This window comes from Nicotiana tomentosiformis, chromosome 11 (genome assembly GCF_000390325.3).
Source record: "Nicotiana tomentosiformis chromosome 11, ASM39032v3, whole genome shotgun sequence".
In the NCBI taxonomy this organism is placed as follows: domain Eukaryota; kingdom Viridiplantae; phylum Streptophyta; class Magnoliopsida; order Solanales; family Solanaceae; genus Nicotiana; species Nicotiana tomentosiformis.
Genome location: NC_090822.1, coordinates 92020886 through 92092974, shown reverse-complemented (window position 1 = coordinate 92092974; position 72089 = coordinate 92020886). Strand labels below are relative to the sequence as shown.

The window sequence follows — 72089 nt, the reverse complement described above, 5'->3', positions numbered from 1 at the left end:
CATATCTGTAGGATTTGAATAAGTGCAATTTTGCCCCTTTCTCATTTTTATCGCATTCTTTCTTTACCATTCCATAGTTACTAGAACCACTTTATTCTAACTTAATATCACATCACTCCATATTCCCCCATTTAGGGGAGTACTAAGAGTTAGAGCTACGACAATCTGCCTATAGATGTGTTACCTTTTCATTTTTGGCGTCTTTTCACATCATCGATGACCCTTACTCGCCTTGCGGTAATCCTTATGTACCAAGGATAACACAATTATTTACTCACGAGGGTGACACTTAGTGTAACTGGCACACATAGTCGCTTAAGCTTAACGTTTCTCGCATTGTTTGCTTTAGGGAAGTGTCTTCCCGAATGTCCTTTAAAGGTTATTCTTCTATCGTCCATTCAATTCTCACCAGAACACAATCTCTGGAATTCTCGTGATGTAGGCTATTATCAAATCATTCAGTACCTAATTCATGTTTAGTTTATCTTATTCACCAGGTCGTACCGATTTCTATTACTCTGGGGTCTAACTTTTCCTTCTGGTAGTCGCGTTGGAGTCACGAACTTATTTCTCGAAATGAGGAAATGACTTTATGGCCTATACTATTTTGTTGTCTCAAGGCCTGTCACCTCTCGTATTTTCCTTTACTTGACTATAGACTATGTAGTATCATCATTAGTTTTGATCTACCGTTGTCATCCTTGTATCACATCTTACTCATAATGCTTCATTAACTCTCTTCTTATTTCCCTGCTAACGTTTCTTTCAATCACTTTATTCTGAAAACTTCAACAACTGAGCTCTACCACACGATCTAGAGTAAGAAGAAAGAGTGACAGTCCTAAATGCCCTGTAGCCTCCTGATTATAAGTATGGTGTACGACATACACATAAATAAGAATCTACTAGACATGGCTTTTAGACTCTCTACGATAGAACTGTTGTGATACCACTTTTTGTCACGTCCCGAACCGGGGGGGAAAGACCGGCACCCGATGCCTCACCTATTCTTGCTTACCAACTTGCGACAAAGGGAATCTGAACATACAATGTCATACTTTGGGCATGGGCCACATTGCAAGACAATTGCGAATGCATTCTAAATATGAATACAAAGTTGGGCCGATAAGGCCGTCATAACTACTATAGCTGGCAAACCAACGAAATATACATAAAAGGTCTACAAGCCCAACATATGGCATTAACTGACAGGATATGTCTACAAGCCTCTACTGATGGATATACTGTGATCGAAACAGAGCTCCGACCTACTCATAACATATATACATATATACACAAGATGTACATAAAGCTCTAGACCCAACAACTCTGAAGGTCATGGAGCTTACCGATCAAGCTGAACTCGGGCAACACCTAATGAGGAGGTCTACTCGTCTGTCTGTATGAACCTGCACGTATAAAATGCAGCGCCCCCAGAAAATGGACATCAGTACAAAATAATGTACCGAGAATGTAAGGTAATATACTGAAAGCTGAAACCGAAATGATAATATAATAACTGAAAGTAACTGAGAGTCAAAGATAATCTGAAGATATGCACACCTGTTGTTACTGACTCAACTCTCTCAACATAGTAAGTAAAATAGATGTCCGACGTTATAAGGCTCGGTATATATAACTGCTCCACCATAGTAGGCTCCCTTATAGGCGCTCGGCCATACTAGCCTCTTTATCTCTTCCAACTGGGCTAGCTCATAGGCGCTCGGCCACAGTAGGCTTGGTATATAACTTACCATCTAATTAGAGGTTGCCCAATAGGGGCCTGCCCATCGATTATAGCTCGATGATAATGAAAATACTGTAATTTTGTATATATAGGCTCTCTTCTCTCTTGACTGGAAGAAGTTAATACTCAATTAAATATGAAGTCCCGATAAGAAAAATACTGTAATTTATGAGACTAGGATAATGTATATAAATTCGGGAGTATGAACTTCTCTTTATGCCTCGTTAACAAACACATGTAATACGAGATCATGCCAAAATGAAAGAAAGGTTTAGCCTTACCATACCTGAGCCGATTCTCTTGACAATCCCTCTAATACACGCCAATTGCGACAAAACACATAACGGCGGATCGAAGTAGGGAAATATCCGTATGATATTCTTGAGAAATATTGTACCATGCTCTCTTAGAAATTCATCTCGACCAATCTAGATTCGCGCTTCTTTTTCTTTTCCATGTTTGTACACTCAACATAGTGTACTTTTAGAGATCTATTCACATAGAAGCTTAATTCCTCACAAAAAGATAAACCAAGAAATGGCTTTTAGGCAAAGTGATTCATCCATTACTAGCATACTACCTTAATAAGGTAAGAAACCTTCTTAAAATTGTTGGCTTGAACTCCATCCGTAAGGAAATCTCTAACAAATCTTAGCATCACTTTTTGAATAAGGTAAGAGATCTCTTAAAGTTATATGTTGTTGGCCCCACTATGTGATGACTTGGCCACAAAGACTCCTCTAATCTTGCCACCTTATCTCAAGACTTACTTAGTCGCATTAGGCTTAATTAAGCCTTTATGCTTGCTGCCACGTTAAGGGGGGGTTGTCCCCCTTAAGCTTTATCCAAAAATTCCATTTAAAAATTAATCTCCCACTTAAAAATTCATAATTATCCAATTACCCCCACAATTAAGAATTATCTCAAATTACTTATAATACTACTCACTTTTAACACACTTTGTACACCTTGCTTTCATGGTCATGTAATACCTTGTATGGCACTAGTCCATAAATACCGGGTATTGTAGCTCGGACCGTATTTTATTCTAAATTGTCAAACTTCGACGAAACCTATTTTCTTCTATTTACTTACCCTCTCACCTTCACAAATTTACTTATCCCTTGTTTGAAATAGCAAAATACTTATAATCCCAAAATAATCTCTTTCCCGAGCTTTCATCAATTTATTTATGGCGTTCTTTCACGTACGAAAATATGGGGTGTAACACTTGGCATCCTTCTCCAAAGTTTGCACAAGGGGTTTACCACCTTAGAAAAGTCCTTGATGAATTGGCGATAGAACCTCGCATAACCCAAAAAGCTCCTCACTTCCTTCACAGATGTAGGGGGAGAGTTTGGAGATCACCTCAATTTTGGCCTTATCGACTTCAATACCATGCTTTGAATTTTTGTGGCCGAGGACTATGCCTTCCTCGACCATGAAGTGACATTTATCCCTAATTCAAAACCAAGTTTGTTTCCTCACATCTTGCCATTACCTTGTCCAAGTTGTCCAAGCACTCATCAAAAGAATTCCCCACCTTGGAAAAGCCATCCATGAACACCTCAAAACAATACTCCACCATATCGGTGAAGATTGCCCTCATACACCGTTGAAAAGTTGCCAGTGCATTGCAAAACCCAAATGGCATCTGCGAGAATGCGAAAGTACCATAGGGACAGGTGAAAATAGTCTTCTCTTGGTCCTCAGGAGCAATAAGAATTTGACTGTAGCCGGAGTATCCATCAAGGAAACAATAAAAAGCACGTTCGGCCAACCGATCAAGCATTTGATCAAGAAATGGAAGTGGAAAATGATCTTTCTGAGTGACTTTGTTGACCTTCCTATAGTCAATACAAACTCTCCACCTGGTGACCATCCTTGTGGGATCAACTCGTTCTTGTCATTTGTTACCATAGTCATGCTCCCTTTCTTTGGGACACATTGCACTGGAGAGGTCCACGAGCTATCGGAAATGGGGTAGACAACCCCGGCATCCTACCATTTAATGATCTCCTTCTTCACTACCTCTTGTATTTCTTCATTTAATCTTCTTTGATGTTCAACGGAGGGTTTGGTGTCCTCCTCCAAAATAATCTTGTGCATGCAAAAGGCGGGGCTTATACCCTGAATATCTGCCAATGTCCATCCTATAGCTTTCTTCCTCTTTTGGAGCACCGCCAAAGTAGAATCTACCTGCACATTAGTTAAGCAAGAGAAAAGAATAACAGGTAAAGTAGAACATGGGCCAAGAAACTCATACCTGAGATGTGAAGGCAATGGATTTAACTCCAAATTGGGAGGATCCTCGATTGAGGGCTTTATTGGATGAGTCTTCCGGTTCTCAAGATCTAAGGACAAGTTTTGGGGTTCATAAGTATACGACCCCATTCCTTGTAATGCATTTACACATTTCACATAGCCATCATTCTCATCACCATCATGATTAAGCAATACGGCCTCCAAAGTATCATCAACATTCATCATTGCACTAGCATCATCAACAATTACCTCGGTCACTAAGTCCACAAACGAACAAACTTCATTTCTATTCGGTTGCCTCATAGATTTGCACACATAGAAAACCACCTTTTCATCGCCCACTCGAAAGGTGAGCTCACCGGCTTCCACATCAACAAGATCCTTCCCCGTATCAAGGAAAGGTATACCCAAGATAATAGGCACCTCATAGTCCACTTCGCAATCAAGAATCACAAAGTCCACCGTAAGGATGAACGTATCAACATGAACAGACACATCATCAATAATACCCAATAGTCTCTTCATAGTACGATCCGCCATTTGTAATCTCATAGATGTGGGTCTTGGTTGCCCAATTCCCAAAGTTTTGAACACCGAGTAAGGCATCAAGTTGATACTCACCCTAGATCACATAGAGCTTTGGCAAAGTCGGCGCTTCCAATAGTGCAAGGGATTGTGAAAGCACCGGGATCTTCTAATTTCGGAGCCATTCAGTGCATAATAGCACTCACTTGATGTGTCATCTTGATAGTCTCACAATTCATTGATCTTTTCTTTGTCACTAAATCTTTCATGAACTTTTCATAACCGAGAATTTGTTCCAACGCCTCAACCAATGGCACATTAATGGATAAGCTCTACATCATTTCAATAAACTTCTTGAATTGGTTCTCACTATTTTGCTTGGCGAGCCTTTGAGGGTATGGAGGAGGAGGCCTTGGCATTGGTGCCTTGGCCTTTGACACTACTGGTTATGATATGTCAATCACGTGTTCCCTAAATGGGTTCACTTCTTCTTGGGTCTCCTCCATATTCTCATCAATATCAATTCTCACTTCTTCATTAGATTGAACCACATTGCTTGGAATCTCATCTTTTTGCACCACTACATCACCATCCACAATTCTTCTTTGATTTGAGGTGGTTGCATCTCCACCTCTTCCACTCCTTATTGTTACATCCATGGCATGTCCCGTGTTGTTCCCACCCTTCGGGTTCACCACCCTATCACGAGGTAGTGCCCCCTTAGGACAAGTGTTTAAAGCTTGCGAGATTTTCCACAATTGAACTTCCAAATTGCGGATTGAAGTGTTGTGAGAGGCTAATTGAGCATCGGAGTCGGCATTTTTCTCCATCATTTGTTTGAACATATTTCAATCCGTCCCATATCATTGTTGGAAGAACTAGAACCTTGATACGGATAAGGAGGCGGGTTGTTTGGTTGTTGATACATCGGGGGCCTTTGAGAGCCCGGCCCCAGATTCCCTTGGTTACCGTTCCAAACCCTTGGTTGTTGCCTCCCCAATATCCTTGATTGTTGCCACCCCAATTTCTTTGGTTGCCTTGATTGTTCCAATTGCCTTGATTATTGTTAATGTTCCAATTACCTTGATTGTTGGTACCACCAATCCAATTGCCTTGGTGGTTTTGATTGTTCCAATTTCCTCGATTTCCTTTAGATCGCCATTGTTGTGGATTCGGGCCCTGAGAGTTGTTCCTTTGCCCTTTGTAGTTATTCACATATTGCACTTCTTCCTCTTGCTCATTGTATGATTCGTCTTGGTGGAACCCATTATCATCTTGCACAAATTATTCCACACTGTGTTGCACTTGTTGACCCTTTTGCCTTCGCTTGTTCACCATTATATTGTCACCTTCCATTGCATTTACTTGTTGAGGACCTCGAACCTGTTGAAGTTGATCTTTGGTCAATTGATTCATTGTAGTGGTCAACTCGGCAATTGTTTTCCCATAATCATGCAATTCTTTGTGTAGGTGAATCATATTTGGATCACCTTGAGGAACATTTGCTCTACTTTTCCATGTCGATGAAGTATCTGCCATTTCATCTAATGTTTCACAAGCTTCGGCATATGGTGTTGTCATGAAATTTCCACCGAAAAGTTAGTTGACCACGCATTGATTGGTAGTATTGATCCCCTTGTAGAAGGTTTGTTGAATCATAGCCTCAGTCATGTTATTATTCGGGCACTCTTTCACCATAGTGAGGAACCTCTCCCGTATCTCATGCAAAGGCTCATTGGATTCTTGTTTGAATTCTAGAATCTCATCTCTAAGAGTAGCCATATGCCCGGGAGAAAAGAACTTGGCAATGAATGTTTCCGCCAATTCATCCCATTTATGGATAGAATGGTTTGGCAATATTTCTAACCAGTCCAAGTCTTTCCCCCGTAGAGAAAAGGGAAAAAGTCTCAACCTTAAAGCATCCTCGGAAACCTTGGTATGTTTACTCCCCCAGTAGGTGTCCACAAATCCTTTCAAGTGCTTGTACTCATTTTGATTTGGAGCCCCAGTAAAGAATCCTTGTTGCTCAAGAAATGTAAGCATAACATTTGTGATTTGAAAGTTTCCCGTCCTAATGCGGGGTGGGACTATGGCACTTGCATACCCTTCATTCGGCAACACCCGGTGTGGAGCCGCTCTTGGTGGATTTGGGGGAGGAACGGGAATTTTGTCTTGAGGCGGTCGGCCTTGTCTATTTGCTTCAGGTTAAAGAGGAACCTCTTCAACTGGGTCATCTTCCACGTCTACATCCCCCAAAGGTATGTTTCCGAGAGGATCATTGTTGAGAGCCATTTTTTTTGTACCTACAATCGATTCACAAAAAGGTTAGTAACCCGGGGAAAAGAAGACAAGTCACACACAAAACCAAATATATAGCTAAATCAGTTTTTATCTCCCCGACAACGGCGCAAAAACTCACACCACTAATCTAGGTTGTGAGGTGGTCGATGCAATAATAAAAACCCAACACGAGTCGGGGTCGATTCCACGGGGAGCTTGCTGTGGGATTAGGTATATACCTAGTGTGAATGTATGACGTGCCTAAGATTACACTTCCACATTTTCAATTGTTATTTCTACTTCTACTTTTACGCTAATGCTTGTAATTGTAAAGCTAAGAGACAATGTTTTTGGTTTTGGTTATTTTTCAAGTTATAAAATATCTAGGGTTGCGACTTCCGCCTAGTTGGTTACCTAACGGATTAAGAGCTTTAGGGCATGTTTTGTTGATCGGGATACAATATAGAAATCACACGCAATTACTCACTCTATACCTCTCGGTAGTTTGAGTGATTCTGCCCAATTTGGATTTCTCAAGTCCAAATAGGTATCTCACGAAACAAGTGATAAATGCTCAAGTCAGGTCTCACTATCTCTAGATTCGACCCTTTAATTACGGCTATCAATTTCTTGATTTCACCCCAAATTCTTGTTAGCCAAGTTTTTCTAGACTTAGTCTTACTTTCTCAAGTAAAGACTAAGTCAATTAGGCATGAATCAACGTTTGCAACCATCAATTCTCAAATTCAAGCAAGAACTAGGCTAACTATCATATACCCAATCATAAATAAGCCCTAAATCAATCATCCAATAAGTACCCATACTAGGATTGGGTCACAACCCTAGCTAAGGGTTTAGCTACTCATGGAAAATGAAGAAATTAAAGAAGAAACCATGATAAAATGCATAATAATTGCTTAAAGAAACAAAATCTAATGTTTAAATGCTAAACTAAAACAAAGTTACCCAATACAGTAAAATAAAAATGGCTCTAACTGTTCAGGTGCACCAAACTTAACCTTAAAATGAAAAAAAGATCTATTTATACCCAGTTGAAAATATCTAATAAAATTCCTCCTGCGAAGGTTGTGTGGCCGCACAATTATGTGTGCGGTCCGCACATTGAGATTGACTGGTCAAGTTCTCTTTTTAAGGTCGCATAAAAGTGAGATGCAGCCGCACTTCCTCTAATAGTGCGAATCGCACATTTCTGAGTGCGGCCGCACTCTTGCTCATGCACTGGATCTGGGCTTCATTCTGCGGACAGCACATTTATGAGTGTGGTCCGCACATCTTCAAGCTCCCAAACTATAAGTCTCTGAATCTAATCTTCTGCAGCCGCACAATAATTGTGCGATCCGCACTCTGTGAAGAAATTCTATCAATGCATCTTCAGAGTTTGCGGCTAAACACACTATTGTGCGGTCCGCACTGTAGCCATTTTTGCCTTGTTTTGGTTCTTGTCCAATTTTACTCCTTTTTGAGTTGATCTTCACTTCTTTGGCTCATTTCCTAATATTCCTGTAAGAAAGCACATTTCATTAGTTCTTGGGAATACCTTTAAGCATTTTTTAGCTAAAACGTAAGTAAAAGAGAGCAAATAAGCGGTCAAAATCCCTACCTATCACACGCCTAATCACCTACATATTGTTCTCTGTGGGATTCAACCCCGACTCATTGTTGGGTAAATTATATTGTATGAGACCGTGTCCATTTACTTTATAGTAGTGGATTTGGACGTCATCACACTTACAGCCGCCAACGGTGCTCCGACAACTCCTAGGCCCCATGCTCCTTATTATGCACCGCCATTGTCTAGTGCACCTGTTGCATGGGGTTCTTTCAGCGATCAGTACAGTCGATTAGGCCCGATCCAATTATAATTCCTTAGTATGACGGGTTTCGATGTTATTTTGGGCATGGATTGATTGTCGCCCTATCACGCTATCATTGATTGTCACTCCAAGACCGTGACGTTGGCTATGCCAAGTCTACCACGGCTAGAGTGGAGAGGTACCTTAGATTTTGTTCATAGCAGGGTTATCTCATTTCTAAAACCTCATCAAATGGTTGAGAAGGAGTGTGGCCGCACTCTTGCTCATGGACTGGATTTGGGCTTCATTCTGCGGACCTTACATTTATGAGTGTGGTCCGCACATCTTCAAGTTCCCAAACTATAAGTCTCTGAATCTAATCTTCTGCAGCCGCACAATAATTGTGCGATCCGCACTCTATGAAGAAATTATATCAGTGCATCTTCAGAGTTTGCGGCTAAACACACTATTGTGCGGTCCGCACTGTAGCCATTTTTGCCTTGTTTTGGTTCTTGTCCAATTTTACTCCTTTCTGAGTTGATCTTCACTTCTTTGGCTCATTTCCTAATATTCCTGCAAGAAAGCACATTTCATTAGTTCTCGGGAATACCTTTAAGCAATTTTTAGCTAAAACGTAAGTAAAAGGGAGCAAATAAGCGGTCAAAATCCCTACCTATCACACGCATAATCACCTACATATTGTTCTCTGTGGGATTCGACCCCGACTCCTTGTTGGGTAAATTATATTGTATGAGACCTTGTCCATTTACTTTTTAGTAGTGGATTTGGACATCATCACACTTCCAGCCGCCAACGGTGCTCCGACAACTCCTAGCCCCCATGCTCCTTATTATGCACTGCCGTTGTCTAGTGCCCCTGCTGCATGCGGTGCTTTTAGCGGTCAGTACAGTCGATTAGGCCCGATCCCACTATAATTGCTTAGTATGGCGAGTTTCGATGTTATTTTGGGCATGGATTGGTTGTCGCCCTATCACGCTATCCATGATTGTCACTCCAAGATGGTGACGTTGGCTATGCCAAGTCTACCACGGCTAGAGTGGAGAGGTACCTTCGATTTTGTTCCTAGCAGGGTTATCTCATTTCTAAAAGCTCATCGAATGGTTGAGAAGGAGTGCGGCCGCACTCTTGCTCATGGACTGAATCTGGGCTTCATTCTGCGGACCGCACATCTTCAAGATCCCGAACATTAAGTCTCTGAATCTAATCTTCTGCAGACGCACAATAATTGTGTGATCCGCACTCTGTGAAGAAATTATATTAGTGCATCTTCAGAGTTTGCGGCTAAACACACTATTGTGCGGTCCGCACTGTAGCCATTTTTGCCTTGTTTTGGTTCTTGTCTAATTTTACTCCTTTTTGAGTTGATCTTCACTTCTTTGGCTCATTTCCTAATATTTCTGCAGGAAAGCACATTTCATTAGTTCTCCGGAATACCTTTAAGCATTGTTTCGCTAAAACGTAACTAAAAGAGAGCAAATAAGCGGTCAAAGTCCCTACCTATCACATGCCTAATCACCTACATATTGTTCTCCGTGTGATTCGACCCCGACTCATTGTTGGGTAAATTATATTGTATGAGACCGTGTCCATTTACTTTTTAGTAGTGGATTTGGACGTCATTACACTTCCAGCTGCCAACGGTGCACCGACAACTCCTAGGCCCCATGCTCCTTATTATGCACCGCCATTGTCTAGTGCACCTGTTGCATGGGGTGCTTTCAGCGGTCTGTACAGTCGATTAGGCCCGATCCAATTATAATTTCTTAGTATGACGGGTTTCGATGTTATTTTGGGCATGGATTGGTTGTCGCCCTATCACGCTATCATTGATTGTTACTCCAAGACCGTGACGTTGGCTATGCCAAGTCTACCACGGCTAGAATGGAGAGGTACCTTAGATTTTGTTCCTAGCAGGGTTATCTCCTTTCTAAAATCTCACCGAATGGTTGAGAAGGAGTGCGGCCGCACTTTTGCTCATGGACTGGATCTGGGTTTCATTCTGCGGACCGCACATTTATGAGTGTGGTCCGCACATCTTCAAGCTTGCGAACTATAAGTCTCTGAATCTAATCTTCTGCAGACGCACAATAATTGTGCGATCCGCACTCTGTGAAGAAATTCTATCAGTGCATCTTCAGAATTTGCGGCTAAACACACTATTATGCGGTCCGCACTATAGCCATTTTTGCCTTGTTTTGGTTCTTGTCCAATTTTACTCCTTTTTGCATTGATCTTCACTTCTTTGGCTCATTTCCTAATATTCCTGCAAGAAAGCACATTTCATTAGTTCTTGGGAATACCTTTAAGCATTTTTTAGCTAAAACGTAAGTAAAAGAGACCAAACAAGCGGTCAAAATCCCTACCTATCACACGCCTAATCACCTACATATTGTTCTCTGTGGGATTCGACCCCGACTCATTGTTGGGTAAATTATATTGTATGAGACCGTGTCCATTTACTTTTTAGTAGTGGATTTGGACGTCATCACACTTCCAGCCGCCAACGGTGCTCCGATCACTCCTAGGCCCCATGCTCTTTATTATGCACCGCCATTGTCTAGTACACCTAATGCATGGGGTGCTTTCAGCGGTCAGTACAGTCGATTAGGCCCGATCCAATTATAATTGCTTAGTATGGCGGGTTTCGATGTTATTTTGGGCATGGATTGGTTGTCACCCTATCACGCTATCCTTGATTTGCACTCCAAGACGGTGACGTTGGCTATGCCAAGTCTACCACGGCTAGAGTGGAGAGGTACCTTAGATTTTGCTCCTGGCAAGGTTATCTCTTTTCTAAAAGCTCATCGAATCGTTGAGAAGGAGTGCGGTCGCACTCTTGCTCATGGACTGGATCTGGGCTTCATTCTGCGGACCGCACATTTATGAGTGTGGTCCGCAGATCTTCAAGCTCCCAAACTATAAGTCTCTGAATCTAATCTTCTGCAGCCGCACAATAATTGTGCGATCCGCACTCTGTGAATAAATTCTATCAGTGCATCTTCAGAGTTTGCGGCTAAACACACTATTGTGCGGTCCGCACTGTAGCCATTTTTGCTTTGTTTTGGTTCTTGTCCCATTTTACTCCTTTTTGAGTTGATCTTCACTTCTTTGGCTCATTTCCAAATATTCCTGCAAGAAAGCACATTTCATTAGTTCTCGGGAATACCTTTAAGCATTTTTTAGCTAAAACGTAAGTAAAAGAGAGCAAATAAGCGGTCAAAATCCCTATCTATCACACGCCTAATCACCTACATATTGTTCTCTGTGGGATTCGACCCCGACTCATTGTGGGGTAAATTATATTCTATGAGACCTTGTCCATTTACTTTTTAGTAGTGGATTTGGACGTCATCACACTTCCAGCCACCAACACTACTCCGACAACTCCTAGGCCCCATGCTCTTTATTATGCACCGCCATTGTCTAGTGCACCTGCTGCATGGGGTGCTTTCAGCGGTCCGTACAGTCGATTAGGACCGATCCAATTATAATTGCTTAGTATGGCGGGTTTCGATGTTATTTTGGGCATGGATTGGTTATCGCCCTATCACGCTATCCTTGATTGTCACTCCAAGACGGTGACATTGGCTATGCTAAGTCTACCACGGCTAGAGTGGAGAGGTACCTCAGATTTTGTTCCTTGCAGGGTTATCTCATTTCTAAAAGCTCATTGAATGGTGGAGAAGGGGTGTGATGCATATCTGTCATATGTGAGGGATGTCAATGCTGACACTCCTACCATCGAGTCATATTTTCCTTGTTTTGGTTCTTGTCCAATTTTACTCCTTTTTGAGTTGATCTTCACTTCTTTGGCTCATTTCCTAATATTCCTAGAAGAAAGCACATTTCATTAGTTCTCGGGAATACCTTTAAGCATTGTTTAGCTAAAACGTAAGTAAAAGAGAGCAAATAAGCGGTCAAAATCCCTACCTATCACACGCCTAATCACCTACATATTGTTCTCTGTGTGATTCAACCCCGACTCAATGTTGGGTAAATTATATTATATGAGACCGTGTCAATTTACTTTTTAGTAGTGTATTTGGACATCATCACACTTCCAGCCGCTAACGGTGCTCCGACAACTCCTAGGCCCCATGCTCCTTATTATGCACCGCCATTGTCTAGTGCACCTACTGCATGCGGTGCTTTCAGCGGTCAGTACAGTCGATTAGGCCCGATCCAATTATAATTGCTTAGTATGGTGGGTTTCGATGTTATTTTGGGCATGGATTGGTTGTCGCCCTATCACGCTATCCATGATTGTCACTCCAAGATGGTGACGTTGGCTATGCCAAGTCTACCACGGCTAGAGTGGAGAGGTACCTTCGATTTTGTTCCTAGCAGGGTTATCTTATTTCTAAAACCTCATCGAATGGTTGAGAAGGAGTGCGGTCGCACTCTTGCTCATGGACTGGATCTGGGCTTCATTCTGCGGACCGCACATTTATGAGTGTGGTCCGCAAACTTCAAGCTCCCAAACTATAAGTCTCTGAATCTAATCTTCTACAGCCGCATAATAATTGTGCGATCTGAACTCTGTGAATAAATTCTATCAGTGCATCTTCAGAGTTTGCGGCTAAACACACTATTGTGCGGTCCGCACTGTAGCCATTTTTGCCTTGTTTTGGTTCTTGTCCAATTTTACTCCTTTTTGAGTTGATCTTCACTTATTTGGCTCATTTCCTAATATTCCTGCAATAAAGCACATTTTATTAGTTCTCGGGAATACCTTTAAGCATTTTTTAGCTAAAACGTAAGTAAAAGAGAGCAAATAAGCGGTCAAAATCCATATCTATCACACGCCTAATCACCTACATATTGTTCTCTGTGGGATTCGACCCCGACTCATTGTTGGGTAAATTATATTGTATGAGACATTGTCCATTTAGTTTTTAGTAGTGGATTTGGACGTCATCACACTTCCAGCCACCAACACTACTCCGACAACTCCTAGGCCCCATGCTCCTTATTATGCACCGCCATTGTCTAGTGCACCTGCTGCATGGGGTGCTTTCAGCGGTCCGTACAGTCGATTAGGATCGATCCAATTATAATTGCTTAGTATGGCGGGTTTCAATGTTATTTTGGGCATGGATTGGTTGTCGCCCTATCACGCTATCCTTGATTGTCACTCCAAGACGGTGACATTGGCTATGCCAAGTCTAGCACGGCTAGAGTGGAGAGGTACCTTAGATTTTGTTCCTAGCAGGGTTATCTCATTTCTAAAAGCTCATTGAATGGTGGAGAAGGGGTGTGATGCATATCTGTCATATGTGAGGGATGTCAATGCTGACACTCCTACCATCGAGTCATTTTTTCCTTGTTTTGGTTCTTGTCCAATTTTACTCCTTTTTGAGTTGATCTTCACTTCTTTGGCTCATTTCCTAATATTCCTGCAAGAAAGCACATTTCATTAGTTCTCGGGAATACCTTTAAGCATTGTTTAGCTAAAACGTAAGTAAAAGAGAGCAAATAAGCGGTCAAAATCCCTACCTATCACACGCCTAATCACCTTCATATTGTTCTCTGTGTGATTCGACCCCGACTCATTGTTGGGTAAATTATATTATATGAGACCGTGTCCATTTACTTTTTAGTAGTGGATTTGGACATCATCACACTTCCAGCCGCCAACGGTGCTCCGACAACTCCTAGGCCCCATGCTCCTTATTATGCACCGCCATTGTCTAGTGCACCTGTTGCATGCGGTGATTACAGTCAATTAGGCCCGATCCAGGGCGACAACCAATCCATGCCCAAAATAACATCGAAACCCTCCATACTAAGCAATTATAATTGGATCGGGCCTAATCGACTGTACGGACCGCTGAAAGCACCCCATGCAGCAGGTGCACTAGACAATGGCGGTGCGTAATAAGGAGCATGGGGCCTAGGAGTTGTCGTAGTAGTGTTGGTGGCTGGAAGTGTGATGACGTCCAAAACCACTACTAAAAAGTAAATGGACAAGGTCTTATACTATATAATTTACCCAACAATGAGTCGGGGTCGAATCCCACAGAGAACAATATGTAGGTGATTAGGCGTGTGATAGATAGGGATTTTGACCGCTTATTTGCTCTCTTTTACTTACGTTTTAGCTAAAAAATGCTTAAAGGTATTCCCGAGAACTAATGAAATGTGCTTTCTTTTAGGAATATTAGGAAATGAGCCAAAGAAGTGAATATCAACTCAGAAAGGAGTAAAATTGGACAAGAACCAAAACAAGGCAAAATGGCTACATTGCGGACCGCACAATAGTGTGTCTAGCCGCAAATTCTGAAGATGCACTGATAGAATTTCTTCACAGAGTGCGGATCGCACAATTATTGTGCGGCTGCAGAAGATTAGATTCAGAGACTTATAGTTTGGGAGCTTGAAGATCTACGGACCACACTCATAAATGTGCGGTCCGCAGAATGAAGCCCAGATCCAGTCCATGAGCAAGAGTGCGATCGCACTCCTTCTCAACCATTCGATGAGCTTTTAGAAAAGAGATAACCCTGCTAGGAAAAAAATCTAAGGTACCTTTCCACTCTAGCCGTGGTAGACTTGGCTTAGCCAACGTCACCGTCTTGGAGTAACAATCAACGATAGCGTGATAGGGCAACAACCAATCCATGCCCAAAATAACATCGAAACCCGCCATACTAAGCAATTATAATTGGATCGGGCCTAATCGACTGTACTGACCGCTGAAAGCACCCCATGCAACAGGTGTACTAGACAATGGCGGTGCATAATAAGGAGCATGGGGCCTAGGAATGGTCGGAGTAATGTTGGTGGATGGAAGTGTGATGACGTCCAAATCCACTACTAAAAAGTAAATGGACACGGTCTCATACAATATAATTTACCCAACAATGAGTCGGGGTCGAATCCCACAGAGAAAAATATATAGGTGATTAGGCGTATGATAGGTAGGGATTTTGACCGCTTATTTGCTCTCTTTTACTTACGTTTTAGCTAAAAAATGCTTAAAGGTATTCCCAAGAACTAATGAAATGTGCTTTCTTGCAGGAATATTAGGAAATGAGCCAAAGAAGTGAAGATCAACTCAAAAAGGAGTAAAATTGGAGAAGAACCAAAACAAGGCAAAAATGGCTACAGTGCGGACCACACAATAGTGTGTTTAGCCGCAAATTCTGAAGATGCACTGATAGAATTTCTTCACAGAGTGCGGATCGCACAATTATTGTGCGTCTGCAGAAGATTAGATTCAGAGACTTATAGTTTGGGAGCTTGAAGATGTGCGGACCACACTCATAAATGTGCGGTCCGAAGAATGAAGCCCAGATCCAGTCCATGAGCAAGAGTGCGGCCGCACTCCTTCTTAACCATTCGATGAGGTTTTAGAAATGAGATAACCCTGCTAGGAACAAAGTCGAAGGTACCTCTCCACTCTAGCCGTGGTAGACTTGGCATAGCCAACGTCACCATCTTGGAGTGACAATCATGGATAGCGTGATAGGGCGACAACCAATCCATGCCCAAAATAACATCGAAACCCACCATACTAAGCAATTATAATGCAGACATATTTTCGGCGGATCTTCCGGGCATGCCGCCCGACAGAGATATCGACTTTGGCATTGATTTGTTACCAGGCACATAGCCCATTTCTATTCCACCCTATCGTATGGCCTCAACAGAGTTGAAGGAGTTAAAGGAACAGTTGCAAGAGTTGCTCGATAAGGGCTTCATTCGGCCCAGTGTGTCACCTTAGGGTGCACGTCTTATTTGTAAATAAGAATGATGGTTTTATGCGAATGTGTATTGATTATAGCCAGTTGAATAAGGTTACAATGAAGAACATGTATCAATTTCCATGTATTGATGACCTATTTGATCAGCTTCAAGGTGCCAGAGTGTTCTCTAAGATTGACTTGCATTCAAGCTATCATCAATTAAAGATTCGGGAGCCAGATATCCCGAAGACTACTTTTAGGAATCGGTATGGTCATTACGATTTCCTTGTGATGTCTTTTGGGCTGACCAATGCCCCAGTAGCACTCATGCACTTGATAAATAGTGTATTTCAGCCCTATCTTGACTCGTTCGTCATTGTGTTCATTGACGACATTCTAATGTACTTCCGGAGCCGAGAGGATAATGAGAAGCACCTGAGGATTGTGCTTCAGACCTTGAGAGAAAAGAAATTGTATGCAAACTTTTCGAAGTGTGAATTCTAGCTAGAGTCAGTGACATTTTTGGGTCATGTAGTATCGAGTGAGTGGATCAAAATAGATCTGAAGAAGATTCAAGCAGTGCAGAGTTGGCCTAGACCATCCTCAGCTATGGAGATCTGGAATTTTCTTGGCTTGGCGGGGTATTACCGTCGATTTGTAGAGAGTTTCTCATCTATTGCAGCACCTATGACCAGAATGACCCAGAAGGGTGCTCCGTTCAGGTGGACCGAGGAGTGTGAGGAGAGCTTTCAAAAACTCAAGATTGCTTTGGCTACAGCCCTAGTGTTGGTGTTGCCTACTGGTTTGGGGTCTTATACGGTGTATGGTGATGTGTCGCGTATTGTTCTTGATGTGGTGTTAATGCAGGATGATAGGGTGACTCCCTACGTGTCTAGACAGCTGAAGGTTCATGAGAAGAACTATCATGTCCACGACCTTGAGTTAGCAGCTATTGTTCATTCCGTAAAGATCTGGCGGCACTATTTGTATGGTTTCCCTTGTGAGGTCTACACCGATCAGCGGAGTCTACAACATCTGTTTAAATAGAAGGATCTTAACTTGCGGCAGCGGAGATGGTTGGAGCTGCTTAAGGATTATGACATCACCATTCTCTATCATCCCGGTAATGCCAATATAGGTTCCGATGCCTTGAGTAGCAAGGTAGAGAGTTTAGGTAGTTTAGCATATCTACTAGTAGCAGAGAGGCCTTTAACCTTGGATGTTCAGGCCTTGGCCAACTAGTTTATCAGATTGGATATTTCCGATCCAAGCAGGGTTTTGGCTTATATGGTTTCTCAGTCTTCTCTTTATGATTGTATCAGAGAGTGTCAGTATGACGACCCCCTTCTACTCATCCTTAAGACACGGTCCAACACGGTAATGCCAAGGAAGTCACTATTGGAGATGACGGTGTATTACTGATGCAGGGTAGGCTATGTGTGCCCAATGTAGATGGTTTTCATGAGCTGATTCTCCAGGAGACTCACAGTTCATGGTACTCCAATCATCCAGGTGCCGCGAAGATGTATCAAAACTTGTGGTAGCACTATTCGTGGAGGCAGATGAAGAAGGACATAGTGGAGTACGTATATCGGTGCCTAAATTGTCATAAGGTGAAATATGAGCATCAGTGGCCAAGTGGATTGCTTCAGAAGCTAGAGATTCTGGAGTGGAAATGGGAGCGAATCTCTATGGATTTCGTTGTTGGGCTCCTACGGACTTAGAGGAAGTTCGATGCAGTTTGGGTGATGGTGGATAGATTGACCAAGTCAGCTTATTTAATTCATGTGGTTACTACTTACTCTTCGGAGCAGCTGGCTTAGGTTTACATTCGCGAGATTGCCAGGCTTTATGGTGTGCCGGGATCTAATCATCTTTGACCGGGGTACGCAGTTTACATCGCGATTCTGGAGAGCTGTATATCGTGAGTTGGGTGTTGGGGTGGAGTTGAGTACAGCATTTCACCCTCAGTCAGACGGACAGTCCAAGCGCACTATTCAAATATTGGAGGATATGCTCCGTGCAAGTGTGATGGATTTTGGGGGTTCTTGGGATCAGGTCTTACCACTTGCGGAGTTTGCCTACAACAACAATTATCAATCAAACATTCAGATTTCCCCAAATGAGGCTTTGTATGGTAGGTGGTGCCGGTCTCCAGTGGGTTGGTTCGAGCCGGGCGAGGCTAGGCTATTGGGTATAAACTTGGTTCAGGATGCTTTGGAAAAGGATAAATTAATTCAGGATCGACTTTGTGCAGCCCATTCCAGGAAGAAGAGTTATGCGGATCGAAAGGTTCGCGACGTTGCATTCATTGTTGAGAAGAGAGTCTTTCTCCAAGTTTCACCCATGAAGGTTGTTATGAGTTTTGGGAGGAAGGGAAAGTTGAGACCTAGGTATATCAGGCCTTTTAAGATTCTTGTGAGGGTTGGAGAGATGGGTTACAGACTTGCACTACCACCTATTCTCTCTGCAGTTCATCCCGTGTTCCATGTTTTCATGCTCTGGAAGTATCACGACGATCCGTCACATGTGTTAGACTTCAGCTCAGTCCAATTGGACAATGATCTATCTTATGTTGAGGAGCCAGTGACCATTTTGGACAGGCAGGTTCGAAAATTAAGGTTGAAGAACATCGCTTCAGTGAAGGGGTCATCTGGTCGAGGAGGTGACTTGGGAGACCGAGCATGATATGCGCAACTGTTATCCTCATCTTTTCACCACTTCAGGTATGTCTCTAAACTCGTTCGAGGACGAACGTTTGTTTTAAGAGGGGGATGATGCAATGACCTGGCCGGTCATTTTGAGAGTATTAGCCACGAACCCCTATTTATTGCTCCCTCTATTTTATTTTTTGGTTACGTGACTTGCCGGGAGGTTTGGTTTTTGGATTCGGAGTGAAATAGGACACATAGACCCTAAAATGAAAGTTTAATTTGTAGGAGTTGATTGTAGTTTGAATTGTGTGAAGTCGACTCTGGAATGGAATTTTGACGGTTCTAATAGCTCTTTATGGTGATTTTGGTCTTAGGAGTGTGTCCGGATATTTATTTGGAGGTCCATAGGTCATTTCGGCTTTAATTGGCAAAAGTTGAAAAACTAGATAATTCTTGGAAAGTTTGACCGTTAGTGGACTTTTTGATATCGGGGTTGGATTTCGATTCCAGAAGTTGGAGTAAGTTCGTAATGTCAATTATGACTTGTGTGCAAAATTTTAGTTTAATCGGACTTGATTTGATAGGTTTCGGCATCGGATGTAGAAGTTAGACGTTTTAAAGTTCATTAGGCTTGAATCGATGTGCAATTCGTGTTTTTAGCATCGTTTGATGTGATTTAAAGGCTCGACTAAGTCCGTATGATATTTTAGGACTTGTTAGTATATTCGTAGGGGCTTTAGGGGCCCCGGGTCTAATTCGGATTTGAATCCGGAACAAAATTGGACTTGGTGCATTGCTGAAGCTTGGTAGTGTCTGGTGCAATCGCACCTGCACACATTGGGCCGCAGGTGTGGCACCGCAGAAGTGGTTATTGGCCTTCCCAGCTAGGACCGCAGATGAGGACTCGCACATGCGATTGGGGAAGCGCATAAGCGGAAAGGCCAGAAGGCCTGGTGATCGCAGAAGCGGAGACCTTCCGCAGAAGGTGAAGCACATATACGGATGTCCCTTCACAGAAGCGCAAGCGCAGGTGCGCTTAGGGTGCCGCAGAAGTGAGTTTTCACGGCCTAAGTGATGGACGCACCTGCGATGGAAATTCCGCAGGTGCTGAGCCGCAGATGCGGCTATGGCCTAGCAAAAGCGAAAGTGCTGAGCAGAAGGTTTTTAAATCGAGGGTTTGTCATTTTCTTCATATTTTGAGATATATAGCTCGGATTGAGGTGAAACGTTGAGAGATTTTCAGAGGAAACATTTCGGTAAGGATTCTTGACTTGTTTTTGACTAATTTCCACTAATCTATCATTAATTTCTTCATTTAATTAAGGATTTGGGTTGAGAAATTTGAGGGGAAATGGTGAAAGTTCTTAGACCGAATATTTGGGATTTGAAAGGCGATTTGAGGTCGGATTTGAGTAATTCTTATATGGTTGGACTCGATATCGAATAGGTGTTCGTATTTTGTGACTTTTACCCGAATATGAGGCATGGGACCAGGTTGACTTTTTGGGGCGATTTTTCAATTCTTTGCTAAAATCGTAGATTTATTTTTTAAATTAGTTTCATATAGTTATATTTATAGTATGTAATTGTTATGTCTAGATTCGAGCCGATCGGAGTTGGAAAGTCGAGGAAAAGGCATTCTTATTGATTGATTGAGCGATATTTGAGGTAAGTGACTTATCTAATCTTGTGTGGGGGAAACTCCCCTTAGGTTTGGTACTGTTATGGTATTTGCAATACGTGACGGCCGTGTACGTAAGGTGACGAGTGTGTACTCGGGTTAAATGTTAAAAATCCGGTTCTTGCTAAGTGGTTTCCTTTTTAATTCCTTAACTGAGTTACTCTAGAAGGTGTAGTCAACATGTTTAGCCTAATATCGCATGTCTACGTGTCTTATCTCTTACTTGCAATTTGTGCAACATGCTTAGTTGGATTTCCTACTTCTTTGATCTTGTATTCATTCTTTGGTTCTAGGATTCCTTGTTGTAATTTCATTGTCCCATCGGTTATCTGTTTCATATTTATTTTGGGACTATGAGGCGGTACCTCGGGAGTACCCCTGTTGTGTATTTACTTTTGGGACTACGAGGCGATACCCCGGGAGCGCCCTTGTTGTATATTTACTTTTGGGACTATGAGGCGGTACCTCGGGAGCGCCCCTGTTATGCATTTACTTTTGGGACTATGAGGTGGTACCTCGGGAGCGCCCCTGTTATTTACCTTTATTTGTTGTTTTGTCATCTTTCTGTAATTTCTCAGTGTTCACTTCTCAATCATTTCATTATTTTATTATGTCTTCTGTCTTATTTCTTATTATTTCCAGTAGGGCCTTAACCTGACCTCGTCACTACTATACTGAGGTTAGGCTTGGCACTTACTGGGTACCGTTGTGGTGTACTCATACTACACTTCTGCACATGTCTTTGTGCATATCCAGGTGCATCTTACCAGCCCCGATATTAGTACATTGTGTTGCCGCTTGGAGACTTGAAGGTACACCTGCTCGTGACTGCAGGCCTCGGAGTCTCGTTCTATTCTGTTCTTCTATTATTTCTTTATATTAGCTTGTGACTTATATCTCACTAGATTTTGGGATTTTATGTATTGAGTTTTGGTCGATTCCTTTTATGAAATTGTTGGGATGTTCAAGTTTTAATCTCTTATTTAATGTTTTCGCGTATTTTTTAGGCTTACCTAGTCTTAGAGACTAGGTGTCATCACGATATCCCATGGAAAAAAATTGGGGTCGTGACAGAATTGTTATGTTTTCTCTTATTGAGTGATGTTGTTAGTAACGTGTTAATAGTAGACTGTTTTCTATGTTTGTTAATGACATATGGCTGTTAATTAGATTCTAGAATCATGGATTTCCTTAAGTTATTGAAGTTAGAATTATGAATTGACCCCAATGAACATTTGATGACTTATCTCTGTTGTTAGGTTTTGAAAGCAGCCTAAAACTCTCAAACTATCCTGATATTTAGTTTTGGATTTCTTTGATGTTCTATTATTACTACTATGACTTCTATACTAATCCGCCTTGAGTGTTATTTGCATTCTATAATGATTCACTTGATAACCTAGACTTAAACAAAAATGTGAACTTGTTTGTCATACACTAGTTCAAGACCTTTAGACAAGTTTTCTCTTTCTGGCATGCCTCTGTGATTCTGTTGATTCTTAGAAGTTCATTAAGCATATGATCAAATTCATGATTGTTTGATCACATTATTTAAGCATGTCTTAAGCTAGTGGGATTTCTGTACCATTCATGTGTGTATCCTCAAAGTTATCCTACACTTAACGTAAGTTATAGACATGTTTATGTTCTAATGCCTTATTTGTTGTGTTGAAATGCAGACATAAAGTTACATTATATTTGAAATACCTCACTTGCTTTGCCTAACAAGATCCCTAATGTAACCACTCCCTTTTTCTGAAATTCATGAAGTAATGTTGTTGATTTAATTGTGTTAACACATTTATAATAGTATGATCCCAGATAAATATATCATATAGGTGTTCCTTTGGATACTCTGCACTTATTTGTTCTTCAAATACTTCTGCTTGTCTCTCTTAATCATATACATGTCCATGTTGTCCTTAGAACTTCACTAAGCTCACATGAATGAACCAGACTTAGCTTGTAAATTTTAAGTGAATCTTTTGTTGCTACTATTCGAGTATAATAGCATGTTTCATTCTCCAATGAGGTTAGTATAAAGCTGAGAGCTTTTATAAAGAAGTGATCATGCCATTTTTTTAGAAATGAGACATGGTTGTTAGCCTGAGACTCTGTTAACACTCTTTAGAAAGCATCAATTGTAGTTGTTAATCTGTAATGTTGTTAATACCTTTCAGAAGTTCTGATTGCAATTGTTAATCTGTATCCATCTCAATACTCTTTAGAAATTTAACTGAAGTTGTTAATCCATATCTTTGTTAGTACTCTTTAGAAGCTTTTGATTGAAGATGCTAACATGTATCTCTATTAATACTCTTTAGAAAATTTTAATTATAGTTGTCAACTTGTATCTCTGTTAATATTCTTTAGAAGTTTCAATTGAGACTATTAACTTGTATGCATGCTAGAAATTAATACCTAGATAAATTAAATCTTTGACAAATCTAACTAAAGGTTGTTAAGGAAAATGTATTTGTGCTCATGGACTGCTACAGATTTGAACTATGCATTTACTCTACTCTTAAGCCATATGGTCTAGCTGTTTTAATTCCAAAAGTAATATGCCAAATGCTCTTGTTATTATGTGCACCTTAAGTTAATCTCTTTGAGTATTCCTAACATGTCATGTTATTCACAGAGAATCATATACTTATGTTAGATTGTGGTTACACTAGGGTAATTGGCTGTCTTATGATCCTATAGTATTATGTATTAACTATTACATGAGATGTATATACTCTTATGGTGTGGTATCACTGTGATATGAGGATTTACATTGAGTGCCTCATTGGCACCTAAACCTGTAGGGAAGAGTGGGTGTGAGTAGTTAGGGGTATTTGGGAGTAGAGTTTACTTCTTGGTTGAGCTACTCTCCCTGACACAAGCACTGCCCTGGGCCTTGAGACCCTTGGGAACTTTGAAGTGTTAGAGATCCAAAGAGTGCTTGGTCTATGAATGGAACTCTACCCTTAGCCTCTAATCTATTGACAATAATTACTCCTTTTAGGTTTAGTGTTTAATGACAATAAAAGGCTTCATTGTGAATCACTTTGCTATTTGTGACTCCACACTAATTTACATATTCTAGATTGCTTATTAATTATGTAATTTGTCATAGTCCCATATTAGTTTATTTCATGCATAACTAAATACATTGAACAACATACATAATGACCTTCTCTTCTTCTTTGAACATGTATTACAATTGGGCCTGCCGAGTTCTCCAAGAACTCAGGCCCAAATCCTGCATCTACGCATTTGAGAGTCTGAAGTTATTTGCTGTCTGTTCTCGCTATTTGCTGGGCCTGCCTTTTTTCAGGCCTAAACCAGAGTCACTACTTCCTCTCTACTGCTTTAACTACGCTCATTATTTTTTTACACATGTATATAATACATACCATATTTGATTGAATGTTTTATTCTATATCTTTGAATCATGTGGATAATCTAGGCAAGCCCTGAAAGACATAGAATTTGAGAGTCTGAAGTTATTTGTTGTCCGTTCTCGCTATTTGCTGGGCCTGCCTTTTTTCAGGCCTAAACCAGAGTCGCTACTTCCTCTCTACTGCTTTAACTACGCTCATTATTGTTTTACACATGTATATAATACTTACCATATTTGATTGAATGTTTTATTCTATATCTTTGAATCATGTGGATAATCTAGGCAAGCCCTAAAAGACATAGGATTAAAAGAGGCATTAGACTTAGTCATAGATAGCTACAATTCGTTAATCATATATTGTTTGTATTATTAATCTCTACTATCAATTTTATGAAGTCTTTAGGAATCAAAATAGCTTTAGCAAAGGATGACAATCCTCTCTTTCAAAAACCAGAAATGGAATCCGAAATTGGCAATCTAAAAAATCGAGTTTTTTCTAAACAAGTGTCGTTGCCCAGTTAAAAGGCTTTCGCGATTTCTTCAAAAAATAAAAAAGTAGTTTTAAAACCAAGGTATATCTTAGACCCACCTTTTACAATACCCTTAGTAGAGTTACGCAAATAGCCATATTTATTTAAATACATAGTGCTTTATAACTTGGACACATCTTACAAGTTTTATAAACATAAACACTATATATCCTATATACCATACTTCAAAACTCTTTCAATAATATATTATATATACAAACACTATCTTCAAGGCTTTTATAAACTTATATCCTTTTAAAACTACACATCCTCTTTTCAAGTGTTAAGTTTTAAGTTAGATATATAGTATGACATACCTCTAACACTAGTTAAGCAGAGTATAGACAACTGATCATTTACACCTAGTCTAAGTCCTATGGAGTTACCTCATGTAGATTTTAAGGGGTGCCTAACACCTTTCCCCTTAGAAGAACAAGAACCCTTATCCAAAATCTCACTTGTTAGCATAGTAATAAAGAAACGACCTTATTAATTAAATAGGTACCCTAGTATATCTTTAAATATTAGGTGGCAACTATCTTTTATCATCAACAGGGAAACCACAAGTTGAATCTTGTTTTGACTCGTGCAAAATAGGGTGCAACACTGCCCTCATGCTATGAACCCAAGGTCTCTAAAATAAGGCGGTGTACCCCATATCCCCTCGATCACATAGAACTTCATTTTCTGAGTGGTTCCTTCTCTGTTGAACGGTAGGGAGATTTCACCCTTCATTGTCTCTCATGCTATATTGAACCCGTTCAGTACTTGAACTACTGATACGATCTGATCCAACAGACCCAGTTGCTCCACGACTCTTCATCGGATGATGTTGGCCGAGCTACCTGGATCGATTAACATACGTTTAACTCAAGATTTATTAATGAGTACAAATATTACCAATGCATCATTGTGGGGCTGAATGACGCCCTCACCATCCTCATCACTGAACAAGATGGATCCCTCTAGAACATAGTCTGGAGTTCATTTTTCTCTTGTGATGGAAACATTGGTGTGTTTCATCATGGGTCCTTGCTGAACATCTAATCCTCCGATAATCATGTTAATCACATGCTGAGGTTCATCCTGCTCGATTTGCTTGTCGGCATCCCTATTTTTGAAATGGTTTTTGGCCTGCTCACTTAGGAATTCCCGAAGATGCCATTGTTGAACAAACAAGCCACTTCTTCCCTTAACTACCGACAATCCTCGGTTCTATGCCCGTGGGTACTGTGATATTTGAATATCCAATTATGTTCCCTTTGTGTCGGATCGGACTGGAGTGGCCTCATCCACTTGGTCTCCTTGATGCGACCGATGGATGATACTATACTCATTGTATCTACGCTGAAGTTATATTCTGATAGCCTCTGGGCGTCATTGACTCTGAGGGGTCTGTCGAAACGTTTCTATTCACCAACCCACGGTTGCTCGGACCTAGATCATTTATTCTATCGTTTATGGTTGGATAAAGATTGGGTCCCTTCCCCTTCTATCTGAGTTTTATGGATGGTATCGATCTCGGGGTGGCCTCGACTCCTGATCCACTATTCTTTTAGACTTATCGTTTACTCTATTGGGATAAACCGACCTCTAGGGAGCCCCCAGTTGGCCATCCTCGACTCTGATCTTTGATTGATACCTGTTGTGGACATCGACCCAGGTAACCTCTAGGTACTCTACCAAATTTTTCTTCACCTATTGAGACGCAACCAAACTTCGAGGATTGAGTCCTTGAGTAAATGCCTGAATGGACCAATCGTCTGCAACCGGGGGCAGGTCCATCCATTCCATCTGGAATCTTGACACGAATTCCCTAAGTATCTCGTTGTCCCTTTGCTTGACTTTGAATAGGCCCGGTTTTCTCTTCTCAACTTTAATTACGTCGGCATGGGCTTTAATAAAGTCATTCGCAAGCATATCAAATGAATTAACAGAGTTTGGAGGTAAGTTATGGTACCATATCATTGCTCCCTTGGATAAGGTTTCCCCAAATTTATTCAGCTATACCGACTCGATCTCGTCATCCTCGAGGTTGTTGCCTTTTATTGCACACATCTAGGAGGTCACATGATCGTATGGATCTGTGGTCACATTGTATATGGGAATATAAGGAATTTGGAACCATTTTGAAATTGGGTTTGGTGCCGCGCTAGGAGGGAAAGGCTTCTGAATGAACTTTTTGGAATCTGGCCACTTCAATATCAAAGGTGCTCACGGGATCTTATCGACTCTCGAATTGTAAGTTTCCACCTTCTTGTCATTTGCCTCTATCTTCTTTTCGCCAGATTTCACCCGTTTTGTCAGTGCTTCGAGCATTTTCATCACCTCGAAAGTTTCCCTGGGTCAGGACCCATCGGTTTCTATGACAGTCCGGTCTTCTCTCTGAGTATCTTCTCCAACCCATTCGGGTTCGACCGCATTATGTGCTTGATTTTGACTCTGCAACTGTCCTATTGCAACTTGCTGAGATTGCAACATCTCAAAAATCAAACGAAAGCTAACTCCATCACCTCCCCTTTCGGGTGCCTCGCGAGCCAATGGTCGGGGTGCCCCGTGAATGTTGTTATCGGGATCAGTCAGTAAGTTGATGTTGATAGCAACCTGCGAATTAGCATCGAATGGGTCAGCGATCAGATTGCTATTACGGTCGACAGGGGGTACGTTGTTGCTTGACACCACGTTGTTATTTTCACCGTAGTGACCTGACTCGGCGTCCACACTCAAGTGAGCAGATTGGGAATTTGACATATTAAATAATCCCGAAATCCAACTTCAAAGAACAAGTGTAAATAGAGTATGTTATAAAGACTCGTATTAAATCACCACTATTATCCTTAGCACCACGGTGGGCGCCAAACTGTGTACCCTTAAAATGGATAACAATTAAATTTGTATGCGGTTTAAAGGATACGTGGTTTAATTTAACATGAGTGGTCAAAGAACAGTAAGTAATTGAATTAAAAGGAGACAAAACGATCAAACCAAATGTGATGAAGTAATTAAGCTTGGCGTTAGATTCGAACGCTAAAGACTGGTTCCAATCGAGCCCTCGGAATGCAGCTCGGTTGCAACTAAATGAATGAACAACTGAAGAACACTTGAACAATTTCTAAAAGACAAAAGTAAACTTTTTTGTTTTGATATGCGTGCCAACACTGGCCCCAGAAATGAAAAGGTTCTCCTCTTTATATAGTAAAGGAGTCTTAACCCTAGTACAAGTCTAAATAAGGTAAAAATCCTTCAGGTCCTTTTTTTTCAAGAAAACACGATCTGCAGATAATATCGGGTGTGATTTGTGTCGTGATATCTGACTGATGGAAGATATTTCGGCTCCTCGTTTGTCCTCTTTAACCGCCTTCCCTTTAACCTTGATTCTTCATTTCGCTCGAGCTTCATTCTTCCCCTGTTTGGCCATGGTCGATTCCCAACGTATCATTCATCCACCCCTCCCCCCCCCCCCCGTCTTCATCTGTGAAGACCTTCGGTCTCATTTGAGCTAGTGACGAATAACATTGTTCCTCTTTTCTTCATCGGGAAATCAGGGGTAACTCTATCCCCGATTTTACCCGTACACAGTGAGGTTTGAGAAATGTTGTCAAAGTCTAGTTTACATTTGACTATTTTAAGATTTTACCTTTGGTTTTTATCCAGTCACTCGCAAAGCTTGCTTTGATATTCCTTCTTATATGTTTACGCTCATTTTTCATAATTAACTTCCTTTAGAATTATTGTACTTTCTTGAATTTGTGTAGAGTTCTAATAAGGACTGAGGTATTATCCTTTATGGCTTTATTATCATCTGTCTTTTGCAAGCGATAACCCAAAGGACAGAAACCAGAAGAACAAAACTTTGTGTTAGAAAACATTCTTGATAAAAAATATTTATACAATCACATTACTTATAAAATAATAAAATATAAAATTAAGCATTAATTAATATAATAATAAAAATAAAAATTAATTTGTTGTCACATAAAAAATCATTGTTGTATCAGTAAATATAACTCTTTTATAGCGGGGCGGCTCGACTAAGAGGAGTGAAAGGAAATGATCGTAAAAATTGAATCTTATACTTCATAGACATTCTTTCTAGGGATCAATTCTGCAGTTTATTTTCCATTTCTTCCAAACAATATGTTAACGCGAAGAATTTGTCAAATATAAGTACGTACGTGTCTGTTGCTCCCCCTTTATCAAATTTTAATTCAATTGACTCTGTCAAAACCAACTTGAAATTAGACAAGACTTTATGATAGTGCGTGGAAATAACATCACGAATTTTTCCAAATTCTATTGCCAAAAAGATTTTGACCGTAGTATATTTTGGCAATCACCAATAAATACGGGAATATATTTGATGAGGAAGGAATTTTTAGTCAACGAATTGCGACTTGAATATTTTATTTTAAATTATTTCTTTTTATCCGCTTAAATTTTGACGGATAAAAGTATCAATTAAAAGATGATGAATGTTACAAGTATTGGGCGGTGTATTTAGCCCTTTAGTTTCACCAAATAGCTATGGATTTCCAAAGGAAATTCAGATTAAAATCCTACTTTCAAAAATAGCAGCAATAGTGACACTGTGGTCTCTCGTCTGCGCCTAACCATTGACAACAAAGTCCCAATTGACTATAGACTTTAATATGCCCCGTAAATTATGGGTCACTGAAGAAGTCTATTTGTTATGGAATACGAATATACAATATCAGACAGTAACTTCACCAATATTCCTAACCCATCAGTATATCGATCCCGTTGTGAATTGTCTTACCACTTGACTAGAGAGTAAAAGCTACCTATGGTTAGAATTCATCATTTAAATGGGTATAATTTTTAAAATTTCAGCATTAGATTTATTAGAGTATTAAAATTATGGATTCAAATATTTTTTGCGATCTAGTAAATTTTTACATATAAACTAATACTTCGTGTCGAAAATTATGGGTTCATTTGAACCAGTAGCCTAAAAGCTATATCTCCCCTGCTTATAGTCACCTTAATTAGTATTTCATTAAACATTGTGCTGGGCACTGTGATTACCTCCTAGTTAATTATGCTTTCTTACTTTATGTATTTCTGTAACAATCCCAGAATTATTTGGGAATTGATAGTATTTCGGAATTAGTTCCGTCATGTACTGAACCATCTTAGTTTTTAATTCAATAATATGTGTTGGTCATTCCGGCCAAAAGAATTCTTCCTTCAAGTCGATAAAAAAAAAAGAATCTGTTATAAATATATTTTATTATGGATGTCCATTTAGTACTATCTTGTAAATAAGCTTTCTGAAAAAGCTTATTAATATGGGACTCTGCCGTAAATATGTTTATCTATTTAGTACTCTATTGGAAATAAGCCTCCTGGAAAAGCTTATCATTTCGATACTCCGTTATGAATAAATATTACCTCCGTTAGAAGATTATCTATATCTGGTACAATAGCAGCTTACACAGCAACTTACAAGAAGCTTACACAGCAGCTTCCTTTCTTCTATAAATAGAGGAGATTTCAGTTCATTATGTACATAAGTTTGAAGTTGAATAATATATCAATCTCTCTCTATACTTGTCTTCAGTTTCTTTACTTTACAGTCTTTATTTTATAACACGTTATCAGTACGAGTCTCTAATTTCATCATCACTGCCTGACTGTGAGGCAACATACTGCCCTTGTGCATGGTCAAACTGAGTCCATTCAGAGCATTTTGAGGAAAATTACATCCTTGGAGTGGTGAACAACACGTTGGTTTTGTTAATTTCTAACTCTATGAAGAGATGAAATCCTTCTGATGTCATTTCTCAAAGATAAGGCTTATTAATTTATAATTTAATTTGATTTCCTTCATGAGCTTGAAAAATTATGCTTATTATCTATGTCCATCACGTGCTAATTCTAAGCAACTAGTGATGCGGAACTTGCAGTTATATTATGATTTGAAATACAAATTTGAAGGCTAAGAAGACAATGGATATTGAATCAAGTTGCTATGTTACGTGCTCTGTATACGTTAGCATATAATAACTATTTTTTTATATACTTATTTTCATCATGTTGTCATCTCCATAAAAGATTACAAAGTGAATAACAAATATCGGATCCATCTAAACTCCAGTAGAGTTTATGAGAAATATATAATTACCAACAGTGGTAATATTTTCTAAGTCTCGTTATGACTTAATTTCATGGTTCACTTGAATTCCAGCAGAGTACGGCCACCAGAAGCGGCTATGTTTCATATATATCATTGTAACTAAATTTTGTTAACCACCAGAAGTGTTATATGCATATGACCACCAGAACTGATAATTTAGGCTTGCTATGGTTACAACGAAGATAAGTTAGAGTAAATTCTCTATATTATATTCATACCTCGATTTGTTTCTGAAGTAGCAATTATCTTAATGTGATTATGCACGTTTAGAAAATTATGTTCTATCTCCTGAAGGTTCTGCCAAGGTTCTGCGCTCAGTCCGTTCTTATTCGCCCTGGTGATGGACGCGTTAACACACCATATTCAAGGGGATGTGCCATGCTGCATGCTATTCGCCGATGACATAGTTTTGATTGATGAGTCGAGAGCCGGTGTTAACGAGAGGCTAGAGGTTTGGAGACATGCTCTTGAGTCTAAGGGTTTCAAGCTGAGCAGGACGAAGATGGAATACCTGGAGTGTAAGTTCAGCGTTGAGCCAGGAAAAATGGGCGTGGATGTGAGGCTTGATTCGCAGGTCATCCCGAGAAGAGGCAGCTTCAAGTACCTTGGTTCGGTTATACAGGGGGGAGGGAAGATCGACGAGGATGTTACACACCGTATTGGGGTAGGATGGATGAAGTGGAGGTTAGCATCTGGAGTCCTGTGTGACAAGAGAGTGCCACCGATACTCAAAGGTAAGTTTTATAAAGCGGTGGTTAGACCGGCCATGATGTATGGGGCTGAGTGTTGGCCCGTTAAGAACTCACATATCCAGAAGATGAAAGTAGCAGAAATGAGGATGTTGCGGTGGATGTGCGGGCACACTAGGATAGATAAGATTAGGAATGATGATATTCGGGAGAAGGTGCATGTGGATCTCATTGATGACAAGATGCGAAAAACAAGGCTTAGATGGTTCGGACATATTCAGAAGAAAAGCCTAGATGCTCCGGTACGGAAGTGTGAGCAGCTAGTTGTGGAGGGCACGAGAAGAGGTAGAGGGCGGCCTAAGAAGTATTGGGGAGAGGTGATCAGGCAGGATATGGCGAGACTCCAGATTTTCGAGGACATGACACTAGATAGGAAGATGTGGAGGTCGAGTATTATGGTTGTAGGTTAGGAGGTAGTTGAGTAGTGCCTTACTTCGTACCATTGTGGGACTAGCCATGTAGGGTTTTTGTCTGAGATAGCTAGTGGCAATATTGTGGCTTACTATTTCACTTTTCAGTGCATGTCTTATTTACTAGCTATCGCTTTTTCTTTGCATCTTTCTTCTAGATTTCATGGTGTACCTATTGTTTTTATGATTATTGTGGTGATACTAATATTTACTAATATTGTCTCCTTTTGCCTTGCATCCTTCTTCTCGATTTCATGGTATTTCTATTTATCCTATGATTGTTGTTGTGATACTAATATTGTCTCTTTTTTGCCCTTTTGAGCCGAGGGTCTTTCGGAAACAACCTCTCTACTCCTTCGGGGTAGGGGTAAGGTCTGCGTACACACTACCCTCCCCAGACCCCATTAGTGGGATTTTACTGGGTTGTTGTTGTTGTTGTTGTTGTATCTCCTGAAGGAAGAGAACTTTTGATAATATTAATCCATTTCCTGAAGTGAATGTGACAATATTAAATATGAACGCGCTCTTGATGTAAATATATTATGATTCACCTCCAGAAGAGGTAATACGATTGAGAGAATATATTCTCAATATTTCATATTTCAAATTTCTCCTGAAGTAGTAAATAATTAAAATTTCCTCCTGAAGCAGGAAAATATTATGTAGTGGTAAAAAAAATATTAAAATTCTTAATTTTAATCATTTATAAATTTAGAACTGACTTTATATTGTTCATTTGATTATGATTTTTCCTCATGAAACCAAAAGTGTTTGAACAATATTTGGTAGTACAAAACTTATCAAAAGCTCCTGAAGATCTAACTGTTTGTCTAGAAGACACATGACACCAGTAGTGTCGGATAAATATTAGATTGTAGATAATAAATGAAGGCTCTCGAAGAGCTTATATACAAATATGTCATTCATATTATATGATTATGGTCAAAATATATGTTGTAGTAAATTTGAAGTTTACTAATAAATGGCTATCATATTGAGACTACAAATGACTGGATGATTGAAAATCTTAATGTTTCCACAATCATAGGGGTAAAATAATATGTATGTAAGAAGTGACCCGCCTTATTCTTTAATTTGTACTATATCATGTATCACAGTAAACTAGAAGCTTACTAATGCAAAAGCAGTCACAGTAAACCAGAAGTTTTACTGAGGCAAAAGTTGCTACTGTAAACCAGAAATTTACTGATACAAAAGTAGGCATAGTAAATCAGAAGTTTACTGATGCAAAAATTTATGCCATAGTAAACCAAAAGTTTACTTAGAGATAGTACATGCCATGATAAACTTGAAGTTTTCATTTGCCATTTTTAAACGAGCTATTTGAGAATTCAGATAAGCATATACTGAAGAACTAGAAGATTCTTCAAGAATTCTCTTGTGTTACTTGTTGTCATAATAAATTTACTATACCAACTAAAGTTGGGATTAAAATCCATGAATTCTGGAATATATAAAAGGTGAATATGGGTCCATACACCTATCATGTGAACCACTTATAGATGCATATATGAGATGGTTACATGTGTGTTTATTGTCAACCTGCAGTTTGGCATTTGAAATTGCCTTTCTCAATTAAGAGCATAATTTTCAGATTATGAAATCAAGATAGTTCATCTTGATGATCTGGTTTATATCCAAGCTAGTTTAGCATTGAATACCTCCTATTAATGGCTAAACTATTGCTTATGAGAACAAAGCCTCATATGTTGGTCTAAGATTTTCTAAATTGCATACAGCAGCACTTGTATGCATCAGACCAACAAAATATGATAACTCATCCCCTCACAATTGGTTTACGATTAGAAACCAAATATTTTTACTATCTAATAACTTTTGATGTGTGGTATATGATTAATTTCTCTACCACAATGCACAAAGATAGATTTTCCAAAGAAGATTGGGGATATGTGTTAGTTTTTCTAACATTTGGGAATGGAATAAACAGCTGAAAAATATGCTATATGAATCGAATTATCATTAATATGATCCTCACTTAAAAGATCATTCAAGTCAAATTCCAGAAGCATTTATTAATCAAAAATTTAATATCATATTTCGACTTCAAATGCTCCTATTAAAATTAAAGTCCCCGAAGGATAAAGTTTACTGCACGCATGAAGCGTAGTAAACCGATCGGTTCTAAAGGTAATAATCCTTGAAAAATGATAGGAGCAAATAATCAAAACGATCATAATAAGGAGGAAATGAGATCTAGAAGAGCCCACGACATAACATTTCATGAAACTCCAGAAGAAGTTCAGGTACCTAAAAATAAAGAAAGTGATGAGAACTCAACAAGTTATGTCTCTTAGGAACCGAAACAAAATGATCGTCGACGATATATTTAATCCAATATAATGCATGATATTATAAAAGATTGTGAGGATCGGGCATGTAGTCCAGACACCTGAAGATGTCATGCCATTTAAATGCAAGTCATAGCCTATATGACTCATTTGATTAAATCAATACGAAGATTCCTCAAGGATTTAAAATGCTTAAAGCATATAATTCAAAGTCTCAAGAAATGTACTCGATCAAATTACAAAGATCTTTGTACCGTTTAAATCAATCTGAGCGCATGTGATATAATCGCCTCAGTGAATATTTGTTGAAAGAAGGTTACATAAATGATGTTATTTGTCCATATATTTTTATAAAGAAAATGTCATTAGAATTCGTTATACTTTCTGTTTATGTTGATGACATAAATCTTATTGGAACTCCAGCAGAGCTCCAAAAGGCAATTGAATATCTTAAGAAAGAATTTGAGATGAAAGATCTTGGAAAAATAAAATTTTGTCTTGGTCTGCAAATTGAATATTTAGCAGACGCGATCTTTATCCATCAATTTGCCTATACAGAAAGCGTCTTTAAACGTTTTTACATGGACAAAGCGCACCCATTAAGTACACCAATGGGTGTTCGATAACTTGAAGTGAATAAGGATCTGTTCCGACCTCCAGAAGAGGATGAGGAACTCCTTGGTCTTGAAACACTCTATCTCGGTGCAATTTGTGTACATATGTATCTTGCTAATGCTAACAAAGGTGGTGTAGATCTTATTGGTTATGCAGATGCACGTTATTTATCTGATCCCCATAAAACTCGGTCTCAAACCGGGTACGTGTTTATATGTGGAGGTATTGTCATATCATGGCACTCTACAAAGCAATCTATTGTTGCTACTTCTTCAAATCATGCTGAGATAATAGTTATTCGTGAAACAAGTAGGGAATGTGTATGGTTGAGATCAGTGATTCATTTTATTCAAGAAAAATATGATTTGGAATGTGATAAAAGATCCACAATTTTATACGAAGACAATGTTGCATGCATAGCCCAATTAAAGGGAGGATTTATAAAAGGAGATAGAACGAAACATATTTTACCAAAGTTATTCTTCACACATGATCTCGAGAAGAATTGTCATATCGTTGTGCAGCAAATCCGTTCAAGTGACAATCCAGTAGATTTATTCACTAAATCTTTACCAACTTCAACTTTTGAGAAGATAGTATACAAGATTGGAATGCGGAGACTCAATATTTGAAACAAAATTTTCATCAGGGGGAGTAAAATATGCGTTATACTCTTTTTACCTTACTAAGGTTTTTCCCACTGGGTTTTCCTTATAAGGTTTTTAATGAGGCAACTAGCAATGCGTATTACTAGATATGTGTACTCTTTTTCCTTCACTAGAATTTTTTCCCACGAAGTTTTTCCTAGTAAGGTTTTAAATGGGGCACATTATCTTTTAATGAACATCCAAGGGGGAGTGTTATAAATTTTTTTTTTATGGATGTCCATTTAGTACTCCCTTGTAAATAAGCTTTCTGAATAAGCTTATCCATATGGGACTCCACCGTAAATATATTTATCTATATAGTACTCTATTGGAAATAATCCTCCTGAAGAAGCTTATCCTTTCGGTACTCCGTTATGGATAAATATTACCCCCGATAGAAAATTATCTATATCTGGCACAATAGCAGCTTACACAGCAACTTGCAGTAACAGCTTACAAGCAGCTTACACAGTAGCTTGTAGTAGCAGCTTGCAGTAGCAGCTTACACAACAACTTCCTTTCTTCTATAAATAGAGGAGATTTCAGTTCATTATGTACATAAGTTTAAAGTTGAATAATATATCAATCTCTCTCTATATTTGTCTTCGGTTTCTTTACTTTACAGTCTTTATTTTATAACATAATCTAAGCTTTTTTTGTTTATAAAGGTTAGTTATTTATTTTTATATGAATTTAAATAGCGTAAGAACTTTTTACATTAGCAATGTGTATACGGTCAAAATCAAGCATGTCCGATTTCAAAGGCACGAGGAGCTGCCTCGAGAGTAAGCTCGTAATCGACCAGGCTCAAGCTCGATGGCAGAGTATGAAGAATGAAGATCGAAGTGCTCGTTGAAGATCGAGACCGAGCATGACCGACTTCGAGTAAGGCATAATAATGGAATGACAAGATATTAGCAACCGATCAAAGATCTCGGCGGAAATCCCGGAACGAATTGAATCAAGCGGTTATTGACGCCAATCATGGGATTTGTTCCCGTTATTAGAATTGTACCTTATTTAGGATTCCTCTACTATATAAAGAGGGACCCCATTCATTTGTAAATGAGGATTAAATGATAAGAATATACACAAACGCTTCTCTCTATTTCACTTACTATCCATTACTGTTCATCACTATTTATTTCTTTTCTGTACTGTACTTGTTGCCCAACCTCGAGACCATCTCGAATCGAGATCGAAAGCACTGCTGGAACACTGGTTTGATTTATTTTACTATTCGGATTATCTATTGAATTTCTTGTTTATCAATTGGCATTGGACTAAATCACATATCCTTAAAATCACTAAATAAGTTAAATTGTTACTCGAATTTTAGGGTAAACAGTTTTGCGCCCACCGTGGAGCTAAGGATAATAGTGATTTTTCAGTACTGATTCTGGTGAAACATACTATTTTACGCTTGTTTTTATCAAGTATCTTTGCTTTCAGGTTAAAACATGTGAAACTCACAAAACGCATTCACACACGGTGACAATGACCTCGGATTCCATGGTGAAAATGAAAATGTGATTGCTCCAGGAATCGAAGTGCCATATGCTAATCACGGGGGAGCACCGGTTGCCAACCCAGTCGCTGACAGTTCGCACGTTGCTCTAAATGCGGAGCTAGGCGCAGATCTCGATGGGAGTGTACGCAGAGAAGGCCGATCTAGTGGCCAAGGAACACAAGGCAACGGAGACGAGTGAGTCAGTTTCCAAGTGATATTCGAGATGCTTTAGGCTCAGTAAGCCGATATTGCTCAGTTACAAAATCAACATAGAGCTCCAAATAGGGTCGAGCCGGAAATTACTCGTTGTACCGAGCCAGTATTAGAGAGGCCGAATGGTAACGAATCGGGGACTGATACTGTGATAATTAAAATGCTCGAGGAGCTCACTAAAAGAATTGAATCAGGGGAGAAGAGAATCGAAGAAAACGATAAAAAAGGGGAGACATACAACTCTCGAGTTGATCAAATACCGGGGCACCGCCAATCTTGAAAGGGATGGATCCGAAGAAGTTTGTACAAAAGCCCTTTCCTCCAAGTACGGCTCTGAAGCCTATTCCAAAGAAGTTTCGTATGCCAGACATACCCAAAGATAATGGTACCACCGATCCCAACGAACATGTTACTTCATATACATGCGCCATCAAGGGTAACGATTTAGAGGATGATCAAATCGAATATGTGCTGTTGAAAAAATTTGGAGAGACCCTTTAGAAGGGAGCAATGATTTCGTATCACAACCTGCCACCAAATTCCATCGACTCATCTGCCATATTAGCAGATTCTTTCGTAAAGGCATACGCCGAGGCCAAGAAGGTCACAATGAGGAAATCGGACCTTTTCAAGGTAAGACAAAGGGATAATGAAATGTTGAGGGAGTTCGTGTCCCGATTTCAAATGGAACGCATGGAGTTGCCATTGGTCACAGATGATTGGGTCGTTCAAGCTTTCACCCAAGGGTTGAATGAGCGGAGTTCAATAGCATCACGTTAGTTGAAAAAAAATTGATCGAATATCCATCTGTAACTTAGGCAGATGTGTAAAATCGATACCAATCAAAGATCAGTGTTGAGGACGATCAATTGGGAGCCCCTTCTGGTGCAGCACATCCAAATAGGTCGGCAGTTAAAAACCAGAGGGACGTCAACAGGGAGCCAAGGTCGAACAGGGACCGATATCAACCATATATCACAGATCCAAGGAACAATGGTTCAGGATGCAATTCCTCCTAGAACGATCAGAGAAGTGATCGAGGTTAGAATTCTCGGGGACTTATGAGCAAGAGTGGTTTTGACAAGTACGTCGTTTCCACAGAAGCACCTAGGTTATAGGAATATAACTTTAGCATCGATGTATCAGGCATTGTATCGGCTATCGGAAGGATCAAAGATACTAGGTGGACCAGACCCATATAAACCGATCCTTCTCAACAAAACCCAAATTTAATGTGCAAGTATCATGACATGCATGGTCACAAAACCGAAGATTGCAGGCAATTAAGGGAAGAGGTAGCCCGTCTATTCAATGAGGGCCACCTTCAAGAGTTCCTCAGCGATCGAGCCAAGAATTATTTCAGAGAAAGAGACGCCAACAAGAAAAATGAACAGGAGGAACCCTAATGTGTCATTCATATGATCGTCGGTGGGGTCGACATTCCACATGGACCCATATTCAAATGCACTAAGATATCATAGGGAAAAACGAACCGGAGATTATATGCCCGAAAGCACTTTATCATTCAACGACGAAGAAGCTGAAGGCATTTCTCAACCCCACAATGACGCTCTGGTAATTTCTATGTTATTAAATATACTTCAATGTAAGCGTGTTTTAGTGGATCCAGGTAGCTCGACGAATATCATCCGATTGAGGGTCGTGGAGCAGCTCGGCCTACAAAATCAAATTGTGCCCGTAGCTCGGGTCCTAAACGGCTTCAATATGGCCATTGAAACAACTAAAGGGGAGATTATTCTACCTGTGAACATAGTTGGAACTATTCAAGAAACTAAGTTCCACGTAATCGAGGGAGACATGAGGTACAATGCCCTACTCGGAAGGCCTTGGATCTACAATATGAGGGCAGTCCCTTCGACTCTCCACCAAATGATAAATTTTCCGACATCAGATGGCGTAAAAATAGTATACGGGGAGCAGCATGCTGCAAAGGAAATATTTGTGGTCGATGAGGTAACACCGATGTCGACAGTATCAACCTCGGAAAGGTCGAGCATCAAAGATAAACAGGAAGTCAAATAGAAATCACAGCCACCAGCCTCGACCGAATCGGGGAAGCGGGAGATAGAAGAAAAAGAGGATTTTCTGACCCCTCAAACTTTTGTTGTTCCTGAAGATACTAACCCTACCAAATCAACGATTGAAGAGATGGAACATGTTATATTGATCGAGTACCTGCCCGAACAAAAGGTATACCTGGGAACGGGATTGACCCCTGAACTCAGGAAAAACCTTATTTAATTTCCTGTTGATAACATAGATTGTTTTGCTTGGTCCCATTTAGATATGACAGGGATTCCACCGGAGGTAATGACACGTCGGCTAAGCCTGGACCCTAGATTCAAACCGGTGAAGCAAAAGAGAAGACCCCAGTTCGAAGTAAAGCACGCATTCATAAAGGACGAGTTAACTAAACTTCTCAAAATAGGATCCATTCGGGAGGTGAAATATCCCGAATGGCTAGCCAATGTAGTTGTAGTCCCTAAAAAGGGTATAAACTTAGAATGTGTGTAGATTATAAGGATTTAAACAAGGACTGCCCCAAAGATTCTTTTCCGCTGCCTAACATCGATCGTATGATCAATGCCACAGTCGGCCACGAGATCCTTACTTTTCTTGATGCCTATTCCCGGTACAATCAAATCCAAATGAACCCGGAAGACCAAGAAAAGACTTCATTTATCACAAAGTATGGAACATATTGTTGTAATGTAATGCCCTTCGGGCTAAAAAATGCAGGAGCTACTTACCAACGCCTAGTAAATAAAATGTTTGAAGAACAAATAGGTAAATCAATGGAGGTTTATATTTATGAGATGCTAGTTAAGTCCCTGCGTGCAGAGGACCATTTAGATCATTTGCAAGAAACGTTCGAGATTTTAAGGAAATACAACATGAAGCTCAACCCCGAGAAATATGCTTTCGGTGTTGGTTCGGGAAAGTTCCTTGGCTTCATGGTATCGAATCGGGGGATCGAGATCAACCCCGATAAAATCAAGTCCATCTAAGACATCATCTTCATGGACAGTGTAAAAGCCATACATAGGCTAACTGGACAGATAGTTGCCTTAGGCCGATTTATTTCAAGGTCGTCGGATCGAAGCCACAGATTTTTCTCTTTATTCAAAAAGAAGAACGATTTCGCTTGGACCCCGGAATGCCAACAGGCATTGGAAGAGTTGAAGCGATACCTATCGATCCCACCACTGCTTCACACTCCAAAGGCAGATGAGAAACGTTACTTGTACTTGGCAGTATCGGAAATCATGGTATGTTGTGTCCTAGTTCGAGAAGAGCAAGGTACGTAATTTCCCATTTCAAGGAGTGGACTTTACAACATGTACCTCGAGAACAAAACAATAAGGCTGATGCACTTGCAAACTTGGGGTCATCGGTCGAGGAGGATGAAATCAGTTCGGGAACTGTCGTTCAACTCTCTAGATCTGTGAATGAGGAAGGTCATGCCGAGATAAACTGTACAAGCTTAACCTGGGATTGGAGGAATAAATATATTAAATACTTGAAGAATGGAAATCTCCCATCGGACCCTAAAGAGTCGGGGCCCTACGAACCAAAGTTTCTCGATTCACATTAGCTGAAGATGGAACATTATACAAAAGGACATTCGATGGGCCATTGGCAGTATACTTAGGACCAGGAGACACTAATTATGTTTTACGAGAAGTCCATGAGGCACTTGTGGGAACCACTCTGGCGCTGAATCACTGATTCACAAAATAATTAGAGCAGGATACTACTAGGATAGCATGGAAAAAGACACTAGGGAGTTTGTTCGAAAATGTGATAAATGTCAAAGTTTTGCACTGATGATCCATCATCCCGGAGAACAACTTCATTCAGTCCTATCCTTATGGCCATTCATGAAATGGGGGATGGAATCGTCGGCCCTCTGCCATCGGCCCCAGGTAAAGCTAAGTTTATTTTATTTATGACTGACTATTTTTTTTAAATGGGTTGAAGCACAGGCATTCGAGAAAGTGAGAGAAAAAGAGGTTATAGACTTCATCTGAGATCACATCGTGTGTCGATTTGGGATACCCACAGAAATAGTATGCGATAATGGTAAACAATTTATCGGTAGTAAAGTGATGAAATTTCTCGAAGACCATAAAATAAAAAGGATATTGTCAACACCGTATCACCCTAGTGGGAACGGACATGCCGAATCGACGAACAAGACTGTCATCCAAAACCTGAAGAAAAGGTTGAACGAAGCTAAAGGGAAATGGAGAGAAATTCTGCCCGAAGTCCTTTGGGCATATCAAACAACATCGATGTCCAGTATAAGGGCAACTCCGTTTTCCTTAGTATATGGCTCTGAAGCCTTGATTCTAGTCGAAGTCGGAGAACCCAGCACAAGATTTTGACATGCAACGGAGGAATTGAACCACGAGGCTATGAATACTAGCCTCGAATTATTATATGAAAAAGAAGAAGCGGCACTCGTTCGAATGGCTGCACAAAAGAAACAAATAGAAAGGTACTACAATAGAAGAACCAACCATCGCCACTTCAGGGTCGGGGACTTAGTCCTAAGGAAGGTCACCATCAACACTCGAGATCCTAATGAAGGGAACCTCGGCCCGAATTGGAAAGGACCCTATCAAGACCTCGATATAGTCGGAAAAGGGTCTTAAAAACTCGGAACGATGAATGGCAAACCACTGCCAAACAACTAGAACATATCACTTCTCAAACGATATTATTGTTAAGGTATGACTTTCTCCCTTCTGTCGTTTATATATATTCGACGCTAACTCATTGCAGGAGTTTGTCCAAAGACATTGAGACCTTGGGTTTTAAAGTGTGCGTTGCACTCTTTTTCCCTTAGATCGATTTTTATCCCAAATGGATTTTTCCGGCGAGGTCTTTAACGAGGCAACAATTATGTACTATCTGAGGACAATTCAACAGTATCCAAGGCTTTTTTGTAATCAACCTCGAATACTGGGGGCATCACCCTCGGATGTTGTATTCTCGAGAATAGTACTTCATGTCAAAGGGCCTCGATAGGGAAGCTTTGTAATGGGCCAAATGGTCAAGTGAACAGTGTCCATATAGATTAGTCGAGCCCCGATGGCAAAACATGTGCGCATGTATAAATAATTCAAAGAAGCATTCTCTCTTCATTAAACATTTTGTGTCTCGAAGACAATTCTCTACTATACAAACCTCGTGCTTATGATATTGTGAGAAATGGCTCAAGAGCCAAAGTGCAAATATACACTCGGGGACTGCCATCGATGATAAGCATATTCGAGTTATCTAAACTCAAATTTATAAGACCTCAAAGAGTCACCCCTCGATCTATAGGCCAAGGCCACCATTCTCGGGGACTGACATTTCAAAAAAGTTCGAAATGTTATTGGGAAATAAGCCCAAGAGGCATACCCGAAGGCTACATCCAAACTAAAAGCTACGGCCAAAATACGTACCCGAGGTCTATGTCCAAACTAAAGGCTACGGCCTAAATAACGCGGCTCGGAGACGTCCAAATTCTGCAATAATGATAGGCCTTCAAATTCTTTTAAAAATCGGTTAAAAAAAGAGGCTACCCTCGGCAAATAATCAAAAGGGCTTCGATAAAATCATCCCTCGAAAAACCTTAAGAGGTATCAAACTATCTTAACACAAACGTGCTAAGGCACAAAAAGCAAAAGGGTTTCAACCGACATCGGACCCTCAAAACATCCAATAGGTAAAAAAAATACATGCGAAGGCATAAAGAAATATTTACCAAGTCTTTTAAGCCGAAAGGGGGGAATAATAGCCATCTTTTAGAGGCCATATCGGTCCAACCTAAAAAGGCCTAAGGGCCAATACATTTAGAGTTCGAGACCTTGTTCTCACTCAACTCGAACCTAAGGGTTTCACTATTCCGAGCTCATATAAAACTGACTTAAATATAGCTCGAGGATTCACCATTATTTGATATAAAATCTTAAGGGGTTTGTTACTGTGAATTCGAAACTTACTCGAATTCAGCTATAAAAACAGTACAATTATGGCTTCAATCAAGCCATCTGAAATCAAAATCCAGAATATATTATTGAGCCCGGGGACTCGCCCTCGCTTAGCTAAAAAAACCTAAGGGTTTTGTTCTACTCTGAGTTTGAGATATTGCTCACTCGATTATAGAGGCTATAGCAATCCGATTGCAACTAAATTTTCACAAGGCAAAGGCAAAATAGAATATATCATAAATCAAAAATCGGAGACAAAACAAAAAGGAAAGGAATCTTTCAAATATGCAAAGTATTTACAAAGACCACATAGGGTCTTATACAAAACATAATGAGAAAAAATCCTAAGTGCCTAGTCCGCACTCTCGATATCAGCTGTGAGGTCGAAGCCATGAGCATGTACCTCCTCAAGAGGCTCTCTCCGAGACTGACACCTAGCATGCTTGGAAACACGAGTTAATTTAACCTCAACAACATCAGAAATTTCCTTTGCCCGAATGTTAGCAGCTTCAGCGTCGACTTGGTAGGAAGCCACAAGAGCCCCTGCCTCAGATATGGCCCTTGCAAGCTCAACGGCCAACCGAGTCTTGAGCTCTTCAACCTTCCGGGTTCGGGCCAAATTCTCCTCCTTCAAACTTTAGAGTTGACGCTCAACCGAAGATAGTTGGGCCCAAACCGCATCTTTCTCCGAGGCGAGATGGTCCATGTGCTACTTCCACCCCAAAGTCTCTTTCTCCTTCATCTTGGCCTCCTCACAAAGTTGCTCAACCAATTCGGGATTCTGTTAAACCTGCGTGATTAAAGTGTTAGTCGCCAATATTGAGTTAATACATAACAAGCTACCAAAAATTTACATTACCCGTTCATTGAGCTCGGTCTGATCTTGATGAGCTCTTGTCAACTCGGCTTGAATACTCTTGATTCCCTCTTCTTTTTTCACATAGAGGAGTTTGAGGGTGTCTCTCTCCTCCACAAGCTTATTGAGATCGGCCTCACAACGGGCTAGGTCAGCTTGATACTTGGAAGACACTTCTCGATGGAGCGCTGTAGCCTGTATAGAAAGGAAGTAAATGAGACTTAGAAAAATAAATACAAACACAAACATGACAACATGCGCTAAAACTCACTTGGCTCAGAAGTCGCAGAGCCTCATCAAAAATGAGTGATGCGTCCAGGTCGGGAACATCATCGACCCCCGTGAAGCAGCCGCAAAATATATCATCCCCTTCGGGGTCGTCCCCACATCAGGGGTCCCAATGGACCGGGCATCCCGAAACTGCCCCTCAAAGAATGTGGGATCGGGAGGCAAATCATCAATGTTAATTGCCCCAAGCGAGTCACTCGGGGCATTCTCTTCTCTTTGAAGGGCCTCAGAACTAGACCCTTCGGGCACACCCGTCGGTTGCTCGTCACAGCAGGAGGCATAGTCAACACCCGATGATTTGGGACTCTGGTCGGACCTTCCTCCGAGATCATCTCGATCTGCGGCTGAACTTCCTCGACCGTCATCGGATCAGCAGTTCTTGAAGCTTCGATGCCTCCTTTCTTTCGAGCCGCCAGCAGGTAGTTGGCATCTTCCCCCTCCTCGTCTATATCTCATAGTGTTTGGACTATATCGGCATACAGAACGGAGGGATTGGCCTTTGACTTTCGATCCCTGCTTTTCCTGGGCTTCGGGGTATCTGAAGGCGAGGCCCTTCTCCTTTTCTTATCTTTGTTCGGTTTCGCGACTTCCTCTTCCCCGGGGGGAGGTGGCCTCATGACGACATTATCTCCGAGACCTAAATGAGAAGAAATAAAGTTAAAAAGAAGTATTTCACATGAAAGCATCTAACACGAACATGGGAACTTACCATGATTTTTGGCCTCCCATCGACCCTTGGCCAAATCGCGCCACGAGCACTCAGCATACGAAGAGGTTGAAACCAGTTGTCGAACCCAACCCGCATGGTCCGGTAATGCACCAGGAAACCAGGGCGAAATTGCACCATAAAAAAGAGTATAGATAAGAAGAGGTAAAGGAAACATAACAAGTAATCAAACGTTATCAATGAGGTTCCACTTACGCTTCATGTTCCATTCTTCGGGGAATGGCATCTTCTCAGCGGAGATTAAGTCAGAGGTCTTGACTCGGACAAACCGGCCCATCCATCCTTGGTCCATGTCCTCGTCAATGCTCTAGAATAACACCTTCGAGGCCCGACACTGAAGTCGTATCAGTCTGCCCCGATAAAGACAGGGCTGTATAATCTAATGAGATGATCAAAGGTGAAAGACATCCCCTCGACCTTGCTCAAAAGGAATCTGAGCAAAATGACAATGCGCCAAAAAGATGGGTAGATCCGGCCTAGGGTTACCCTGTATTGACGGCAGAAGTCGATTATAACGAGATCGACGGAACCCAGTGTGAAAGGGTAAGTATATACACTTAAGAACCCTTTCACATGAGTGGTGATATCCTCCTCGGAGGTAGGAATCACCACCTCTTTATTCTCCCAGTGGCAGTCTTTTTTCACCTACTTGAGATTGCCTTCAGATATCGAACAGATGTACCTAGACATGGGTCGCATCGGCCAGGAACCGGATAAGGTTTTTTGACTTTAAAGTTAGAAGTAAGTTCGCATAGACCGGGAATGTACTCTTCGATACGTAGCTCCACCGGTGTTTTGTCACCGGTCGGTTGCGATGAGGAGGCTTTTTGTTCTTGGGGGACGGTCTTTGATGTTTTTTCCATTGACATATGAGGTTAAAGCAGAAGAAGTCAGAATTTGTGTTTTAGTAAGAGATTGGCAAGCGGAAACCTGCAAAGTTGATGAACTTGAAGAGAATATAAGAGCTTTTGAAGATTAGAAGAAGTTTGAAAGTAAAATTTTAGAAGATTATGAAGATGGTCTATTTATAATAGCCACTTTAATGGTTTGAAAGCACTAGTGGTTGACCATCCACTGGCATTAATTAATGACCTTGGGAACTGTGCAGACGCGATACTTCAATCGCTTATGTCACGATGTTGATGTCATAATTGATCAAGGTATGAAGTCAAAGTCTTAAATTTATTTCATCTCGTTACACTCCAAAAAACGAGAGGACTATCTATATGCGGTCGAAATCGGGTATGTCCGATTTCATAGGCACGAGGAGCTTCCTCGAGAGTAAGCTCGTAATCGACCAGGATTGAGCTCAATAGCAGAGTATGGGGCATGAAGATCGAAGTGCTCGATGAAGATTGAGACTGAGCATGACTGACTTCGAGTAAGGCTGTCACGACCCGAAATTCACTAGTCATGATGGCACCTAACCCAACCCGCTAGGTAAGCCAATTAATGATTACCCATTTTCAATCAACTTAATAAAACAATTAAACAAATGAGTTATCTAAATCTTATACATCCCCAAGAACTGGTAGTACAAATCATGAACTTCTAAGAATAGAATATACAAGTTGATATGAAGTAAACACATCTTCTGTTTGAAATTACATAAACAGAGTTTTTATAAATCTAAGGCTACCATGAACAAGAGGCAGCTCCAACAGGAACGCAGGTACATCTTCAATCCTGGCAACCATAGAGCACAACAACAACAACAACCAACATATGCACGCAATGTGCACAAGTGTAGTATCAGTACAACCGACCCCATGTACTGAGTAAGTATCTTCTCTAACCTCGTCGAAGTAGTGACGAGGCTTTGGTTAAAAGATGCTCATTGATAAAACCTGTAATGTAACTAACAATAGAACTATACTACAGTACAACAGAGTAGAGCACACGAAAGGATTATACAAAGCAATAACGGAGTACTAAAAGAAAACACAATTCAACAGGTATCAAAATCTCACCCCAATCCTTTCCTGAGAGCGAAAGCCAATAAATCACAACAATCACCTCAAAACTTTCATAATGTGAGAAATATACTCAAGACATCAAATTCAACGGGCAACATCCTTCGTGCATTTATCTCATCCTCGCCAATTATGCGTAAAGCAGTACCAACCAAATGACAGAAATGCTGATAATAGAAATAACAGAGTGGGAAATACGCAAATAACTATGGAGGATGAGAATATACATGAGAACATCAGTAACAGACTAAACAGAAAACATATACGTAATGACAATGATTAGGAAAAAGGAATGTAACTTCGATTAACTAGCAAGGTGAAGGCATGAAGACAAATATGACAAATAAGGAAGCAGACTCATGATATTTATAAGTCAGCAAGTAGGGACATGAACGATTAGTATGGAAGAAGACCTACACTTAAGTGCAACAAAACAGATGGCATGGATGAAATCATAACAGCAAGAAATAGGCATGATATAACATGACAACGAAGGTGATAGAGGATAAAGACAGAACAGTAACGACATATCACATAAGAACCATGAACACGACAATAACAATTCCAGGTAAAGACATGAAGGTATCTGCAAGAAAGAAATATCACAACATAATGCATGTCTCTCGTCCTCACTTGCACGGAAACACCCTTCGTGCCATGAACACACCATAACATGAAAGCGTAATAATATAAATACAATGGCACGACATCACCCTTCATGATTTTACTCACATAACATGGCACGGCATCACCCTTCGTGCTTTTAATCACAATGATATGGCACGGCATCACCCTTCGTGCTTTTACTCTCAAAAATATGGCACGACATCACCCTTCTTGCTTTAACTCTCAAATAATATAGCACTGCATCACCCTTCGTGCTTTAACTCTCAAATAATATGGCACGGCATCACCCTTCGTGCTTTACACTCTCCCTCACATGATAATGTATAAACAAAGGCACGGCATCATCCTTCGTGCTTTACACTCTTCCTTACCAACATATGTATATCAATGACAAACAAGGCAGGAAGCGTAAATAACGTCAAGGAGAGTGTTTAAACGAATATTTTAAATGAATCCCAATCACAACTTTCCAAGCCAACAATAGTTCAATAAACCCACAAGAATCTTATAATTCAAGAATTCCAACAAATTTCACAATTGATCTACAACACAAGTATAAAATCTAGTATCTCAAGAATATCGGCCATAGCAATGTATTAATGATTATGCATATTGATGACCGAATTAAACACACTAATGTATTCTCAGAATTTCCATCAAATTTGATCAAGTTATAATAAGCTAAGTCTTAGTTTCTAACATTTAATACTATGTTGTTAGTATATAGGAGCCAAGTAAGGCATGAGGCAAGAAGATCACGTGATTCTACAAAACACAATTTATAACATATTTTACCCCCGAGCATGGTTACTCTGGCACATGCATATATGCTCATTACCTCATATATGTATCACCCCCGCATGTAGCAATCAATGTCAAATAGTAGGAAAAATTCCTCAACAAAGTTAGGCAAAACACTTACCTCAAAGAAGGCAAACCGATACTCAAAAATGAACTCCTCGGGTGGTATGACCTCCGGGCGGCTCAAATCTAATCAAAATAACTTCAAAAGCACAAATAAAAATCGTAAGAGACTACTCCGGATCATAAAGTTTCAATCTTTAACAAAGTCTAAAAATCGACCCAAAAGTCGACCCCCGGGCCCGCACCTCGAAACCCGACAAATTTTACAAAATACGACTACCCATTCAAGTACTAGTCGAACCATACTAGTTTCACTCAAACCCGACTCCAATTCGATGTTTAAAACTCAAAAATTCATATTATGAACTTTAAGCCAAAACCTCCAATTTCCTCTATAAAATTCATAATTCAATTACCAAAAACGAGGGTAGATTCGTCATATAAGATAAATAATGAGTAGAGAACATTTATCCTAGTCCACAAGATGAAAATTACTCCACGAATCGCCTCAATCCGAGCTTGAAAATGTTAAAATGAAGTCAAAATTGCGATTTTTAAAAGAACACTGCCCAGGTCTTTTATGCGCCGCGAACGCGGAAGAACTATCGCGTTCGTGTAGAAGAAAACAAAAGCTGCCCAGAATACCCTTCGCAAATGCGAGAAACGGGACACGAACGCGATGAACAAGGGACAGGACTTACGCGAACGCGTACGAGACACGCGAACGCAAAGAGGAAAATGATCACCAGTCCCCGGGGCTTGGTTTGCACTTCGCGAACGCGACATATTGAATGCGAACGTGAAGAAGGAGGTGGCAGAACTTCGCGAACGCGAGAGGGTAGTTGCGAACGTGAAGAGGAAATATTCCACCCTCCAAAATAACACTACGCGAACGCGAGATCAAGGACACAAACTCGATGAAGGAAAACTAGATGACAGATACAGTAGATCAAAATATGAGGAGAATGACTCATAGCCCACCCGGACCCCGGGACCCCGTCCCAACATACCAACAAGTTCCATAACATAACACGGACCTACTCGAGGCCTCAAAACACACAAAACAATATTGGAGCGACGAATCACACCTCAATTTGAATTCAATGAACTTGAAACTTCAAACTTCCACAACCGATGCCGAAACCTATCAAATCATGTCCGATTGACCTCAAATTTTGCACACAAGTCACATTTGACATTACGAACCTGCTCCAACTTCCGTAATTGGATTCCGACCTCGATATCAAAAAGTTCACTTCCGGTCAAACTTCTCAAAAACCTTCAAATTTCTAACTTTTGCCAAACGACTCCAAAATGACCTATGGACCTCCAAATCCATTTCCAAACGCACTCCCAATACCAGAATTACCATACGAGCTATTCTCAGACACGGAATCCCAAACGGGCATCGATAACATTAATGCACTTCAATCTAAATATGATAAAATTCTTTCAAAATGCTAACTTCTAGAATTGGCGCCGAAATGCTCCCGGGTTATCCAAAACCCAATTCGAACATACGCCCAAGTCCGAAGTCATCATACGAACCTGCTGGAACCTTCAAACCCCGATTCCGAGATCATTTACCTAAAAATCCAACCTTAGTCAATTCTTCCAACTTAGAGCTTAAATCTTGAAGTGCATCATTCCAAATCGATTCCGGATAACTTGAAAACCAACACTGACGATTTACGCAAGTCATAATACATCATGCGGAGATGCTCGACTCTCAAAACACCGAAAGAAGTGCAGATTCTCAAAACGACCAGTCGGGTCGTTATAGAGGCATAATAACGAAATGATATGTGTTGGGAGTCCGTTAAACTTAGCAGGCGTTTGAACATAAAAATTGTAGTTTTTGAAAAAAAAAGTATTTGAAGTTAAGTTAAAAAATAGTATTTAAAATTTGAAATTATATTTGGACGTGCATTTCACTTGAAAAAAAATTGTATTTTTGTGAGTGGGGAAAATAATATTTTGAATTTTTTGGAAAACTGATTTTGAAAAATTCATTTTTCAAAAATTTCTAAAAACTTTACAAAATTTCATGGACAATCATACTTTTAAAATTATTATGAATTTGTTTTATATGGACATGTGCCAATTGTCAATGATATCAAGTTCGCGACATAGTCGTGCCTTACAATTCACTAGAACTTTCTTCCTTTTCCTCCCTAGCCAACGGGGTCAATAAAATTCATAAATTCCAAGTCTTCGTTGGGTCCCACCATGTGACTTCACAAAATTCCCAAAGTGTTGGGAGTGTGTAGCTTTTACTTTGGTTGAAACTTAACGGTATAAATAGGGCTTCTCATTTGTATATTTTTGCATCGAGTAGTTCTTGGAAAACCACAAAAAAGGAGACTCGAAAGCCAAAACAGCTATATATATACTTAAAAAGAATTTATAGTCTCATCAATTGTTGCTAGATTTTTCACCATGGTTGCTTCATTCCATAGCTTTACTTTAGCTATTGTTGCTTGTGCACTTGCCTTCTGTGTGCAAGTCACTCTAGGTCAGTTGTCCTTGTAAAGAAAGCCATTTTTTACAATTATTTTTTACTATCTACATAATTTGAGCCGGAACTAGAAGGTTACATACAAGTTTGGTTGAATCTAGTAACTCTAATTCAAATCATGTTTGTATTAAAAAATTTACTAAATATGTACAAAAATTAAACTCAGTTACTAACACTTAATATCATTATTTTAGAAATAGAACTCATACAGTTCAAATCCTTGCTCCGCCTTTATGCAGTAATCAATGTTTTTCTAATGTTTTGAAATACTAAACATGAGTATTTTGTTACAAAGTGTGCATTAAATATTGTGTGATAATATGCAGGGAGCATAACTTGTGAGAATCTAAACAAGGACTCGTGTGAATTTGCGATATCAAGTACTGGGAAGCGTTGCGCGTTAGAGAAACATCTCCGAAGGAGTGGTGAAGAAGTATATACATGTAAGACGTCCGAAATTGAGGCTGATAAGCTCAAAGACTGGATTGAAACCGACCAGTGTATTCAGGCTTGCGGTGTTGATAGGAATACCCTCGGAATTTCTTCTGATTCTCTCCTCGAGTGCCACTTTACCCAGAAGTTGTGCTCCCCTCAGTGCTACAAACATTGCCCTAATATTATTGATCTCTACTTCAACCTTGCTGCTGGCGAAGGTACTTGTTAAAAATTGCAGTATTTAATTGTAAATACTATTTTTTCTGTTTCAATTTAGTTAAGGTAGATTGACTTGACATAAAGTTTAAGGGAAAAAAAATAACACTTCTTGAAATATGTGTTCCTAAAACTTAAGTGGCAAAATCTTTGTGGAGTCATGATATTTGTGTGGCTATAAAAGTGGGTAAAATAAAAAATTTAAAGTTGAATTATTTCCGGATATAGAAATGTGTTATTCTTTTTCGAACGGATTGGTAAGGAAAGTGTGTCATTTAAATTAAAACGGAAGGAGTAGTTTATATAGTAGACTCGCGCACGCCGGTTTCTCTTTGCAAAAGCAGATCTGAAGCAATCACGGTTTGAGTTATCCGTCATTAAGAATCCTCACAAGAGGGATGAATTGCCTTGTTTCCATAGCTTAAATATACCCGCTTCATATCATAGTAGAAAAATAACATGTCTTTTCTAACACCATAATGGTATATCCATATGTTATAAGTAGGATTTAAAAAGGAGGAGACAAGCTAATGTGTAAATTGGCAAAGTAGCACGTGGATCCGACCCAATAATATCTTTTAACATAAATAAACTTTAATGAATAAATATGTATAATATTCTTTCTCTAACAGTTCAAAGTTCAAAGTTTTAGATGAGATAGATTCATAAAATCCGAAATGCAAAATAAGTTTTGTCATCCCTTAATCATGGGTATGTGCTTGATTTGGCAGGTATATATCTTCCCAGGTTGTGTGAAGAACAAGGCGGAAATGCACGCCGTGGAATGGCGGAGATCAAACGCTCGGGAATAGTCGCACCAGCACCGGAATTGGGACCCGAGCCCGTAAATTTCATGATTACTCCGACAATAGCTCCAGCTTTATAAGTTGAATTAGCTTAACTATATAAGAGTGTGAAATGGACATGTACTAATTATTAGTCTATTGTATGAAAAGGACATGTTCTAATTATTAGTCTATTGTATGAAATAAAGATTGGGTCGCCCAGTTACCATATAGTTTTGTAACTTTGATCTACGCCATGTTACTGTTCGTGTTAAGTCGTGAAAGCCTAAGGTGTGGTTATTTTGGTCTTTAATTTGAGAATAATATTACAATTATATGTTTCGTTCGATCTGGCTAGAAAGAGAAATCAGAAGAAACACCTCTTGATAATTGGATTAGAACTAGAAGATGTGTTGGCCTTATAGATTCAAAGCATTCCCTCAGCTCAGCTTGTTGTAATGGTTACTTTCCTTCACGATATATAAATTATACAGTACCATTACATGATAGCTAGTTTTCTTTGAGTCATGCTACGCAATATCACCATACAATGGTATGAATCTCTCATTTCTTCTTAGACTAGTTACGATTAGCGCGGGCTGTGCCCGGGCCCAACAACCATAGTCAAAGGCAATATTTTTATGTGGCGCTTAATTTTGCGTCACGTGTTGAATTTATACCCACTTTTTAGAAAAAGTTTAACTGGTACTTAATTTTTAGAAACTTCATATACATACATTTTTCTTCTTCTTTTTAGTTGCAAAATGAGTTTCTTAAATTTATTGTTGTTACGATAATTTGATGGTCGGGATTTGTTATTTGTGATATTTGAAAGTTATATTTCAAATTCAAGCTCATTTAAAGTAGATTTTGGCATTGAATCGTGTATTGGATTGTTGAAAATTAAAAAACAAGTTTATGTTTCAGAATTTAAAATTTAAAATTGCATTCAATAGATTTAACTACTTAAGATTCGAATTTCTAAAGTTGCATTTCAAAGATAGAAAACTTCATATTTGATTTCTGAAGTTGGATTAAAGAGATTGAATTGCTTCAAATACGAGTGGATAATTGACTAAAACTTCAAATAATATTTATTCAGATTTTCAAATGTTGCATATATGGAATTCCCATTAATTGATGATCATTCTCTATACACAGCTTTACGAATGAAAGCTCTCAATAATATAATCAAACATTATCATAAACTCATAAATGTTGCTAATATTAGTTTGTATTTTCGTCTCGTTTTATTTAACTTAAATACGGATTAGAAAGTAAAATAATTTTGGCCTAATACATACTTTGCCCTCTAACTTGTATGCAAATTCCTTTGACACATCGCAGTTTTACGTGTAATATTCTTACTAATCCCTTTTCAATCAAATTAATTTTATTGGAGAAATTTTTGACTTTTATAATAAATAACTGTTATATGAAGATCATGTTGTTATAGAGAGATTTGCATGTATATTAATGTTACATTTATTGATTGAAGAGGCTATACTCCGTATTCATTAGACAAATCCACCTCCCAAACAATGGGTGCGACTTACATACAATCACATACCCTCTGATTCAACTACTCTATTCATTTCAATTTATATGATATTATTTTTATAGATTTTAAATTAAAATATTTGATATTATTTTATCTTATATTTCTTTTGCAACTTTAAGAATATCATATCTTAATATATACTAAAGTTTAAACGATTATGTTATGTATTCTATTAAAACAGCTTTTCAGCCATAATTTATAATACTCTCTTCCATATTCTATAATACTTAATATATATATACAAGTTAAGCTGAAAGTTTTAACTTCATGTCTAATCAAATATCGTCGCAAAAATAAACTAAAGGAGAATTACATGATTGGAAAATTTCAAAATGATATATTTACATTAAGTGCACACATATGTTCAAAAAGGAAAAAAAGAAAGATAATGAGTATGGTGTTACTTTATATCCATTAATAACTTAATATTAAATGTGCATTTGTGATCAATCTCTTTAGGATAACTAACTATAGCAAATCGTAGTAAAACTGCTCAGATCCTTTGGCCTAAAACACCTTGATAATATTTTTAACAAATTTATGGCATGAATTTTTTTATATCAATTCAATGAATATGTGAGACATGTTTCAACGTACAGTATTATTATTACTATTATCAAAATGTAGTTTATTAATATATATTTTTACTTTATTTTATCATTTAACTAAAGCAAATTCATGATTTGAGTAAATACCTAGTACATGTAATCTTTTATCATTTAAGTATCTCTTTCTTTGCTTCCATATCATGGGCAAAGTTGATATGCCAATAAAAGGTGACAAAGAGGTGCACCCAGGCCCAGCTTATCCATAAACTTGTGATGAATAATTATGTAAACGCATGATGATGGACACGTTTGACCTAATAAAATTTCATATTACTTGTATAATTATCCAATCAATATAACTTATATATAGTGCCAGTAATAGTTTATGGAATTTGGCCTTATATAAGTCGTAAAGGTTTACGTCTAAAATTATGATGTATAATTAAAAAAAATTCAAGTTAGGATGTGAGATTTAGAAATTAGCGTTTAAGGCTTGCAAAAAATTTGTTTTACATTTATAGTTTGTATAGCTTGTATTTCTGAAGGACCTGTAAATATTACATTTATAGTTTGTATAGCTTGTCTTCACAAATATAAAACAACTAGTAAAAGTTTGCCAGTGTTGCACCCGGCCCAATCGTTGGATTGCATATTGTAAATTTTTAGCATGAACGTCAACAATGTATTAATTTATTATGAAATTCTTCTAGCTTGTGTTTGTTTTTTTCTGTCTTTATTTTAATTTAATAATCTAATTTAGATACTGCAAATAGCTCTTGTAATTCTAATTTGTTATTCGTTTGTTATTTAAATTTTGCAAGGCTTGAAAATATGAGTTAGATTCTTATACATGCTCATATCTAGGGTACTTTTGACAACTTGTTTTTCTTTGAATGCTTTATCTTTCTCATTTGTTACCAGCAATGAAGATGGTATTAGATTTGGTAATTGGAAGATCTTTCTTTTAGAGAGTCTTTTGTCACAAATTTTTCCAATTATGTTACAACTGCAGTCTATCTATACTCTTTAATACTTACAATTATTACTCCATCCGTTTCAATTTATTTGGACATATTTCCTTTTTAGTCCATTCCAAAAAGAATGACCACTTCCTAAATTTAAAAAATATTTAGTTTAAACTTGCAATTCTACCCTTAATAAAAAGTTTTTATAACCACACAAATACTCTGGATCCTTTTTTGATTTGTTAAGGACCACAAATTCCAAAGTGTTTATTTTTTCTTAAATTCCGTACACAGTCAAACATGTTCACATAAATTGGAACGAAGGGAGTAATATAATAGCTTATTCAATTTTTCCTCTAGATTTCCTAAAATATTCGTTTACACAGCCCCAGGGAAGTACCCATAGCAGTCCAAAGAGTTTGATTTTCTTAAGAATTAAATTTAAAGATGATGTTGAAAAACGTGAAGAGTTGCTGTGATTATATTTTTATAAATAAAGAATACATGCTCGATCTTTTTCTTTTTAAATGATTGATACTATTATTAATTTTAAATTTTTTTAATGTGGTGATATTTACTTCTTTTCTTTTACGTTATTAGATTTATCTGTACAAGAAATTATTAAATGTTTTGATATCTCCTTTTATTCCCACGATACTCTACTAATTTGCTTTTAATTTCGATACAAGAAAAGAGTTGTACTATGCTGATGATGTCACCTTGTCACGATCCTAAATTTTCTCCGTAGGAGGTCGTGATGGCACATAATCTCTAAAACTAGGTAAGTCTATCAATGCGGAATAATCATAAATATATAAAATAAATAAATTACAATTCAAATAATTACAACTCCCAAAATCTGTTGAAATAAGTCACAAGTTTCTAAAAATCTATTCTCAATGTTTCTATGTATCAAGGTCTAAAGAAAAATAAGGAAGCAACATAAAAATGATAGAAGGGGACTCCGGAGTCTGCGGACGATGATAGATATATCTCGAAGTCTCCGTGCGCAGATAACTCACCCACGTCTAGGCTGGTAAGATGTACCTGGATCTGCACAAAAAGATGTGCAGAAGCGTAGTATGAGTATACCACAGCGGTACCCAGTAAGTGTCAAGCCTAACATCGGTAGAGTAATGACGAGATTAGGTCAGGCCCTACTGGAGAATAGATAATGGCACGAAAAAATGTTTAAACAATTTAATAAGATAAAAGGACTATGGAATTGAATCAAATAGTATGTCACATTTAATGACACCAAATAATTGCAAATAATATCTCGTGGAATCAAAACAGAATTTCTTTCAACTTTATGAAAATCACAACAATTAATTGAAGGCAACTATGGCCATAAATCAATATCAACAAGGGCACTACCGAGGTACCGCCTCGTAGTCCCAAATCATAAATAAATTCACAATATCTCATTTCCTTATCTCACCGCGCAAGCCTTCACAATTTATTTTAAAGAAAATATTTTTTTCGAAATAGCATCCCGCGTTTTAGCCATCCTTATCACACCGCATGACTTCTAGTAGTTTCACCTACTAGCCACGCGTATCAAGCCACCCTTATCCCACCGCATCCATTTCAATACCCATCCTTATACCACCGCATGCGTATCAATATCACAATTTGTACCTCAAATGCCCACTCCCTGAAGCACTGGAGATGCATGAAGTGCTGAATAAAACGGTGTGGGAGGATGACCTCTACCAAAATTACCCTTGCCTCCAGACGAGGAACCACCGAAACCACCGAACTGACGAGGCCTTTTATCAGACCTCTACCTTCTCTTCTATGCAAGAACCATCTCGATCCTCCTTGCGACATTAGCAGCCGCCTGAAAAGAAATCTCACTTTCGGTCTCCTTGGCCATCTGAAGTCTGATAAGGTGAGTGAGTCCCTCAATAAATCTCCTCACTCTCTCTCCCTCCGTAGGTAGTAAAAGGAGAGCATGACGGGCCAAATTCACAAAACGGGACTCATACTGAGTAACAGTTATACTGCCCTGCTATAGACGCTCAAATTGCTTGCGAAATTCCTCTCTCAGTGTGATAGGGAGGAACTTCTCCAGAAATAACTGAGAGAACTGCTCCCAGGTAAGTGCAGGCGATTCGACTGGTCTGGTCAATGTATAATCTCTCCACCACCTCTTGGCGGAACCCGTCATCTAAAATACAGCAAAATAAATCCTATTGGTCTCAACTATACCCATGTTCCGCAGCACCTCGTGGCAACGTTCAAGATAATCCTATGGGTCCTCAGAAGGTGTACCACTGAAGTGAACTGGAAAGAGCTCAGTAAACTTATCCAGTCTCAATAAGACCTCAAAAGATATGGTGGGCCTATCACCGGTCTGTGCAGCAACAATTGGCTGAACTACCCCAACTGGCGGGGTTGTTGGAGCCTGATTCTGGGGAGCCATCTGCTCCGGAGCGGGAGTAGTGGGAGTTTTTGCTCCTCCCCCAGCCTGTGAGATGGATGGTGCTACTGGAAATGTACAATTCTGGGCCACGCCCTCCATAAGACTTACCAAACGGACTAGAGCGTCTTGAAGTACTGGAGTGACTATGAATCCTTCTGGGACCTGAACTAGTCCAACTGGTACATTCTAAACTGGAACTTCCTCTTGAAGATCCACCTGAGGTTCTATAACAGGTGCGGCTACTCGAGCTCTAGACTGAGCTCCACCTCTGCCTCTGGCGCGACTTCGGCCTCGGCCTTTACCCCTAGTCGTAGCTGTCACTGGGGGCTCTGGCGCTTGTCCGGTTGTAGACGCAGTGCGTGTTCTCGCCATTTGCGATAGGACAAGAATAGAAGAGTTCAATCGTCAATGATAGAATAAAATCGCACGGTAGAGTATAATAGAAGTGAAATTATTCCTAAACTCCATAGCCTCTGAGAGATAAGTACAGACGTCTCTGTACTGATCCTTCAGACTCGACTAAGCTTGCTCATGACTCGTGAGACCTATGTAACCTAGTGTTGTGATACCAACTGTCACAACCTGAAATTTCCACCTTCGGACCGTGATGGCGCCTAACATTTCACTTGCTAGGCAAGCCAACGTTAGAATAATATTATCCATTTTTAAAACAAATTTTAAATTTATTAATAATAAAGAACGATTGCAGAAGTAAAGTCTAAAATATAGTGAATAATCTATAAAAAAAACAAACGGTGTCTAAATACCATCCCAGAATTTGGTGTCACAAGTGCACGAGCTTCTAGAATAATACAAATAAGGGCCTCAATAAAATAAAGTTGTCTGAAAATAAACACACAACTAAAGTAAAGCAGACAGGGACTTCAGAACTGCGGACGTCGTGCAGTTATACCTCAAGTCTCCTCTGAGTAGCTGAAATCCGAGCAAGTCTATGGTACGCCGCTGAGACCAACTCCAAAATCTGCACAAGAAGTGCAGAGTGTAGTATCAGTACAACCGACCCCATGTACTGGTAAGTGCTGAGCCTAACATCGACGAAGTAGTCACGAGACTAAGGCAGTTCACTTACATTACCTGCACGCATTATTAGTAACAATAACAATAATAAAAATAAATCAGGTAACTCATTTATAATAATTGAAGCCAATTCAACAATCATAACCAATTATCATTTCCATCAATTCTGTTGCAGCGTGCAACCCGCTCCCACAATATATTCACATTCAATTCTGTTGCAGCGTGCAACCCGCTCTCACAATATATTAATTTTACTCAAGTCTGTCATATATTTATTTCAATCAAGTATATATATACTTTTAAATAAGTCTGTTGCGGCGTTCAACTCGATCTCTCAATATTGAATTTTAAATAAGTCTATTGCGGCGTGCGACCCGATCCTCCAATATGGATTTTAAATAAGTCTGTTGCGGCATGCAACCCGATTCTCCAGTATATTCATTTACCAATTCTTATAGAAGAATTTTTTCCAATAAATGCAACAATTAATATAAAATTATAAGACAACAAGCATACAATAATTATGATTTAATTATGAAACAAACAATGACAAATACCAAATTATTATGGAAATCAGGGAGAAAATAGGCAGTTTAATATTTAATATGCTAAATGTCAAATAACATTTAAGACACATAATTCAAATAATATGTAACAATTAATGCATGAATTCAAGAATTAATATTTGACAAAAAATAGGAGAGAAATAATTATTATAATAATTAATTCATGATTTAAAACGATGTATGATTTTTCAAGTAATTATGCAAATAATTAATTTGACGACGTATAGAAACTCATCACCTCGCCTATACGTCGTTCACATCATTTCACATAACAAATAGTTTAAGGGTTCTATTCCCTCAAGTCAAGGTTAACCACGATACATACCTCGCTTTACAAATTCCAATCAATTACTCGACCACAACTTTTCCTTTAAAATTTGTCTCCAAAAGTTTCAAATCTATTCATAAACAATTCAATATACTCAATACGAATCATAGGAATTAATTTCATATGAATTTACAAATTTTACAGATAAAAATCTGAAATTCATTTAAATATTCGACAGTAGGACCCACGTCTCAAATCCCAGAAAAACTCACGAAATACGAACACCCGTTCCGCCACGAGTTCGATTTTACAAAAGTTATCCAATTCCGATATCAAATGGACCTTCAAATCTTAAATTTTTATTTTTGGAAAATTTTATAAAAATCTGATTCTTCTTCCATAAATTCACGGATTCATGATATAAATGAGTATGAAATCATGAAATATAATCAATATAGGATAAGGAACACTTACCCCAATGTTTTCCGTAAAAATCGCCCAAGAATCGCCTTACCCGAGCTCAAAAATTGGAAATGGTTGAAAATGGGTCGAAACCCCATTTCCAGAACTTAAGTTCTGTTCGCCCAAATTTTACCTTATGCGATCGCACACAATGCTTCGCGATCGCGAAGCATATTTTTTCCTGCCCAGTTTTTCTTAATCGCAATCGCATGAATAGCCTCGCGATTGCGAATCTCTACTTTGCTGCCCCAGAAATTTACTCAACGCGAATACGTAAAACGCCACGCGAATATGTAAAACGCCACGCGAACACGATGCTTTAACTCACAGACTTACGCGATCATGAACAATCTCACGCGATCGCAATGAGTAAAGCGCGTGGCTCAACTTTAGCCTCTTTAACTCTACGTGAACGCGACCTTGTCCACGCGTTCGCGAAGCACCACATCACGCCCCTACGCGATCGCAGCCTCAAATTCGTGAACGCGAAGAGCAACTTTGGTTGGCCTCTCAGTTTGCCTTACACAATCGCGAACGACTTCACGCTGTCGCGATGAGTAAAAATTCTGCAACAGAACATCAGAAATCTGCCATCTTCCTTAAATCGAAAATGGCCTGTTGAGCATCCGAAACTCACCCGATCCCTCGAGGCTCCAAACCAAACATGCCCACAAGTCCTAAAATATCATACGAACTTGCTCGCGCGATCAAATCACCAACATAACACCTAGAACCATGGATCGGACACCAAATGAAAGGAAATTTTTAAGAAAACTTTAAAACTTATATTTTTACAACCGAACGTTCAAATCACGTCAAATCAACTCCGATTCTCACCAAATTCGGCAGACAAGTCATAAATATTATAGTGGACCTATACTGGGCTTCCAAACCAAAATACGGACCCGGGGTCAATAAACCCAACATCAGTAATTTCTTAAAAATCTTTAAGCTTTCAAGCTTTTAATTTTTTTTATCAAAATTCCATATCTCGGGCTAGGGACCTCAGAACTCGATTCCGGGCATACGCCCAAGTCCTAAATTACGATACGGACCTATCGGGATTGTCAAAATACTGATCTGGATCCGTTTGCTCAAAATGTTGACCAAAGCCAACTCAATTGAGTTTTAAAGCTCTATTTCATATTTTAATCCATTTTTCACATAAAAACTTTTCGAAAAATTGAACGGATTGCGCACGCAAGTCGAGAAATGATAAATAATGCTTTTTGAGGTCTTAGAACACATAATATCATTATTAAATTTAAAGATGACATTTTGGGTCATCACAATCATAAACTACATTAAAATATGTTCACAACCACCATATAAAATCATTATCATTCGAAGAAGAAGAAGAAGAAGAAGAAGAAGAAGTAGAAGAAGGAGAAGGAGAAGGAGAAGGAGAAGGAGAAGGAGAAGGAGAAGGAGAAAGATGCCTGAAATTATTTTAAAAGTGGGTATAAGTTAAAGCTTTTTTAAAAAATGGATATAAATTAAATGGGGGCGATCAAATAGGGCGCCCCGTGCAATTTTTACCTTATACATCTCCACAAAATGTTTTTAATAAGTATCAATTAGCACCACAATGGTATGCCAAAATGAAAAATTGTAGTAGCAAGTTTAAATTTGGTACATACAATGTCTTCACTTCATATACACCACAATTTTGACAAGATACAATGTCTAAAATTTTCTTTTTATAATATAAAACGAAAAAAGATTTAAAGAAACAATTCTATATAAAATCTAAGAACTTTCAAATTGTTAATAAACCTAATCTGTAGGAAGTTATTACAACAACAACAATCTAGTAAAATCCTACAGGTAAGGGTTTTGGGGAGGGTAGTGTGTAAGCAGACCTTATCCCTACCCCGATGGAGTAGAGAGTTTGTTTTCGATAGACCCTCGACTCAAGAAAACGAAAAAGATGAAAAAGACAATATATTAGTACCATCAACAGAAACCATAATAATAATAATAATATTATAATAACCAGAAAATAGTTGAAACGCAATAACAATAACCAGTAAAGAGAAACAGGAGAATAGTGTGAACACAACATTAACCACTAGCAATCTAAGACAAACCCTATCAGTCTATCCTCGCACCCGGAACGAAGTAGAAAAATGTTCAATTACCTCCTAAGTTGCAACCCTAATTAATGCTCGATCTCCACACCTTCCTATCAAAGGCCATGTCCTCGGAAATCTAAAGTCACGCCATATCTTGCTTGATCACTTTTCCCCGATACTTCTTAAGCGTCCCTCTACCTCTAAAATTATACAAGTAAAAGAAAAATACTTTAATATATATGCTCAATAAGAATAAAAAATTAATTTTTTCAATTGTATGTAGTGACTTAACTAGAAAAAAGTAATAAAAGTAAAATTCATAAAATCTTCCATCTCTACCATTAATAATATCTCAAAAAACAAAAACAATTAAATGAATTGAATATTTAATGGTCATAGAAGATAAGAAGGGGGACTTGTCTAATTTCCTTGGGAAAGGCCAATAACTTTGGCATAGAAGGCCACGTCCCTAGTAGTGTCCCCTAAAGTCATAACGTGTTTCGCTCACAGAGTGCCACCCCCATGCAATAAAAAAAGTCCAATAGCTCCGTCCCCCCCTATAAACCTTACTCTTTCGTCTTCTCTTTCTCTCTATATATATATATATATATATGACTGCGAGTTGTTCTTTTCCTAACTACGCAACCAAGCAGTCACTAATATAATTCTGCAGAACACGTTTACCTCTTTTGAGCTTTAACTATGGAGGCACAACAACGCAGTGGCCATGCATATGAAGATGTTACTCACCACTCAGGTGATGCATTTGCAAATTTCTTAAAATAGAATTTACATATTTAAAACTATATAAAAAGTATTAAAAGTTATACATAATTAAGGATTCAAAATATTAATTGTAATAAAGAAAAATTTCTTTGGGAATAATAATACTCTAAAATCTGTAACAACTTATCCCCAGTTAATTTTGTCTTGTGACTTGTGATATATTGCAGGGGATGAAAGAGATGGTAAAAATCCGGTTCACGGCCAAGGGAAAGTAGAAGATGAAGGAGCGCAGGGAACCAAAATAGGACTACCAACAGTGTTAGACGATGACCCTAATGCACCAAAAGATCGTCCTGAGGACAAATCTTCTTCTAATTATCAGAGCAAAGTCACTGATCCTACAGGCACCAGTAAGTTTCTCTTTGACTGATCTCAAATTTGATATCATGTCACAGTCTACAAGTTTTCAGAAATTTGAAATAGAGTTTGTAAAGTTTATTATTTCTAAGTACATAAGAGTAACAATTCCAATTCCTTTTTAAACGGACTAAAAAGTGAATTGAGAGAGGTAGGGCGGATGCAGTAGGGAATATGTTTTATGGAGAGTGTGCCTTTGAATTACCTAAAACTTGTTTTTTGTTTTGTTTTTTGAAATATTATGCGTGTGTAATAGATAGGGAGGAGGCGGGAACTATTCCACTAGTTCAGTCATTTGAGAAAATGAGTGTGAATGAAGGAATAAGGGCAGAGAAAGGAGCAGGGGAAGAGGAGGGGAAGAGTAAAGCAACTGATAATTATAAAGGAGTGTCAATGAAGAAGTACTTGGCAGAGAAATTTAAGCCCGGAGAAGAAGATAAGGCACTTTCTGAGGTGATCGCAGGCACACTTTCAAAACATAAGGATAAAACAGAGGGAACAGATCAGGAGGAGGAGGCAAAGCCAACAGGGAAGGTAAAGGTATCAGAGGAAGTAACCAAACAAACAGCTGGACCTACAGATGAACATGGGATTGCTGCTGCTGAAGGTTCAGGAAAGAGTATTGTAGGTAGGATTAAAGGTGTTGCTAGTTCGTGGTTTGGCAAAGGTACTGGAAAACCAGCAGCACAGACTTCTACCGTCTCAGATGGTAATTAAGTGCTTTGTATGTTTGTTACTGATCCCTCTGTTCAAATATATGCTGGTTGCCTCTTTCTTTGTTTGGTATTCTGCTTGTTTGAGCACGTCTAATTAGATAATGAGATCTGATGTTGTTCTGAACTGGATTGGGTCTGTTATGTGTATGATATATCTCTCTCTTTTGTATATTTACTTTCGTTGAATTATGTCATATCTTAGTGTGGCTGTTTGTATATGAACCAACCGTGGGGACCCAGATTTTTCACAGAAGTTAACTCGCAAAAAGGAATGTCAATATGTTTATATACCAAAAATATTACCTAACTCTACTCTTCTAGTGCACTATTTGATCAAATACATAGTTGAATAAAGGAATTAATATGTTGGTTCTGTAAAATGCATCGAATTGACATACACGCTAGTATATTGCCGCAACACACGGAATACACAGTAAAGTACATAGTATTACATCACAATACTCAGATGAAATCCATACCGGAATATTTACTTATCTAAAGCTCACTTTAAATGAAGTTGACTGAAGTAACTTACCTAAGCAAAGCTCTCTCTCAAATACAAATCTCTATAGAGGGAGATTCCTTTGATAAGTAAATAAGTAATAACTTGCTAAGATAACCTTCCATTAATCTCTCAAGGTCTTTACCCTACTTATAGCCTATTAGTACTTCGTGTTTTTATTAATCAAGTGTTTGATTTGAACACAACCAGAGATAATAGTAAATTAAAAGGAAATAATACAACAGTGGAATTCAACTGCGTTGAAAGGAGGCTGGAGTAGGTAATTAAGCTGAGATTCAAAGTGCTCGTGACTTTATAATGTCAAAGCTCATTTCACTGGGATCCGTTGCTTGCAATTCGACTTGAATTCCATCAAGTTCTCTCTTGAATCTATCCTTTGAGCTTGCATACACCATCTTCATCCTCACCTTTGATGTGTCAGGTGACCTAAAACCCATGTTAAAAAATTATCAGAAAGAAGCTAATTAAGGCAGGTGATGTATATTGCTAGAAACAGGACAAGACAATGCGGGTGATGTCAAATTTGAGTTAGCTAAATAATTATATGGTACCAAGCAATGAAGAAAATCTTGCTTTTCTGGCAATTTTCAGTAGTTATGAAGTCTAAATCAAAGACAGCATAGCGGCACTCATCGGCAGGCAGAGAGTTAGTGAAATCATCATAGTTTTCCTCAGGATTTCCAAGCTTCTCCACAACGACTTGTTGGCCCTCAATCTTGAATACTATGAACCTGTAGTTTCTCTTTGTTTTTAATTCCAGGAACTTCAGCTTACACTCGTCTAGCACAGCCATTCCAGACGCAGCATTTGCCTGTCCAACAAAAATTTTATGACATGATGAAAAATGAAAAGAAAAAAAATAAGAGCAATCCGGTGCACAAAACATCCCGCATTCACGTAAGGTCCATGTAAGGGACACACCGATATCCCCTCATGCAGTAAATTCTTAAGTAAATATGCGTATACCATGTGTTTATTAAAAAAATAAAATAATAAGCAATAAGCGTAGCATAGCAAATCCATTAAAACCAAAGAAGGGCATGCAACTAACTAAGCAGTTCCCTTTTTCAAGGCCAGAAATATGGCAAATGGATAACAAAAGGACTAGTCTATTTCCTCTGCTTTAATCACAACATTCTCTTTTAGGTTATTTCCTTTCAAATTCCATTTTCATCTTCCAAGTTCCAAAATGCAGCTTTGAGAAATATCACACTAGCCATTATATATTATTAGAAGCTTTTTACGTAGAAGGTGATCAAAACACTAGCTGGGAACATTGTGCAACATCGTCAACATCGTGAAAGCAAAAGAAAACAAATATGATGTATAATGTGTACAAATTAAAAGGGTCTTGAAAAGGTAAAAGCTGAGAGAGGAAGAAGAATACCATGATGTCGTGCAATGAGGAAGAAAATTAAGGATCTCTACAAATTAGATAGGAGAAAAACGGAAGGGAAAATATGGAGGATTGAGTTGTATGTAAATGGATAGAGATCCTTGAATTCGTAAGAGTGGAGACATTGGCAGCTTTATAAAACAAGAGAGGATTGCGGAGAATAAGAGAATTTTGTGGGACAAAATAAGGGTTCAGAATTTTTTTAAAGTTTTTTAGAGGTTCAACATGTCCACGACCACTCTTCCATCCTCATGCCTGCCGTTGAAGTTATGCTGGACATGACGCTCCCTCATGCTCTCCAAAAATTCATTATATACTTATTATTGAGTTTTATCGTTAAAGATATTTACTTTGTGATACAATTTGACTAGGCACTAAATTTATAATAATTTTCAAACTTGTAATTTATAACAAGCAATAAATATTTGTGTAATTATTAATAATCTCATTAAGCTCAAAATTAAATGGTAAAATTCTTTCTAAACATAAGAAATATCATTCTTTTTAAGACAGATTAAAAAAAAATACATACATAAATTGGGATAAGAAAATTAATTATACAATAAATTATATAATTAATATTTTAAAAGAATCCAACTTCACAGGCATCACCTAGATCTAGGACAATAATCTTACCAAGAATTCTCCCCCTCTTGGCTCTTCCCCGTCTGCTACTATATTCACAGTCCCACCCGACCCAAAAGACGGAGAAAAAAAAAGTATAAATTAATAAATAAATAATAGTGTTCTCGTTAATTGATCAGTGTCCCGTTTGTAATAAATACAACCATTAATTTTATTAAATGCTTCTTTTTCATTTATATAGTTAAGCTAATGTAAATGTCATACTATAGGAATATAATCCCAATTTAACTAGATAATATAAAATCAAGGTAAATGAAACCAAATACTATTAGATTAGTTTTAGGACTTCTATAAAATTTGTAAAGCATATTAGGACCTGTTGGTCCTAACAGGGAATAAAATTCCAGGACAAGGAGAAATAAGATTTATGTGTAACATGCCACCCTGTAGACCTGACATGTCTTTGCTATTATCAAGAGAAACACTAAATTCAACTGACTTACCACCACTCATGAGTTATATACTTGATATGGTTGACTCAATGATTATTGCATTGTCTAGACCTTACTAAATGTCAAGCACAATTAATTGAGAAGGATAATTTTCATCTTACATTACACATGGTATAGAGGTAGGAAGGTATTTGGAAACAGGTAGGTAGAACTGTAGAACTTCAAAGACTGCTGGAAGATGATGGGCTCCCAGTTAACCAACATGTGCCCGATTATAATTATTACTCCTATTAATAGTATATTATTAATGTGGTGAAAGTCAAAATTATCCATCAGATATTTTCCGTGAGTGGAAAACAAATACTTATGTTTATCCGTAAAATACTACAGTTGAATTTGTAACGTGATTTATAGACAAGCGAATCGATTTGATTCAAAAATGATAAAGAAATAGAACAAAAAGATAAAGATTTAACGACTGAAATTAAAGACAATAACAAGCCTGGTTCTGAATTCGCCCCTTCCGAGAGCAGAAGTGAAAGTAATGATAAAGCGATAAAAAAACGATGATAAAACCGTTAGATTGAGAGCAAAATAGTAAAGTACAACTTTTGTGTAAAGAATGTTTCATCCTCCCAACAATAGTTGTTAACCCTGCTATTTATAACTCTACATAGGGAGACAAGACCCTAGGATCAAACTCCTCTTAAGTGAGAGTGAAAGTGTCATTGATGAGTATATAACAACATATTTTGAATGCAAATATTCTCTGTAACGGCTGCTCATTGAATGCTAGCAAATATTCCCTGTAACGACTACTCATTGAATGCTATGTGATGTCGAACCTTTGAACTTCTATCACCGACTATGTTTCCTTCGGAATACGTCTGGTACCGGTCACACATGTTACGTCCGGTATTAGTTGTAATTTCCCGACTCATCTTTTGTCTATCTTCAGTTCCCCATGTCACTTTAGCATTCGACCACCTGTTATCAACCATTTTATCCCATAAAGGTAGTCCCCCTATTTTTCGGTGACGTAACTTAGTGCTACCGGGAAGTAGATGAAGATTCTTTTCTTGGCGGGAAAGTTCCTGAATAGCCTCTGACACTTGAAAGGACGCACGTCTTCTCGCATTTAATACCCCGAACACGTGTTGCCCCGTGATTCAACAAATAATTTCGTCGGTTTTCAAGGTAATCATGACCATGATTTTTTACCGTCTATAACTTCTTTGCTACTCATCATTTTTACTTCTTCACTTCCACTACTTTCATAAATCTTTCTCTTTCTCTGCATTTGCTTAGAACTCCTTCAAAACCTTCAACTTCCTTAGCAAGAACTTTTCTTTTACTAACCTTTTACCACCACGACTTCTTACATTACTTCCTTCGAAAACACTGGTCTTCTCTTCGGTGGAGGGCCGAAGAAAAACAAATCCAACGAGGTTGACGTTGAGTCTGATCCTCCAACTATTAACACCATTATACCTCTGCATCTCCGCACTGCATCTGATATCCAAGAATAAACTGCAAACTCTCAAAGTAGCAGGTTTTGGCCAGTTCACATGTATCCCTCCTCCATTCGTCCTTCTAGTATCCCTACTGTGAAGGAGGACTGCAACTGCACCAATATTAAAATCCTCGCCCAAGATATGGTAGAGTGAGTTACCTAATCCAAACAGGGGGTTATGTATGTCTATACATATCCTTTTACTTTGGGTCCCTTCTCTTTGGGGTCAGGCGATGGACTTGAACCCAGAATTTTGGAATTTTTTCATCGGTACCAGGTCTGCTTGGCATAAGTAGGCCCATAGATATGGCGCACAGTGGTCTGCCTTTGTCAATTGTGCAGTGAGACAGGAGAAACCGTGACTCTTGCAAAAATGACGAACCTTTACGCCCCCAAGATTTTTCATAGGGAAGTATTAAACTTCAGTAAGCGTGGTTACCACGCCCTTCTCACCAGTGAAGACGATGACAACGACCCTAGATGGATGGAACGGTTCATCGTTATTACTACCAGGGATATCATCCCGACCACAACTCTAGCTTTTCTCGAGTCGTGGAATCTTTTATGTTAGTCTTCGGTTGTTTGGTTCCTTTCTTCGTAAAAAGATAATTTCCTATTTTAATGATTTTTCCCTTTTTGATTCCTTCATTTCAGCTACCTGCTGGGAACCACCGCGTATTCACGGTTTGGACTGATGAGTCCAAATAATTCTAGATTTAATGATTCCGTAATCTCACCGGTGAAAAGAAATGGCTCCCAAATACGGGTGGAGATCTAAAAATCATGGTAAGACAAAGTCCTTATTCCTTCCATCCTTGTTTGAACGCGAGGAATTTCATGAATAAGTTGCTAACTCTATTTTTGTCTTATACCAGGCTTCCAAGGGGTTCAGTCGTCTGCCCCGATGTTGATTCCATAGATGACCCCGATGAGGCCAGTAGGGTGTTGCAAAATGCCTTTGCCCTGTCACGATTCAAAATCCACTAGTCATGATGGCACCTAACCCAACACGCTAGGCAAGCCAACTAGCAGTCAACACAATCTGAATGAGATTAATAAGAAATCAGTGAAGAATTATCTGAACTTTTATACAATAACCCAAGGACCGATAGTACAAATTATGAGCTTCTAAGACTTAGAATTTATAAATGTTAGTACGAAATAGATACATCATCTATTCGAAATTTACATAAACAGATTCGCAAAATCTAAAGCTACCAAGTACAAGCGACACTTATAGTCGGAATGCAAGTATATCTTCGATGCCAGCTCCCGCCATACACCGCAACTCCAGCTCCAAAATCTGCACGCAAGGTGCAGAACTGTAGTATGATTACAACCGACCCCATGTACCCAGTAAGTATCTTGACTAACCTCGGTAAAGTAGTGACGAGGCTTTTTAGTTAAAAGATACTCACTGATATAGCATGTGTAGTAGACTAGCAATAGAAATAATAGTAAAATACAACAGAGAAGAGTACAAGAGCAACTATGCGAAGCAGTAAGAGAATCATTAGAAGAAATTATGGTCAATATTCCTCATATCACAACTAATCATTTCCTTAACACGATGGCCATCGAACCTAAGGTAGTAAATCCATAACTTTCGTAGCGGGGGAAATGTACTCAAGACAAGCAAGATGGAAAGCATGATCTTTATAAGGCATAGAAATAATGATAGCAGTTAAGATATAAGATCATAAATATCACTAACTAGCATGGTATATATGACAAGCAAGATGGAAAGCATGATCTTTAAAAGCTAAAAAAATAGAAGGCATGAATAACTAACATAGTAGAAGGCTTATACGAAAGTGCAACAAATAAGAAACGGCATAGATGTATATATGACAAACAAGAAGGAAAGCATGATATTTACAAGTTAATAGATAGAAGGCATGGATAATACAACAACAATTGCGGTAGAGGACAAAGACACAACAACAACGACAAGTCACATAGAAAATATAGGTGGAAAAGTAACAACTAGAGATAAATGCATGATTGTATACACAAGGAAAAGATATCACAATATAATACATGTCTCTTGTCCTCGCCTACACAGAAACACCCTTCGTGCCATTAACACATGATAATATAAAAATAATGGAACGACATCACCCATCGTGCTTTTACTCTCATCCTCACATGATAATGTAAATGGAATGGTACGACAACACTCTTCGTGCTTTACTCAAATGGCATGACATCACCTTTTGTTGTTTAAACTCTTCCTCACCAAGCACAAGTATATCAATAACAAGCAATGTGGGAAGCAAGAGTAACATCAAGGAGAGTGATTAAGAGAATATTCCAAATGAACATCAATCACAACTTTCAAGATAATAACAATTCAATAAACCTCAAGAACCTTATTGTTCAAGTATCTCATCAAATCGCAAAAATGATCTTCAACTCAAGTATAAAGTCCAATATCTCAAGAATAACGTTCATAGAAATATATTTGGGATTAAGTATGGTGACGACCGAATTTAGCACATCAATAGTTTCACAAAAAAAGTCCGTCAAAATTTAGTCAAGTTATAATAAGCTAAATCACGGTTTCTAGCATTTAATTTCATATTCATATTAATCTAGAAGTCAAGTAAAACATGTAGCAAGAAGGTCACATATTCCAACAAGGTACAAATAATCGTATAATCTAACCTCAAGCATGATTAACCATGGCACATGCATATACACTCGTCACCTCATACATGCATCGCCCCACATGTAGTAAACAATATTAATTAGTAGAATTCTCCCAACAAAGTTAGGTAAGACACTTACCTCATTCCGGGATAATTTTTATAACCCAATATTGTCTTCCAGAGAAATAATCCTCAACACGATCAAAACCTAGTCAATTATCATCTGACGAAGTCAAATGATGCTAAAGGAAACATCTCCAATAAAAAAAGGTGCAATCTTGGCCAAAATCTCAAAAGTCAACAAATGTCAACCCCGGGCTCGCTTGGTCTAAACCTGAGATTCGGACCAAAACCCGATTACCCATTCACCCTCGAGATCAGATATGTAATTGTTTTAGAAATCTAACCCCAATTTGAGGTCTAAATCTCTATGTTACAAATTTCTCAAATTATATCCAAAACCCCAAATTTCTAGCTAGAATTTCTTAGATTTAAAGTTAAAAGTCATGGAAAAGTAGTTGAAATTGATTGAAAAATATTTAAAGATGCTTACCAATGAATTTGGGACAAAAATACTCTTCCAAAATTGCCTTTATGGAGTTTAGGGTTGAACAATGATGTAGAATGAACTAAGTCCCATTTTCCCTCTTTTACCCAGTTGCAGATATCGTAATTGGGATT

At 38.8% G+C, this 72089-nt stretch overlaps 3 protein-coding genes across 4 annotated transcripts; 2 read left to right on the top strand and 1 right to left on the bottom strand.

The window, feature by feature from the left end:
* Positions 1–50884: 50884 nt before the first annotated feature.
* LOC104095236 (uncharacterized) lies at positions 50885–53027 on the top strand. Its single transcript, XM_009601322.4, has 3 exons — positions 50885–51079; positions 51409–51735; positions 52465–53027. The coding sequence occupies exons 1-3, from the start codon at positions 51004–51006 to the stop codon at positions 52617–52619; spliced, it is 558 nt and encodes a 185-aa protein (XP_009599617.1). The 5' UTR covers positions 50885–51003; the 3' UTR covers positions 52620–53027.
* Positions 53028–63027: 10000 nt separating this feature from the next.
* Positions 63028–64412, top strand: LOC104095245 (low-temperature-induced 65 kDa protein-like). 2 transcript variants are annotated; one of them, XM_009601330.4, is made up of 3 exons: positions 63028–63186; positions 63383–63565; positions 63829–64412. In XM_009601330.4, the coding sequence occupies exons 1-3, from the start codon at positions 63132–63134 to the stop codon at positions 64287–64289; spliced, it is 699 nt and encodes a 232-aa protein (XP_009599625.1). In that variant the 5' UTR covers positions 63028–63131; the 3' UTR covers positions 64290–64412. The 2 variants fall into 2 exon arrangements, with proteins under 2 accessions (XP_009599625.1, XP_070044299.1); XM_070188198.1 differs by having other exon boundaries at positions 63383–63569; positions 63833–64412.
* Positions 64413–64658: 246 nt separating this feature from the next.
* On the bottom strand, positions 64659–66355 carry LOC104095254 (actin-depolymerizing factor 7). The gene is made up of 3 exons (XM_009601341.4): positions 66199–66355; positions 65363–65622; positions 64659–65237 (listed from the first exon to the last, which is right to left on the bottom strand). The coding sequence occupies exons 1-3, from the start codon at positions 66199–66201 to the stop codon at positions 65087–65089; spliced, it is 414 nt and encodes a 137-aa protein (XP_009599636.1). The 5' UTR covers positions 66202–66355; the 3' UTR covers positions 64659–65086.
* Positions 66356–72089: the final 5734 nt, after the last annotated feature.

Bases quoted from the DNA above. Each gene is read 5' to 3' on its own strand.
- LOC104095236 (XM_009601322.4), top strand. From the start codon at position 51,004: ATGGTTGCTTCATTCCATAGCTTTACTTTAGCTATTGTTGCTTGTGCA. The intron at 51,080-51,408 runs GTCAGTTGTCCT...GATAATATGCAG, and splicing joins CTGTGTGCAAGTCACTCTAG to GGAGCATAACTTGTGAGAAT. The intron at 51,736-52,464 runs GTACTTGTTAAA...TTGATTTGGCAG, and splicing joins CAACCTTGCTGCTGGCGAAG to GTATATATCTTCCCAGGTTG.
- LOC104095245 (XM_009601330.4), top strand. From the start codon at position 63,132: ATGGAGGCACAACAACGCAGTGGCCATGCATATGAAGATGTTACTCAC. The intron at 63,187-63,382 runs GTGATGCATTTG...GATATATTGCAG, and splicing joins AGATGTTACTCACCACTCAG to GGGATGAAAGAGATGGTAAA. The intron at 63,566-63,828 runs GTAAGTTTCTCT...CGTGTGTAATAG, and splicing joins CACTGATCCTACAGGCACCA to ATAGGGAGGAGGCGGGAACT.
- LOC104095254 (XM_009601341.4), bottom strand. The intron at 65,238-65,362 runs GTACCATATAAT...CATGGGTTTTAG, and splicing joins AAGATTTTCTTCATTGCTTG to GTCACCTGACACATCAAAGG.